Source organism: Maylandia zebra, linkage group LG9 (genome assembly GCF_041146795.1).
Source record: "Maylandia zebra isolate NMK-2024a linkage group LG9, Mzebra_GT3a, whole genome shotgun sequence".
NCBI lineage: Eukaryota > Metazoa > Chordata > Actinopteri > Cichliformes > Cichlidae > Maylandia > Maylandia zebra.
Genome location: NC_135175.1, coordinates 36360195 through 36431523, shown reverse-complemented (window position 1 = coordinate 36431523; position 71329 = coordinate 36360195). Strand labels below are relative to the sequence as shown.

At 42.6% G+C, this 71329-nt stretch overlaps 3 protein-coding genes and 1 long non-coding RNA gene across 8 annotated transcripts in view; 1 reads left to right on the top strand and 3 right to left on the bottom strand.

Moving 5' to 3' along the window:
• The window catches only part of LOC101475657 (ribonuclease inhibitor), a 13176-nt gene extending 1479 nt beyond the window's left edge, over nt 1-11697 (bottom strand). Inside the window, exons 1-6 of one of the 4 annotated variants that reach the window (XM_014413813.4) lie at nt 11607-11697; nt 7454-7634; nt 2912-3085; nt 2014-2190; nt 1161-1328; nt 168-341 (exon numbers count right to left, since the gene is read on the bottom strand). In XM_014413813.4, coding sequence (XP_014269299.1) covers nt 168-341; nt 1161-1328; nt 2014-2190; nt 2912-3085; nt 7454-7575 — 815 coding nt within the window. In that variant the 5' untranslated portion in view covers nt 7576-7634; nt 11607-11697. Of the gene's footprint in view, nt 1-167; nt 342-1160; nt 1329-2013; nt 2191-2911; nt 3086-7453; nt 7638-10066; nt 10163-10981; nt 11356-11606 lie in introns of those variants that run through there. The other 3 variants (XM_014413814.4, XM_024803765.2, XM_076888668.1) reach the window with 3 other exon arrangements.
• Nucleotides 11698-12762: 1065 nt separating this feature from the next.
• On the bottom strand, nt 12763-19117 carry LOC106676164 (uncharacterized). The gene is made up of 14 exons (XM_024803796.2): nt 18863-19117; nt 18135-18340; nt 17814-17951; nt 17103-17241; nt 16411-17023; nt 15926-16067; nt 15658-15801; nt 15513-15575; nt 15214-15272; nt 14694-14884; nt 14207-14607; nt 13834-13933; nt 13455-13650; nt 12763-13362 (listed from the first exon to the last, which is right to left on the bottom strand). Exons 1-14 carry the CDS (start codon nt 18983-18985, stop codon nt 13226-13228), a joined length of 2652 nt encoding a protein of 883 aa, XP_024659564.2. The 5' UTR covers nt 18986-19117; the 3' UTR covers nt 12763-13225.
• A 7263-nt stretch (nt 19118-26380) lies between these two features.
• On the top strand, nt 26381-29676 carry LOC143420442 (uncharacterized). 2 transcript variants are annotated; one of them, XR_013100269.1, is made up of 4 exons: nt 26381-26465; nt 26536-26601; nt 26752-26889; nt 27879-29676. It is a non-coding gene; the product is annotated as an uncharacterized LOC143420442 (long non-coding RNA). The 2 variants fall into 2 exon arrangements; XR_013100268.1 differs by lacking the exons at nt 26381-26465; nt 26536-26601; nt 26752-26889 and adding an exon at nt 27352-27417.
• Nucleotides 29677-53840: 24164 nt separating this feature from the next.
• LOC106675719 (uncharacterized) lies at nt 53841-61251 on the bottom strand. The gene is made up of 14 exons (XM_014410911.3): nt 60971-61251; nt 60170-60375; nt 59843-59986; nt 59132-59270; nt 58188-59052; nt 57703-57844; nt 57435-57578; nt 57290-57352; nt 56994-57052; nt 55781-55971; nt 55294-55694; nt 54921-55020; nt 54542-54737; nt 53841-54449 (listed from the first exon to the last, which is right to left on the bottom strand). The coding sequence occupies exons 1-14, from the start codon at nt 61091-61093 to the stop codon at nt 54313-54315; spliced, it is 2910 nt and encodes a 969-aa protein (XP_014266397.3). The 5' UTR covers nt 61094-61251; the 3' UTR covers nt 53841-54312.
• Between the last annotated feature and the right edge of the window lie 10078 nt (nt 61252-71329).

The following is a 71329-nucleotide window of genomic DNA, read 5'->3' as shown; positions in this document are numbered from 1 at the left end:
TGTTATCAATTTCTCTGTCCAATCCCGAAGCCTGTCACCGTTCTCCTCTCACAGCTTCACTGAGAAGCTGCAGCTTTACAGGAAACACTGGATCTTTGTTTCATACTGACTGTGTTTAGTACAATACTGCTGACAGCACCACCCACTCACTCCATCACTCTACTGACCTCAGTTTCTCCAGTCTGCAGTCTGGACTCTCCACCAGCTCGAACAGCCGCTTCATGTCCGATTCCTGCAGATCGTTTCCCCGTAAAATCAGCTCTCTCATAGCAGAAGAGTTGGACTTCAGCGCTGCTGCCAGATAATCACAGCTGATCTCTGACAAACCACAGCCCTCCAATCTGTATAAAGAATGAAAGTCCAACAAGACAGACTAAGTGTTGGACATGTGTTGTGGCTCCATCAGGGGAGCTTCTAAATGTGATGTGATAGCCCCTCTGGGTCTGTCAGGTCACAGCACTGAAGAGAGCTCAAACTGGGCACACAGTTGTTCCAGTCTGGACCAAAGACTCTATACTGGGACTTAGGGACTGCTTTGACTGCTCCCACTGGGACTTTTTAAAGGCTCATGTTCTCACTTAGATCATCCACACTTCAGTCAAAGGTTTGGACACACCTTCTCATTTATTGCTTGGGACCATCAATTGTGTTGTGCAGAAGTCAGGTTGGTACATAGCTGTTAGCCCTATTTGACAACTGTTAGAATTCATATTAGAACCAATCAGCTAAGTAAAAATAAAACAACAGTCCATCATTTCTTTAAGGAAAATCACTAAAACTTTGAATGTGTCCCCAAGTGCAGTCACAAAAACCATCAACCGTTAAATCACAAGGTGTGTCGTGTATTTCTACTTCTTTCTGGGGAAAATGGGGATTACATTGAAAACAGGAATTATTTTCCACAATAACCAGCCTTGGATTAGTAAATCACTGAAACATGTCCATGAGGGAGGGGACACAAACATGTTTCCGAAGAAAACAAGCGTATCAGGATGGACGAGTTAAATTTACTGTGTATTATCCAGAAATGAGAACGTTGCTCTGCTACAGTCATTGGCCTAATCCTCACTGCACATCATTTTATTAAAAGCTTTCTGTTTACTGTCAGCACAGCTTTTACATCATATTCATATCACTACAAGAACAACATGGTGACTGACCTCAAAGACTCCAGCTTACAGTCTGGCCTCTCTAGGAAACCACACAGCTTTCTCACTCCTGAATCCTGTAGACTGTTCCAGCTCAGACCCAGATCTTTAAGATGGGAGGGGTTGGACTTCAGAGCGATGGCGAGAGAACTGATATCTGACAAACTGCAGTCATCCAATCTGAATGAAGAATAAAAGATGCAGGTTTATTAGACAGTGTTTTTGCCTGAAATCATTCAGTGTTTCATAATCTGTTCAGAGCTGAAGACGGTCGTTACGATGTCGATTCAATATGAGCCCAAAATAAAACTGATAAATAAAAGGCCTCCATCTTTCTACGTCATGAGCCTGGGTCTTTGACCCAGTGTTTTGTTCTGGACTCATTCTATGTCTCATGTGGAATTTTATGTTCAAGCTCTCTATTATTTAGTCTTGAGTTCAGCATGGTTCTGGCTCTCGTCCCCAGAGTGGAAGTCAGTCATGACCCCGTCTCTCTGTGTCCTGTCTCCATGTTCCTTGTTTAGTTCTGTACAGTTTACAAGTCTTGGTCCCGGTCTCAGTGTTTGTTGCTTCCTTTTTTACTTTGTGTATCTTGTCAGTAAACGTATGAAAATACTTTTAAAAGTCCAACATTTATGGTTCATGCACTCCAAAGACGACCAGTGGGTGGGACTGGAGTCTTTGCCAGGCTGATTCTGGCCCCTGGGCCTTATGTTTAACACCCCTGGTTTAAACCTTAGAATAAAACAAACTTTAACATGAAGATCCTCATTGTGGATCAGTATAATATCAGCTTTACGTCTTCATTGTCAGGACAACTTTCACATCATATTCATGTCAGAACAAATCAAGCACGATGACTTACATCAGCGTCTCCAGTATACACAGTGAACCCTGCAGAAAACCACACAGCTGCTTCAATCCTGAATCCTGCAGGTTCATGTTGTGACTCAGGTCCAGATGTTTAAGGTGGGATGGGTTGGACTTCAGAGCTGAACCCATATCAGATACCCTGATATCTGACAACCAGCAGCGCTCCAATCTAAATAAAAAATAAAAATGGAGATAAAGTCATAATTGTGAACACATCAGTTCTTCTCTGTGTGCTGAGCTGTCAGACTTAGTGGAGTGGATTCAGGACACAGACACCCTCTGTGCTTTTACTTTTTTTTTTTTTTTTTACTCTTATTTGTGTTTATACACCACTCTACATTTAATCAAGTTATTATTGATGGCTTTGTCTTTGGTCGTTTCTTCCTCCCCTCCCCTCTTCCTCCCCAGGTGTTGATAGCCCAGATCTTGTTCTTCCCATTCAGCGGACTCCTCAGGACTTGCCTGACCCTTTGCAGATATTTGGTGGTCAAATTCTCTGGATTATTTGGAAAGGTCATTTTATTCATGTGGTCATTTTATAATAATTTAAATGTTGTTTGACAAACTCAGGACAAGCATTTATTACTGCTTTACACAGACTTTACAGAGTACAGTGGCGTTGTCTTTCCTCGTCATGAATAATCATCAAGAGTTTATGTAATACCAGTGAGGCTTCACCTGACTCCTGTGTGTTTTAGAAAATATTTGAACATTTCAATAATTCCTTTCAGTTACATCCGATGATGTGCTTGATGTTGCTCTATGTGTACCTCTGACATGTTAACCATTTACCAGAGGAGGTCATATCAGAGACGTCTCCTCCAGAAAGTATCAAACACCACAGATCTGAAATATAGAAAAACAACAACAGCTGCTGTCAGTGAACCCACCTCAGAGTCTCCAGCTGACAGTTTGGACTCTCCAGTCCAGCACACAGAAGCTTCACTGCTGAATCCTGCAGTTTGTTCAGACTCATGTCCAGCTCTGTCAGATGGGAGGGGTTGGACATCAGAGCTGAGGCCACGACTTCACAGTCAGTATCTGAGAGCCCACAACCGATCAGTCTGTGATCAGAGAAAATATGAAAGGTTTCAAGAAAGTTACATGAAAAAAGCATTTTCTTCATTTTTCTTTACAAGAGAGATTCAATTTTTTTTTTACATTTTATTGACCCAATATGCAGACATTTTTGATCTATCAGCCCCAAAATTATAGATCTTTGTTTATTTTGATTGTTAAAAAAAAAAGAAAAGAAAACGAACTGCAACTTTTTTTTGTTTAATTTATGTTTCATAATTTCTGAGCTAATCAACCATTGCCACAGATTTTACATAAAAATGCCTTTATTTAAAGAACAAAAACACATATTTAATTAAGGTATGTGACATATGAAGCTAAAATTAACAGCAATCGTTATATACTGTACATTCAAACTTTGGCCCATAACATTTTTTGATGATGATGGAGCAGAAATTATTCTAAAAATGTAATAATTTGGGAGCCACCCAGGTCTTGAAAATGAAAAATAGTGTTACACACTACAGCATCAGATTTTACTCGACATGGGTTTGAGGAATTGTTCAGTGAGCATAAATCCAGAAGCTTTCGGTGAAGTTCCAGTGTGAGGTTGACGCACGGATACATTAATGTGACATCACTTACAGTTTTAGGGAGGACTCACAGCGGCGTGTTAGTTCATGCTTTAAAGTCAGTGATGTCCCAGAATTCAAAGAAAAAAAGCAGTGTTTTTAGCAGTTTATGAAAGATCGACAAACTCTAACATAACGTGATCCAAATCATCCATGAAGTGAATTTAATCAGCTACATCTGACATCTGTGGTCATGAAGTCTTTTGAGCGCCTAGTTCTCTCCTATCTCAAGACCCTCACGGCCCCCCTCCTGGACCCCCTGCAGTTTGCATACAGAGCCAACAGGTCTGTAGACGACGCCATCAACATGGCCCTACACTTCATCCTGCAGCATCTGGACTCCCCAGGAACCTACGCCAGGATCCTGTTTGTGGACTTCAGCTCTGCCTTCAATACCATCCTTCCAGACCATCTCCGAGGCAAGCTTTCCCAGATGAATGTGCCTGATCCCATCTGCCGGTGGATCACTGACTTCCTGACGGACAGGAAGCAGCATGTGAGGCTGGGGAAGAATGTCTCGGACTCCCGGACCATCAGCACCGGCTCCCCTCAGGGCTGTGTTCTTTCTCCTCTGCTCTTCTCCCTGTACACCAACTGCTGCACCTCCACCCACCAGTCTGTCAAGCTAATCAAGTTTGCAGATGACACCACCGTTATTGGACTCATCTCGGACGGGGACGAGTCTGCCTACAGGAGGGAGGTTGAACGTCTGGTGTCTTGGTGCAGCCACAACAACCTGGTGCTGAATGCCCAGAAGACAGTGGAGATTATTGTGGACTTCAGGAAGCACACAGCCCCACTCCCCCCCATCATCCTGACTGACACCCCCATCACCTCTGTGGACTCATTCCGCTTCCTGGGTACCACCATCACCCAGGACCTGAAGTGGGAGCCCACCATCACCTCCGTCATCAAGAAAGCCCAGCAGAGGATGTACTTCCTGAGGCAGCTGAAGAAATTCAACCTGCCAACACGGATGATGATGCAGTTCTACACTGCAATCATCGAGTCCATCCTCACCTCCTCCATCACCGTGTGGTACGCTGGAGCCACTATCAGGGGCAAACAGAGACTGCAGCGTGTTGTGCGCTCTGCTGAGAAGGTGATTGGCTGCAGACTCCCATCTCTGCAGGACCTGTACACCTCCAGGACACTGCGGCGTGCAGCTCGGATCTCAGCTGACCCTTCTCACCCTGGACACAGTCTGTTTGACCTGCTCCCCTCAGGCAGGAGGCTCCGGTCCATTCGCACCAGAACCTCTCGCCATAAGAACAGTTTCTTCCCCTCTGCTGTCGGACACATGAACAATAACCGTACGACTGTTCCCGCCACTAACACATGACCCTACGCTGTGTTCACTGCATCATTCCATGTTTGCACTGATCACCACCTGCACTCATGTATATATCTTTCTACGTAGCACTCTTAATTCTTATTCTCATGTGTATATCTCATGTATAGCTCATGCACATATCTTTCTACGTAGCACTTTTAATTCTTATTCCTGCTTTTATTTTTTCATGTCTATTTAAGTGCTATTTATGACAGTATGTTTGCACTGAAGCACCGCAGCAATTTCCTAATGTTGTAAACCTGCTCAACATTTGGCAATAAACCCCTTTCTGATTCTGATTTCTGATTCTACAGTCTGTAGTACCAGTCTGTACCACAAGGTGGAGAAGAGAGTCTAGAGTTTTTTTGGCTGGGGCAGTTCATGGAGCTCTCTACACTCTCTGTGACACCACCTGTGAGACTCAAATAAAATAAGCCAAAAGGTGAAGGCAGCTGCTCTACACCTCTGTACAAACGCAGTAGCTGTGTTACATTCATGTATGATTAAACCAGTCAACTGATTTTCCTTTTTTCTTCGAATCATTAAAATCTTCAAACAACCAGAGCAATAAAAACGGGTGATAACCAGAGGAGCTCTGTGCAGTCCTGGTCACAATGACTTATGAGTGTGGATTCATTTTATATTACCCCCTTCCCAACCCCCTGACTGTGGTTCAGGGGGTTGGGAAGCTCATCTTGTAACTGGAAGGTTGCCAGTTCGATCCCCAGCTCTGTCTGTCCCTGGGCAAGACACTTTACCCTACCGCCTGCTGGTGTTGGCCAGAGGGGCCGATGGCGCGATATGGCAGCCTCGTTTCTATCAGCCTGTCCCAGGGCAGCTGTGGCTGCCTCCACCAGTGTGTGAATGAAGGAATAGTGGAATTGTAAAGCGCTCTAGAAAAGCACTATGTAAATGCAATCCATTATTAATATACACAAACTACACCTTTCTTGGCTGCTACCTCAAAGTGTCTGTGAAGGTTCTCAGTCATCCAGGTCATCGTAGTCAAAGGAGCTTGGAAAGAAAAGCGTCTGGACTTCTTTAAGTTGCTTGAAGATGTTTCACCTCTCATCTGAGAAGCTTCTTCAGTTCTAAGGTCAAATGGTGGAGAGTCCCAGATATAAACCTAGTGGGAGTTTCCCCCCACAGAGGGACAAAAGGACCCCTGATGATCCTCTAATCGCCTGAGCCAAGGTGTGAAACTGGGTGTGGGTCCCAATCAGCCAGGGTTTCGGGTGTGTTCATTGTGAAACCTGGCCCCACCTTATCATGCGAATTCCTGAGGTCAGATGGCCCAGGATGCGAGTGGGCGTTAAGGCGTCTGGGAAGGATCTCAAAACTGGATTATAGATGGCAGAGAGTTGGTGTCGTAAACCCCGCCTCTGTTCAAAGATGGTCGCTCACAGTGGACATAGATTCTGCTTTCACTCCTCTTTCAAACCATCTCTCCTCTCTGTCCAAAATGTGAACATTGGCATCCTCGAAAGAGTGACCTTTGACCTTAAGATGCAGATGGACTGCTGAGTCTTGTCCCGTGGAGGTGGCTCTTCTGTGTTGTGCCATGCGCTTGTGAAGTGGCTGTTTGGTCTCTCCGATGTAGAGGTCTGAGCATTCCTCGCTGCACTGTACAGCATACACCACATTGTTAAGTCTGTGTTTTGGCGTTTTGTCTTTCGGGTGAACCAGTTTGTGTCTGAGCGTGTTGCTGGGTCTGAAATGCACTGGGATGTCATGTTTGGAGAAAACTCTCCTGAGTTTCTCTGATACACCGGCTACATAGGGGATGACAATGTTGTTGCGTCTGTCCTTCTTATCCTCCCTCGCTGGTGTCTGGTCTTCTTTTCTGTGCCTCTTTGCTGACTTTAAGAACGCCCATTTAGGATAGCCGCACGTTTTGAGTGCTTCCTTTACATGTGTGTGTTCCTTCTTTTTCCTTCAGGCTTAGAGGGAACATGTTCTGCCCGGTGGTGTAGCGCAGCGCAGTTTCCTGGACTGCGCTGTGCACATTGAAGAGAACGGCAACCTCAACATCGAAGTTTACCGGAAGCCCACACACACGGACCAGTACCTCCTCTTTGACTCCCATCACCCTCTGGAACACAAACCTGGAGTAATTAGGACCCTACACCACCGGGCAGAACATGTTTTTTTCTCTCCCTCTCTTTCTTTCATTTTGTCTCCCTGTCCTATCCCCCAGTCATGTCTGTCCCGTCTGTAATGACCAAAAAATCAAATCAAATAAATACATAATAATAATAATAATGGTCAATCAAATGGACCCATATGGCAAGGCCATGATGATCTACTTGGTAAAATAAATCCACTTGGCATCTTTCTTGGCCTTCAGACACCAATTCTGACGGCTAAAGATCCAAACGGGACAGACAAAAAACAAGAAAAAAAGAAACTGAAACTACTAAGGTGAATACTGTTAGCACATCTGGACCCACCGAGCCTTTTTGCAGCTCTTCACAAGTGCAATCACTCTGTGTCGTCCCTGCTCTGCTATGTTGTAGTCCTCGATGTCAAACTCATCCACGATCTCCTCCGCCTCGTCCATCATGTAGTCCATAGTTCTGCTGTTGAGAAGCACTGACGGCTTCAGCCTCAGGGATGATGTTCAGCTTTAATCTGCTGAACAGGAACAGCAAAAGATCAAAGGGAAGCACTTTCACCAGATGAACACACGAGACTCACGATTCATTTAAAGGATTTTCTGTGTGACGTCTTAATCTTCACAGAGTTGTCTTCGGAGTTATGGAGGACAAGAATGTTCAACACAGCCAAGCTCTTTTTGTGTTAGCTAAACAAAACCTAAAACCCCAAGTGCACTCACATGAGCGTCATGTCACAGGTCATGTGACTCTTCTTCTGTGACCCCTGTGAGATCTGCTTGCTCCAGTCAGAGAGATTATCAGACAGTAATAAAATGGTGATAAAAATCTATTAAAAACTATAAAATATAACCGCAAAATCCAAATCTGCACATACTACGAGATTAATGCTGCAGGAAATTGTGCAAATTGCCGGTTATTTCTAAGGAGATGGCTGCACAACTTTAAAGTGGCTCCATTTAAGCATTACAGCTTCCTGTCCCACGGCACACTGACGCTGTGTCCATGTAGGATGGAGGTGACTTCTACAGGGACAAACACACAGCTCCATCCTAGAGTGAACACAGACAAGTCTGAGAAGAAAACAGCAGCTTCAGCTTCGACCTGACACATTTTACATCCCAGTTTGATTTTCTTTAGAAACGTCTCGAGATTATTCACCAAACGGTTTGTTAGAGCACAGAGAAAGTCCTGGATTTAAACAGTAACAAGAGCCCAATATATCCCTGAGGATTAAATTACAGACAGCTGTGTTAACAGCAGAGCTCCAACACTATCAGAAACTTCTGCTTTTTAATTTATCAAGAATGTTCACATGACAAACAACAGACTCATTACACTGGGGAGAAATCACGTCTGTAAGCTAATAAGCTGCTGTCAGTTCAAAGGGAAATTTATGAAGACAAAGTCACAACTATCTGAACATTTTTTAAAATACTCCAATTATTGCATAATAAATGAATTATTAAGAGACTTAAAGCCTTAATAATGAATTTATTAATAACCTCAGACCATTTTAAAAAAGGACTTAATTTGAAAACTTGTTCCTCCAAATAAAGTCTGAAACCCGTCTGTTTGTGCAGGGTGGAAGGAGGACACTGTGGGCGCGCTGCAGCCAAACTACACACACCTGCAGATGGACTACAAACAGGTCATTCTGCATTACTGAGGCTGTAATGAAGTGACATGAGATCAGGTCCTCATATTTCCTCACAGACAGACTGAACGAATGCAAACTGAACTGTGTGAGCTGAGTTTTTATATTCAAATCAGCTTCACACAAAGAAACAAGCTGATTAGAAACAGTTTTTGTTCAGTGTTCAGCTGCAGCTTTAACAGCCTGTGGAACATATCAGCTTTGGCATGATGAAAACTGGCTGTTAACGTGACCTGTGTCAGTTATCATTGATGTTGACGCTTCATCAGTCAAACAATCTGGATCCTTCAGACCAAAGAAACAATGAAATGTGGGAGAGAAAAACAGGAAGAAACATCCACCAGGACCAGGCTCAGGGAGGCAGTTATTGGCTGGTTCTGAGGGATTTTCTAAACGCGCAAATCAGTCCGTGCATGATTGCATCGCCCCGCCCATCAAAAAGTCACCTGCGCGAATAGATCACCTGTCGTCGGTTTCTGGACTGAGTAACGTCGCCCAACCGTAGTCTGTATACAGTGTTGTTGTCCTTCCTGCTCCTGTCAAAGACGGCATGTTGCATGTCAAAGACAATTTCAAACTGCAGGATTTATCGAAGTAGGGTTGCCAACTCCCTGAAAAATAAATAAGGGACACCTCGTGGCCAGGGCCGGGCGACCCAGTTGTCTTCACCCTTCCCGGTGTGGTAGCTCTTTTTTTTTGTGTGTGAAATTATTTTTTAACCATTTGACTTGAATTTGATTTAAGCAGATGCATATTCTTTGTGATATGACCGTATGGGAAACAAATGATCATTTAGCCATTTATTTTTAGCTCACAATGACAACATTAACACAGTAAAACAGGTCTCTTTCTTAAACAGAAGCCTGTCATGCTTAACTTTTGAGAATATAAGTAAATCTTTCTTTAAAAGAACTCTGTCCTGCTTAACTTAAAATTATATAAATTAATAGAAAACAATAGAACAAAAATATTCTTGTAACAGTGCACATTTAGTGCATTTAGTACAGTTGGCTTCAGCTGAGGTATTATTTCAGCTTTTCTAAAGCTAATCAGCTGCTCCTGTTTGTAAACCCGCTTGTTCCCATGATTACGCATCATAACTCATCATCATTATTCATCTATGTATTACTTTTATGTATTAGTCATCTATTTGTTGTAATCATCTATCCTTGCAGTTGTTTATTACACAAAATAAATTATCACACTTCTGGCCACATAGCCCTGATATTCACCGCACATGCCCATATTAACCTTAACCAGAGGGTTTAAACAACAAACCAGTGTTTACATACCATATCTGCTTCTGCCGTGGCCTGGTGGACAAGAAATTGGTTAAGGGTTCCCCGAGCTTTCACGCCCCTCATGTTTTTCATGTGCCCACCACTAGAAGCATGCCTATGGAAAAAGTGCGCCGGCACACAGTGCAGCGCGCTTTATAGGTGTTATCGTGCACTTTCCCAGCCAGGTGTTTTCCTTTTCCCATTCCTCCTTTTTTTCTTTCTCTGAGGGGAACAAACATTGCTGCTCTAATGCTGGGCTCACACTGTGCGATTTTTGGTCCATTTTGAGCCGATTTTTGAGTCGTGCGACCGATTTGGTGATCGGACCGATTTTGGCCTTCATCGTGCGTCGTGTAGTATACGTGGGGTAACGAGAAGCGATTAACACCTCACGACCAGCTCCCGATCATCAATCGCTCGTGAGGGTGTCACCACAGCCGCTCACACTGCTCGCGCGCAAACACGTAAACGTTGGTGTAAAAGACGGAGCAGCTGTGCAGCGTGTGATCTGGACACAAGCGATGGAGGCACAACTTGTAGAACTTTGGAAAGCTCATCCGAGCCTTTTCGATGTGGTATCACAAAATGATCACGACCACAACAACCGTGAAAATAGTTGGATTTACATGCTGCTCAATCACAGCTGCCTGATCATGTTTTTCATTAGCAATTTAGCAAAGTTGATGGTGGTGGTGTGTCTGTGTGAGTGAAAGACAGAGAGAGCGAGCGACAGATTTTCTGTTATAACCTTCATTTTATGGAGGCACAGTGTGACTCAGGTCGCATCAGAGCATCGGGCGGTACAGTGTGAGACCTGCATCGTGACCTATGAACTTCTAACCCCTGCGAGTCAATCGTGCAGTTTGAGCAGGAGCTGAATAACGTGACTGAAAAAATCGCACAGTGTCTGCCCAGCTTTAGGTTTACCGTCGTCCGAGACTTGCACCGCAGTGTCGGCGTTTGTTTCCCTGTTGGCCATGCTTCTTGTTGTGGTCAACTGTTGTCTTCCGGTATTTTCTCTGTAAGCGACCTTTCCTCGACCAATGAGATGAGCGGTAATCTGAATTGTCATAAGTGTGCTGTCAGCTCATTGGTCACAAAGCAGGAGAGGGGCTGGGAATTATGTTTTCAAACAAAGCGTTAATTCCATTAACATTTATAGACTACTTTTGATTCTCACTGTATTACGGGACAAAGTGCGTCCCTTATTAGCTCAATACGGGACGTGTGCTTTTGTTTCTAAATACGGGACGATTCCGTTTTTTAAGGGACGGTTGGCAACCCTAGCCGGACACTGTTAGTGGTTCAGGATGAGGGACACACCTGACACATGTTATTCACAGCGGTTCCGTTAAACGCACATTTAACAGCAGCGCCTACAGCGTCGCATGGATGACGAACCCGGAAGTGAAACAGCGCAGACAGTTTTCTTTGAGCTGGCTTTGAGTCACTGATCACAGAGTTCACCGTGACTGTCCTTCTCCCCTCTGCAGTCCACAGACACGCACACACTCCGACAGCAAAGCTACAACCACGCTGTGCCAACACTCACCCGCCTCCACCTCCAACGCACCGCCAACTCTGCTCCTTCCGCCTTCCTGTGCTTGTGTAATCACGTGATCAGAATCGCCCCTCCCTTCTCCAAACTCAGTAAATCAGGAGTGTGTGTCTGTGTGTGTGTGTATGTCACTGATATTCAGCGTGTACAGTTTATGAAAACAGTCGCTTGGGTTATTGAACGATCTGCACGGACAGCAGCTGTTCAGGAGTCACGCGGGGCGGGAGACACTGTGACGTTTCACAGGTGAGCTCTTCACCTGCAGGTCTTTGTCTGGAGCGAGCTTTCTGTGTGGCTCCTTCTTGCCGCTGCTCCCCGAGACTAACGGCTGTTTCAATTCATTTTCATCTCAGTTCTTCAGTTTTGTTTTGTTTTAAATGTCATTCAAAATTTGAAGATTAGGATTGTGAGCTTTTCCTTGGTTGAACAAGGACAAATCCAAGAAATAAAAAATGTTCCTGAAGAAAACTGAACGTTTGATGGCAAATATGAGGAGAGAAACTCTCAAAACACAGAAAGTTAAAGGTTGAAATCGATTTCCAGAATAAAGATGAAGGTGGTGTCTGACCGATGTGCGCTGAGGTTCAGGAACAACGCTGACATTAACCAGGCACAATAAATGTTTCAGTTGGTTGTCATTCAGCACATTTATGTTTTACATCATTCAGTGAAATACTCTCTTTTTTCTTCAGGCCGACTGCACGCCTGCGACAGCATGATGACGGCACGCTGCACGATTTAAGTTTGGCTGTTTCCTTCATAAATACCAGCAGGGCTCAAATAGAAATGTGTTTTATTTGAACGCAACCTTCAACTTTTTGTTTTTATTGCACGCAGAAAATTGTAGTTTTCTCTGCAGCAGCCCATTGATTTCATAAATGCAGCACACTATACTTTTTAACACACATGCAGTGTTTTCCTCATTTTACATGTCAGGGCGGGAGCCACAAAAAACGGCTTCTTGAGCATTTCAGGTTGCCTGGTAACCAGCTGATGAAGAGCACTGATTAGCACTTTATTGCCGATTCACGTGTGAACATACAGGCTAATGAAATGCAGTGGCTGATGCAACACTTTAACTGAGGAAAGGAGCTTCTCAGGCATTTGAAAGCACAGCAGAGAATGAAAGAAAAGCACTAACACGTGAGAGTGCCTTTAATGATTTTTATTGAAGAAAAGTTCATAATAACCGCTTTAATGTTGGTCTCAAATTTACTCAAATGTGCATAGAAATGATTATAGAGGAGCACACATCAACAGTAACACTTTCTGTGAATCACACTCTAACATATAAAAAGAAAAGCTGCTGTAAAGCTGCACGACTGAACAACAATCCAAAGATTCATCTTTCAAAGTCTGTTTTATGTCTGTTTTCTCTTAAAGCTCACAAACACAAACACAGCTGTAACAGCTGGGACTGTGCCCTACATCATAAAGCTAATTGAGGTGACTGTTGTTGTGAGTTCACGCTACACAAATGAAGCTGAATTATAAAGAATTAAATTCATGATTGATTTAAACATGAGCAGATACACAAACACCGAAACTCTGACAGCAAAATGAGGTTCATTGAAAAGTAATGCAGGAACTGGTATTCTGATTACACTGCTGTCTTAATTTTCACTCGAGGCCAAACGCTGGTATTTGACCTTTGACATTTTGGCCCTGTACAGGAGCACTCCACAGATCATGGCAACAGCAGCAAGAAGACATCCAGCGATGAAGACCAGGTTCAGGTTCAGGTTGTTCCCTGAAGACCACAATAGAACCTCAGCATTGTTCACACTTTAGTGAAAGTCAAACAAAGAAGCTAATGTTAAGAAGCACTTTGTGTTTCCATACCTGCACTCATGCTGGTGTCTGCTGACCTCTTCAAGCGCAGAGGACCCTGGGAAACGAAGTGCGCTGCAGTCTGGATGGCAGAGTCCCTCTTTCGGCGGTGGGAGTGGTGGTGATTGTTTGAGTTGATGCATCCCTGTGAGCACCTGCTGTTGGGATTCCCTGCTTCACACATCATTACTGAACAGCTGATGTATACCTGAGTGAAACAGGACACACTGTCAGTATATCAGCAGACGTACAGTTGCCCCCTCTAGTGGAACAAGAGCAGAGCTGCAGTCAAACCTTTGCTTCTCCGTCCCAGACAAGGAGAAAACACAAATTGGGCATATTTATTAGTGCTTTTAGAAATTGGAGCTTCTAGATATCTACAGTTCTTTACCTGATCGTGCAAACCGATGAACTTGAAGGCCTCGATGCAGAATCTAAACTGTCTCTTGTTGTCGGTCTCATGGATCATCACAGTTGGGTCCACGGGGCACCTAATCAGAGCCGAGCACAAAGACGACACAGCTGCTGTAACTCCATGTCTTACAATCAAAGCTGCTACAGAAGCAGAGACATCACAGGGTTTCTACAGCATTTCAGAATCAAAGAAAAGAGAAAACTTTGGTAAAACTCTGGTTTTCCTTCTTTTCTTTTATATATTGATCCAATGGTGGGTTTTTGTATCAAACTTGGCCAAATGATCAAATGTTGAGGTAACTGATGTGCCGTAAATAATATACACTTCACTTTCTTCAGCACATGCGTACCCGTCTTCAATGATGGAGTAGGTTGGCTGGGAATTGGGGTTGTCGTACGGCGAGGCTCTGCAGGACTCCACAAACATCTCGGTGTCGTTGACTATGGAGGACGCATCTATCTCCATGTAAATCTTCTGCCCTACGTCGTACTCCAGAGGGTACGAACTGGGATCAATGATGCTTCTGAACTGGTTGTTGGGGTAAAACTCAAACTGGTAGGTGAACGTGCCGAAGCCTTTATCAAACACTTCCACAATCGTCCTGTGTGCTGTGAAGCCCAGTGACACGTTCCCCTTTTTGGGGTACTGACAGTAGAACTCTACTTCCAGGTTATGTTTCCTGGTGATCAGAGCTCCGCTGTCATCCACTGTGGTGATTTCATTCTTAAAAATGAGATGTTCCTCGTCTTCCTGCAGAGTCAAACATCACTCTGTCAGTCCTCGTTCTGATATCTAAACCAACAACAACAGAATAGATACAAAGGAGCTCTGGTTACCTCGATCTGAGTGCCACAAGCATTGAGAGGGATGACGCCGATGATGTGAGTGCTGTTGGAGTATCTCTCCAGGCTGCAGAGGGTGTTGCTGGGCTCACTGAGACGCAGGTGATCCTCACGGAGTCCACGGAGGGACGATTTCTCCACCTCGACTCTCATTTCAGACTCAGTGCAGATCACGTTGGTTTTAACTGAAACAAGTTAAAAACATATAAAATATGTTATGATGTAAGAAAACATACAGACTTAGAATTTACCTTATGATACCCATTCAAAGGACTCTTCATTAAGCTAAACCTAATGCAATCCAACACAACAGATTTAAAGATTTACAATTTCAGTTTATTTTAATGTTGCCAGAAATATGTCAAAATCCTCCAACTCCAATTGTCAAAAAGTTATAAAACTATAAAACGAATTCAGTGAAGAAAATAGAAAATATGTCACATATTTGAACACACACAGCACCTTATAAAATAAAATGCACACATTTTGGTATCAAAGATGATTTTAGACTCACTTTCCTCTGTTCCAACTTTCAAGATGACACACCTCATCTCGGACTGATAGACGCCGGACCTGAAGAGACATTAGAACAATGATAAGTTGACTTAATGTGTGACTTAAATAATTTTCCTTTTTATTATTTCTTCAAATACTCTTGAAATTGTAAAGCTTAAGGTCAAATGAGGAGAGCTTCATTTTATAATTTGTTCATAGTGGCATTATTTATTCCAAAAGCACATTTATTTAAACTTCTCACACCTAGACAGAAAATCCATTTTTTTAAAGCACTAAAAACAACAAAAAGTCACTTACTGTGAAGTCGGGGTGCCGTGGTTATGAGAGTGGGTATTGCCTGGAAAACTGGTCACTGCTGACCTGAAAAACCCACAAAGAGTCCAATCATGACTTTGCTCTCCCAAACTATTTCTGTGTTTAAAGGAATGAAACCGAGGCTAACCCTGTCGCCGATTCAACAGCAAAGCACACTGGGAAATAATCTCCCAGATCGCTGGAGAACGGCGTCCACCGAAGCACAAACTCATTATGTGTGGTTCTGTGCTTGGTCATATTCATTGGCCCGCTCATGATGATATCTTGTATTCTGTAAGAAAACCACAGAAGGAAACAAGGATTAGCTCATTAATGCTGAGCTGAGCTTTCCTGCTGAAGTGATAATAATGTTTCGCTGCCATCAGGCCTCCTTAATCAAGCTTTGTCTCACTCACGCTGCATATGAAGCCTGTGCTTTGATTCTGATCTCCACCTCTTTGTTGACCTCTGCATGAATGCGCTGTCCGTGTGCAGGTGTTGGGTGCACAAACTGGGGCAAGTATAGTCCCTCCTGGCATGAAGGAGCAGGTGGATCCACTGGAGTACAGTTAGAGTAGTAACAAATAAGCATCCGTTACCAAACAGGAAGAAGCAGCTGTCTGCATAGCAAAAGTTTAAGGCTTTAAACAAACACGTGAAGTGGAGTTTGGTTCTTGGGCTGCTGAAGAATTCAGTGCAAACAGGTAAAACTAATATTAAGTTTTTAAGATAAACTGTGGGTCACATGAGTAAATAGGTCTGCTGCAATCAGCTGTTTCTACCACAGTTACCACTGTCTTCATGTGCAGAGTCATGAAAGCAGCAACATGCTGAGAACAGAGCAGAGCGGAGTGTGCTGCATCATCACATCATCAAACACTGAGACAACAATGGGCCTTACCAACGAAAGAGAACTGCAACGGTAGTTTACTGAGGGGAGGAGAGGTCGCCTGCAGCGGTCTGCCCGTAGTCCACCACCATGGTGTGGTAGTGGGGGCAGCTGTAGTTGTAGTGGGGGCAGCTGTAGTTGTAGTGGGGGCAGCTGTAGTTGTAGTGGGCACAGCTGTAGTTGTAGTGGGTGCAGCTGTAGTTGTAGTGGGGGCAGCTGTAGTTGTAGTAGGAGCGGCTGTTGTAGTTGTAGTGGGCACAGCTGTAGTTGTAGTGGGTGCAGCTGTAGTTGTAGTGGGGGCAGCTGTAGTTGTAGTGGGCACAGCTGTAGTTGTAGTGGGTGCAGCTGTAGTTGTAGTAGGAGCGGCTGTTGTAGTTGTAGTGGGGGCAGCTGTAGTTGTCCACCACCACCATGATGTGGTAGTGGGGGCAGCTGTCGTTGACCCCCACCACCACCATGGTGCAGCTGTAGTTGTAGTAGGAGCAGACAGAGGAGACCTGGAGGACTGGGATCCATCGGAGTATCTCAGACTGATGTGTCCTTGTGGGAAATCCTCCACCACCAACTCAAATGCATTCACCCTGGGGTCAGCATCAGTGTATTGGTAATGTAACGTGCAGGAGTCCTGACAGTGGGACATTTTGGAGTTAAAAGGGAAAAACCACAAGTGAGTTATTGTACAGTGCATTAGAACATCAGCTAACCTGGTCTAAGTGGAAGCCTGAATGTTGGGTGCAGCCGTAGCACTCTGCACTTCCTGGATTTCCATATCTGCATCTGACTTTGTCTCCATCAGGATCAAAGGACATCAGCTTGTATGTCCGTGGGCAGTTTTCAGGAACTCTTTAATAAACACATTAACAAAGTCTCTGTCAGTGTCTCACACAGTAACATGAGTCAAGCACTGGCATGATTATCTTGTATTATCTTGTAAAACTGATCAAGAAGGTAGAAAGAAAAATATGTAGACAATAGAATGAAAACTAAAATTAATTTGTCTGCTAGTTGATAAAAAACAAGAACTTCTTGTTTTCCTTTTTCAGAGAAGCAGGTTTTGCCACATGATGACATTTTCAAATTCTGCTGTTTAGAGGCTCATAGTTTAATTGGAGATAAATTATCTGAATTTCAGGAGCTGGACCTCGCCTCCAAACACACCCCTTCCAGTTCTAATGCATGTTTGTTTTTGTTCCCCACCCTACCTCTCCTTTTTTAATTCTTTCAATTCTTTCCATTCTTCACTTCTGCTTAGTACACGGGGATCTGCCAGGCCTGGTAGCCGCCACCAGTCCCCTTCGAGGCCTTCCCCAAACCGCAGCTCAGCTCATGTTTTCGCCTTTATCTACTAAAAATGCTGTCAAATCTGAAATGAGGACGTGGGCCCAGTGAGAGAAATCAAACTTCAGGAAGCTTACCTGAGGAAAGGTAGGATGGCAACTTCTGGTGCTCTGTTTGGTTTTCCAGTGTCGGATCTTTCTCCCAAATCCACAAGAGTGTTCAAGTACCAATCATAATTGTTGTCACGTCTGTATATCCAGCAGCAGCTCGCTGCCCTGGTTTGTTTAGAAATAACAAAGTCATCCACCCACCAAGCTCTTGTTTTATCATAATATCAGACAGATTTAATGACTGTGGTGACTTTAGATGAATAATAATTAATAAAAATTAATAACCAATAATTACACACAATGAAGCACATCAACAGTATCTTCATACTTAAAATGAAAAATGCTCACCGCATTTCAAAAGGTCTGTTGCTCGGGACGACCCGCGTGGTGACGGTTTCAGCTTCACACCATTGTCTGTTATAGAGTGGAGCACTGGTGCTGCTGTCCAGTCTGCCTCTCTGACTTGTGGAGGTGTAGCCACAGTATCCACTGGAACAATACCAGTAGAGGGTGTCGTAATATCCATCATAGGTGTCCCTGTCCCGAATTTGAACCTATAGCAAATATCATATAATCAACTCAGTCAGATTCTCACCAGTTATTTCAGTTTTACTCCACGTTATCAGTATGAAGAAGGTTCTGTATCTGCGTTTGATCATGTGATCACAATTTTAACACAATCAATAACAAATGTAGGTCATGGAAGCCACGTCTGCAGCCATTGATTAGTCAAGGCACTCTGGATTTAGAGGTGAAGAAAGTGAAACACAATAATAATCATCATCATAATTATTATTATTATTGTGTTTTTCATAATATTTTCATTGATGAACATTTATTAGTTGTTCTCAATAGTTTAAAAAAATAAAGTTTAGTATTTGTTTAAACTTTAATAAAAGACAAAGTGTTTAAAAATACATGCATAAGTTAAGAAGCAAAAATTAAGGAATTCAAGGAAAAGGCTGAAAAGTGAAAGTTTATTCTATCAGAATAATCAGACCTGCCACAGTCGGGACAACAGCTTCACTTATTATCTGTCATTAACATTAAGTACAGTTAAACGTTGTATATCTCACATTAAAAGAGCCATCAGGGTTTCTTCCTTTGTAGGTGTAGGTCGTGGTTCCCCCAAAGTAATGAGAAGCAGACACCAGTGAGACCAGGAGCAGCTGAAGCAGGAGCATCAGTGTGGACGCCATGATCCTCCAAACCCACCTCTGTCTCCAGAGATGCTGCTCACATCCACCTGCAGCATCTTTATATACGAAGCAGGGCACAGTCCTGCCAAGTCTAGTGGCATGCACGCTATGTGAGAGAACAATAAGAGCTGCAAAACTGGTCTGAGCAGGAAAACACACCTGTTTAAAAAAATATATACTGTAAATGAGTAAATGAAACCTAACTTCTCTGATTCCTGGCACACAGACCGTGTTATTGTTATCCTGTAAACACAGGGTTACGCCTGAAAACCAGTTTAATCCACGTGATAGTTTCTACTTTGATTCTTTTAAAGACAGTTTTAAAATCTGACAGTACTTCAATTCAATTCAATTCAATTTTATTTATATAGCGCCAAATCACAACAAAAGTCGCCTCATAGATACAGAGAAAAACCCAACAATCATATGACCCCCTATGAGCAGCACTTTGGCGACAGTGGGAAGGAAAAACTCCCTTTTAACAGGAAGAAACCTCCAGCAGAACCAGGCTCAGGGAGGGGCGGGGCCATCTGCTGCGACCGGTTGGGGTGAGAGAAGGAAGACAGGATAAAGACATGCTGTGGAAGAGAGACAGAGGTTAATAACAGATATGATTCAATGCAGAGAGGTCTGTTAATACATAGTGAGTGAGAAAGGTGACTGGAAAGGAAAAACTCAATGCATCATGGGAATCCCCGGCAGCCTACATCTATTGCAGCATAACTAAGGGAGGATTCAGGGTCACCTGGTCCAGCCCTAACTATATGCTTTAGCAAAAAGGAAAGTTTGAAGCCTAATCTTGAAAGTAGAGATAGTGTCTGTCTCCTGAATCCAAACTGGAAGCTGGTTCCACAGAAGAGGGGCCTGAAAACTGAAGGCTCTGCCTCCCATTCTACTTTTAAATACTCTAGGAACAACAAGTAGGCCTGCAGAGCGAGAGCGAAGTGCTCTAATAGGGTGATATGGTACAGGAGAAATCTGCTCTCTCTTTCTAGTCCCTGTCAGGACTCTTGCTGCAGCATTTTGGATCAGCTGAAGGCTTTTCAGGGAGTTTTTAGGACTTCCTGATAATAATGAATTGCAGTCGTCCAGCCTGGAAGTAATAAATGCATGAACTAGTTTTTCAGCGTCACTCTGAGACAGGATATTTCTAACTTTAGAGATGTTGCACAAATGGAAGAACGCAGTCTTACATATTTGTTTAATATGTGCGTTGAAGGACATGTCCTGGTCAAAAATGACTCCAAGGTTCCTCACAGTGTTACTGGAGGCCAAGGTAATGCCATCCAGAGGAAGAATCTGGTTAGATACCATATTTCTAGGCTTTTCAGGGCCGAGTACAATAACCTCAGTTTGATCTGAATTAAGAAGCAGAAAGTTAGCGGCCATCCAGGTCTTTATGTCTTTAAGACATTCCTGCAGTTTAACTCATTGGTGTGTGTTATCTGGCTTCATGGACAGATAGAGCTGGGTGTCATCAGCATAGCAGTGAAAGTGTATGCTATGTCTTCTAATGATGCTGCCTAAGGGAAGCATGTATAATGTAAACAGAATTGGTCCTAGCACTGAACCCTGTGGAACTCCATAATTAACCTCAGTGTGTGAAGAGGACTCTCCATTTACATGTACACATTGGAGTCTATTAGATAGATATGATACAAACCACTGCAGTGCAGTACCTGTAATACCTACAGCATGTTCTAATCGCTCTAATAGGATATTATGGTCGACAGTATCGAACGCTGCACTAAGGTCTAGCAGGACAAGCACAGAGATGAGTCCACTGTCAGAGGCCATAAGAAGATCATTTGTAACCTTCACTAAAGCTGTTTCTGTGCTGTGATGAGCTCTGAAACCTGACTGAAACTCTTCAAATAAACCTCTGCAGATGATCTGTTAGCTGTTTGACAACTACTCTTTCAAGGATGTTTGATATAAAGGAAGGTTGGAGATTGGCCTATAATTAGCTAAGACTGCTGGGTCTAGAGATGCTTTTTGAGTAAAGGTTTAACTACAGCTAGCTTGAAGGCCTGTGGTACATAGCTGATTATTAGAGATAGGTTGATCATATTTAAGATCGAAGCATTAATTAATGGCAGGACTTCTTTGAGCAGTTTTGTAGGAATGGGGTCTAAAAGACACGTTGATGGTTTGGAGGAAGTAATTATTGAAGTTAACTCAGAAAGATCAATTAGAGAAAAAGAGTCTAACTTAACATCAATGGTACTAAGAGTAGCTATAGATAATATTACATCTGTGGGATGATTATTGGTATTTTTTTCTCTAATGATAAAAATTTTATTTGTGAAGAAGTTCATGAAGTCATTACTAGTTAACGTTAAAGGGATTGTTGGCTCAAAAGAGCTCTGACTGTTTGTCAGCCTGGCTACAGAGCTGAAGAGAAACCTGGGTTTGTTCTTATTTTCTTCAATCAGTGATGAATAGTAAGATGTTCTGGCTTTGCGGAGGGCTTTCTTATAAAGCAGCAAACTATTTCTCCAGGCTAAATGATGATCCTCTAAATCTGTGACACGCCATTTCCTCTCCAGATTACGAGTCATCTGCTTTAGGCTACGTGTTTGAGAATTATACCACGGAGTCAGGTACTTCTGATTAGAGACCTTAGTTTTCACAGGAGCTACAGTATCCAGAGTCGTACGTAGTGAGGAGGTGAAATTATTAACAAGATGATCGACCTCTGTTGTGGTAGCGTTCAGATAGCTGCTCTGCTCTGTGTTGGTACAGGGCATTGAAGATGATAACAGTGGGTGGATTATATTCTTAAACTTAGTTGCAGTGCTTTCAGAAAGACATCTACTTTGATAAAGTCTACTCTCCACCGCTGTGTAATCAATTATTGTAAATGTAAATGTTATCAGGAAATGATCAGACAGGAGAGGGTTTTCAGGAAACACTGTTAAATGTTCAGTTTCTATGCCATATGTTAAAACAAGATCTAGAGTGTGATTAAAGTGGTGGGTGGGTTCTTTTACATTTTGAGAGAAACCAATTGAGTCTAATAACAGATTAAATGCCATGTTGAGGCTGTCATTCTTAGCATCTACATGGATGTTGAAATCACCCACAATAATTATTTTATCTGAGCTCAGAACTAAATTAGATATAAAGTCTGAGAAATCAGACAGAAACTCTGTGTAAGGCCCAGGTGGACGATAGATGATAACAAGTAAGACTGGTTTCTGAGTTTTACAGCTGGGGTGGACGAGGCTAAGCATCAGGCTTTCAAATGAATTAAACGTCTGTCTTGGTCTTTCATTAATTAATAGGCTGTTGTGAAAAATTGCTGCCACACCTCCCCCTCGGCCTGTTCTTCGAGATTTCTGGTAGTTAGAATGACTCGGGGGTGTTGATTCATTTAAACTAACATAATCATCCTGCTGCAACCAGGTTTCTGTAAGGCAGAGTAAATCAATTTGTTGATCAATTATTAAGTCATGTACTAACAGAGACTTGGAGGAGAGAGACCTAATATTTAATAATCCACATTTCACTGTTTTACTCTTTGGTTCATTTGTGGATACTGTATTGTTCTTTCTTTGTGATTGTTTATGTTTAAGTTGTTTGTTGCTGGTTTTTAGTTTGTTTTTTGTCTTTTTGGAAGCTGACACAGTCTCTATGGAGATGGGTTTTTGGGGGGGGTAGCAAATTCACGTACTTAAATTCACATAAACAGTACATGTTTACAACAAAGAATTATATTTAGATTCTGTCAAATCACACATATAACTGCAAGCCTGCATTTCATTCGTAACACTTCTTTCAAGAAAAAGTTGAAAAGTTCACTTTCAGAATTTTCTCACATCACACCAGGTTTTAGTGCAGCACAAATACATGTATTTTTACATTACAGACTCACATCACTGGAGTGTGAGGATAATAAATCAGCTATTCTGATTTACATTTTCCTTTTCAGAGCATGTCCAGAGTGGGTTCGCTCTTTTTTTCATTTTAATTTAGAGTTTTGTCTCATTCTTTGGTTTCTTTTACATAAATAAACGAGAGAACAAAGAACAATAACCCCAGAATTAAACTGACACTACATAATTCAACAGTAATAGGTGCAGTATTTTGGCTCAGTTATTAGCGCTGCAGAGGCCTTCTGTGTAGTTTGGATGTTCTCCATGTGCTTGAAAATGTAAAGCTAAAGACATGTGCGTTCTCAGACATTTAATAATTTGGTTTGATCAGTCAAATGGCCTTCAGGTAAACAACACGGCTCTTTTTTTGCAACTCTTTCGATCACACAACGCTCTGTGCAAACAAAGCAGAGGTATTTTGCTTTTTGTTTGCAGTTGCACTGCATAGTTTTAGTTTCATTTTTCAATCATATGCATACATGTAGAACAGTTTAACATCAGATGACCAAAATACAGGGTGGCGCACAGCCCAGCTTCTAAACAAAGAGGGAACAGGGTCTTAATGTAAAAAGAAATGATAAAATTAACAAATAAAAGAAACACCTGCTGGAATATTTAATAATTAATATTTAAGATGCCTTAGAAAGTGTTTTAATGTTTGGTTTAAGTTAGTACATTAATACATTAATAACCTTTAATGCTGGGACCAAAAATGAATGTGAACAGAGGCTCTGCCCAGTTTAATTTTCTCAGCTTGTCCTGTCTACTGCCTTCATGCGGGAGCTGTCTAGGCTTCTCACTTTTACCTGCTCCATGTCTCCATCCAATCTCTTACTTCACCCACTTCATTATTCATCATTCATGGTTTGCCAGCAAATTCTTATAACCGTTGGACCGTCTCAGTTCCACACAGCATGTTCAAGTGCCACCCACAGCAAAGGTCACACCGGATCTGGTTTTCCTTCCAGTCTGAGCTACTTCCTGTTCCTCTGCCTAGGTCGTATACTAACTGTACCATCACATACAGGGATATGAAGACTGCCATTGCACTGGCCGGTGTTGATACAGCAAAAATTTCCCACGTGTGGGACTAATAAAGGTTATCTTATCTTATCTTTTTTTTTATTGTGTCACAGTACATATTCTTATATTTTTAGATGACAGGATTTCATGTGTATCAAACTCACATTATTGCAGTGTGAGGATAATAGTCAGAGTTATTCTGATTTGCATTTTCATGGGTTCTTAAAAACTGTTAAACTGTTTGCTCTTTTGTTTTACAATTTTAAATTAAATGTTTTACATTTAGAGTTTGGTCTCTGAATTTTTGTGTCTTTCACATAGATACACAACAGAATAAAGAATCAGCGAGTCCAGATGGACAATGACCTCAGGATAAAACACTGTGCTTTGTAACTAACTTACAGTCATGTGGATGTAATAGTAATAGGTGTAGAATCCTGGCTCAGTAATTAGCTCTGCCTCACAGCATTTCAGTCTCTGCAGCGCCTTTCTATGTTTGTAAGTTCTCCGTTGGGATTTTATTTCAGTTTTTAGATTTTTTTTATTGTGATATCAGTTGTCAGACATTTAATAGTTTTGTTTCTTCAGTCAAATGGCATTCAGAAAAACAGCACGGCTCTTTTTGGCACCGCTTCATTGCACAATGGTGCTGTGCAAACAAAGCAGAGGTATTTCGCTTTTTGATCCTCTCTTTGTCTCACTAGAATATCGTATGTTTTTCCAAGAAGTTGCTATAAATGGTGAACTCATGCACCTCCCCTTCAGGTGCCCTTGACCTCTGCTACAAAGGCCTGGACTTCTCTCATTCTCCCCACAAGCGTGCATTTCAGTCCTCGTTTTCCTCTCCTCCAAGTCAAGCCAAATGTTCCAGCTGCAGCTTGAACCACAAACAGTAGCGGAGTGCGATACTGCATATTTTGGTATCGATCCAATACCAAGTAAATACGGGCCAGTATCGCTGGTACCAATACCCATACTTTTCAATAAACAATAAATTTTCATGACCTTAAGTGTTTTTTGTGATGTTTCCTTTTTTATCATTCCATCCATCCATCCGTCTTCTTCTGCTTTATCCAGGGTCGGGTCGCGGGGGCAGCAGCCTAAGCAGAGAGGCCCAGACCTCCCTCTCCCCAGCCACCTCCTCCAGCTTATCCGGGGGAACACCAAGGCGTTCCCAGGCCAGCCGAGAGATATAATCTCTCCAGCGTGTCCTGGGTCTGCCCCGGGGCCTCCTCCCGGTGGGACATGCCTGGAACACCTCACCCAGGAGGCGCCCAGGGGGCATCCTTGTGCCTGAACCACCTCAGCTGGCTCCTTTCGATGTGGAGCAGCAGCGGCTCTACTCTGAGCCCCTCCCGGATGGCAGAAACTCTCACCCTATCTCTAAGGGAGAGAAATATCCTGTCTCAGAGTGACGCTGAAAAACTAGTTCATGCATTTATTACTTCCAGGCTGGACGACTGTAATTCATTATTATCAGGAAGTCCTAAAAACTCCCTGAAAAGCCTTCAGCTGATCCAAAATGCTGCAGCAAGAGTCCTGACAGGGACTAGAAAGAGAGAGCAGATTTCTCCTGTTTTGGCTTCCTGTTAAATCCAGAATTGAATTCAAAATCCTGCTCCTCACATACAAGGTCTTAAATAATCAGGCCCCATCTTATCTTAATGACCTTGTAGTACCATATCACCCTATTAGAGCACTTCGCTCTCGCTCTGCAGGCCTACTTGTTGTTCCTAGAGTATTTAAAAGTAGAATGGGAGGCAGAGCCTTCAGTTTTCAGGCCCCTCTTCTGTGGAACCAGCTTCCAGTTTGGATTCAGGAGACAGACACTATCTCTACTTTCAAGATTAGGCTTCAAACTTTCCTTTTTGCTAAAGCATATAGTTAGGGCTGGACCAGGTGACCCTGAATCCTCCCTTAGTTATGCTGCAATAGACGTAGGCTGCCGTGGATTCCCATGATGCATTGAGTTTTACCTTTCCAGTCACCTTCCTCACTCACTATGTGCACTCAAAAAAAAAATCAACTAGGGCATGTGTTTGATTAGCAAAGCAGTAATATGTTTACATTGCATGAAGAAATCATTTTTATGGGTATTAAATGATTCATTGTTTTTTGTTGAATATGAGTCAAAGAAAATTCTGATGAGTTAAATTCATTCATGGCAGTCCAATGAGAATGAGGTCCATCAAACCAACGACTACGATAGTGTCATGCATTGCGCATGCTCCACGCCCACCAGATGAGTCCGTTGAGACGCTAACGAGCGCACGTGGAGTTCCTCCTTTGGTATACTTGACAGTAAGGTAAGTTATTCACATATCTCTTCATATATTTATTTAGGTTAGGAGTGTGAGAGATAAATACTATTTGTTAAATGTTTTACCCATGTAGTGTGGTAACTTAGAGGAGCTTTATATATCAGGGAGTGTGTGGAGCCAAACTGTCACAATAATTGCATGTGCATTTTCTTTTTGTTTTGAATTCAGAATGATTCAGGTGGATCTTTGTTCGGGTCCTAGTTTCTCTGCTCTCTGGTGCTCTTCATTAAGGCTGACTAACAGTCTTCACATTTCACAGTATGTAGATATTAACACAAATTCATCAAGAGTAATAATTTTATTTTAATTAAATAATTTCTCTCCTCAGAAATATGTCGCAAAATAAAGCCACATTCCCATGCTCTGAGATTCTTACACCTCCTCAACAATAACAGTAAGTTTCATATGTTTGACTTATTATTATTATTATTATTATTATTATTATTATTATTATTATTATTATTAGCAGTAGTAGTAGTATTGTTGTTGTTATTATTAATCTGTTTTTTTCTTTGGTTTTTGGCATCATGTTCATGTTTTTCAGATTGACAAGGAACTCCTGCACATATTGACAGTACCGCTGCTATCCACATTCTTTTCTGAGCTAGATGATGGAGATCTTTAGAGGCAAAGGTGGAGGGCTGGAAGAAAAATGAGACACATCATGGGGACCATCTCCAAGGTGTGTGCTAAAATGGTTAGACCTGTGTTTAAGAACTTTTTATGCCCATAACATGCCAATTTTATGAGCAAAAATATATATACATATGGTAGGCAAAAGTCCTAAGTTGTTTTCATATTGTTATTGTCATGGTCCGGAGTCTGTGACTCCGTGTTTATGTTTAGTTCATTGGTATTCTGTGGTTTTGGGTACCTTGGGTGTTTGTACTCTTCTGTTTCATGGTTCATGTTCTTATGTTCTGTGTCCCCCAGTCTGTGTTAAGTTGGTGTGTTATGTCATTACGTGTATGTGTTTCCTATTTTACTTTGAAGGTCCGTGTCTGTTCTCAGTGTGTTCAGTTTACTTTTCCCCTGTCTCATCAGGTCGGATTACTCCCAGCTGTGCCCTCCTTTTGTGTCTCATCCCCTCGTTATCCTTCTGTGTATTTTAACCTCGTGTCAGCCTCTGTTAGTTGCTGGTTCGTCTGCGTTATTCCCCTCCGTCATTCTGTGTTTATTCCTCCGGCTTCCTGGGCATTCTCCCTGCAAGGTACCCTCGTTCGTGTTCTGGCTTTGTGTTTAGTTTTAGTTTTCCCAGTTTAGAGTTTTTACCGTTCTGTTTCTCGCCACCCTTTTTTGTTGTACTTCACCTGTTGTTAATAAAGCTCACCCTCCACTTAAGCAGTCTGCATCTTGGGTCCGTTATTAATCCACACGGCCTGCCTCGGCACCCCGTGACAGTTATACAAATTATATAAGCGTCAGTCTTATATTAGTTGATGAAGTCGCATGGCTAATCTTGATCAAAATAAAGAGACAAACCTGTTTGGTTGCCTCATTTTGTGTCTGATTTTGTTGAGATAGATGAGTACTTGCCTTTTGGTCTTTCCAAACAAAGTATTCCTTTTTCGAACTGCTGCCTAAAAGCTAAATATTGTCATTATTGTTTTGTTTAATGTCAAATTTAAACATATCAGCATTTTTTTCCTTTCTTTTTTTTTGCATATCTAGACTCATTATATTTCACATCACAGAACACTGAGGCCACGCTGAAGCCATGGAACAAACTGTGATGGGAGTGTATGTCCTACAGCAGGAGGGTGTGGAGCCTGGAGATGACCCAGAGAACATCGGTGTCAGGATTGGAGGTGTGGAGATTCTCACTGGTTTGAGGAGCATTGCAATTGCTTGTGCTCTTTTATTTGGACTGATATACTGCCTGAACCTAAGCTACCCACCGGAGCTCAAATGCATTTTTGAAGTCTTGCAAAAGATTATCATGAAGCTGGATGGGCAGAGGTTTCAGATTCAGGGAAGCCAGATATTTTTCCATATTTCTGCAATGCAAATTTGTGTTTAGGGTTCAAAATTGTAAGTTATAAAATGTTCATAAGGACTTTGTGGTTTGCTCAGTGGACATTAGACAAAGATTGTTAGTTCATAAGTTAAAGTCTCATACACTTGCAGTTTAAACACTGATTTGTGCAAGATGGGCAATTGTTACAAAGGAAATGTACCCACAGGTTTTCCCAAATTGTTTGAGTGGAGCAGTTGTTCTCAAACTTATTAAATGTTTTCTCCACACGTTAAACAGACTAAAGTTACCATTAATGGATACAGCCTGATTACATGGAGCACTAATGGATGTATGCAAGAAACATAGTAATGCTGAATGTTAAATTGTGTTAAAATTCATGCTTTTGCTTGCAATGCATATTTTACTACATTTTACCAGAGTTGCTTTGGGGATATTATTCTTTGTTGGCAAACTATTCTACAGACTATTTTTCTTTCAGTCAGCATGTCTTGATTGTTCTGTGGTCTCCTACATGCGTTTCTGTTAAAGAATGATTCTAAATGTACCCGTTATTTACTCAGCTAGTGAGCTCAGTGATCTGTTAGCTTTGAGCCACTCCAAATGTGGGCACTTTTTTTTTTTTTTTTTTATAAACTTCCTATGAAGGTAGCTAATAAGGTTAGTATGAGACGGTTGAAGGGGAGAAAGCTGGGCTGAGCTGAGATCCTGCCAACTGTTTTAAGAATGTCCAAGCAAAATAAAAGAGTTGGTTTTGCAAGTTATCGTTTATGTACGTTTCATTAATTGAGTTAAAAGTAATGTTTCCATGAGCAATACAAACACTAACTGAAACACAATTGGTGTGAGTACCACAGACATACATTACATTTGTTAATTCAACAAGATTAACATTGGTGTAACAAACAAATATTTACTAGTTCATGTAACAAGACTGACTTTTGACGTGCCAAAGTGTTCAAACAATATAACATGAATTGGTACAAACATGTTAACTGAATAAAAGTCAAATTAATTGAATGTTAATGTGAATATTATGTTATACTTACAAACATATATCATGTTGAAGCAACAAAATCAAGATGGATTAATATGACATGATTTGCTTAGATGGAATATAAGTGGGAGGATAAAATTATGTTCAACCAATGAATTATTTGAGTGTTAACAGACCTCTCTGCATTGAATCATATCTGTTATTAATCTCTGTCTCTCTTCCACAGCATGTCTTTATCCTGTCTTCCTTCTCTCACCTCAACCAATCACAGCAGATGGCCCCGCCCCTCCCTGAGCCTGGTTCTGCCGGAGGTTTCTTCCTGTTAAAAGGGAGTTTTTCCTTCCCACTGTCGCCAAAGTGCTGCTCATAGGGGGTCATATGATTGTTGGGTTTTTCTCTGTATCTATTATTGTACGGTCTACTGTACAATACAAAGCACCTTGAGGCAACTGTGGTTGTGATTTGGCGCTGTGTAAATAAAATTGAATTTAATTGAATTATTATTATTATTCATTAAATGTAAGGTTACACCTGAAAAAACAGTCCTTTAAAGACAGTTTTGAAGTCTCACAGTACTTAAATTCACATTAACAGTATATGTTTACAACAAAGAATCGTATTAAGATTCATTCAGTATATTCAGATGCAAACATATTCTGACAGAATCTTAACAGAAGAGAACTGTTAGGTTTTATCACTACAATCACTTAAAGCTTGTATGAATGCCATATGATGTCCTAAATCTTCCTGTACTTTACAATGCTTTTACAAAACTTTACATTTTTACAATTGATATTTGTAAATGTTTTCTATTCAGACAGAATTTATGCCCCAGGTCTTCAAATGATGTGATATCAAAGTCTGGAGGTTACAGATCTTAAACTGTGTCCAGTTGGACAGTGAATGCAGACTCATGTGCAGACAGATGTCCAATGAAGCGATCTTGTTTTTAAGGGAAAACAGAATCCATAAAACATAGAAGCTCGTGGGGGAAACACAGGGAGGTAGGAACTACAGAAAAAGGAAAAACATGTGAAGGGAACAGGCATGACTAAGGACTCTGGGGAGATAAAGAGCGTGCTCCTATATTCCATTTCGCTGAGAGACATGATGTGAAGTACCTGCATGGCTGCCATAATAAATTCTAAATCCTAAAGAAAGGAGAATCAGTGTTGTCGCTGCATGAAGAGCACAGATTTATGTAAAGATTATGATCTGCATCAGTTATTGAAGTTTGCTTTTGTTTGTATAATTAAATCTATAAGGTTCACTGTTGTATTGCAGTCTTCAGGATTATCATGAATCAATGTTGACAGCTGGAAACGGGTAATGGATGGAGGAAATTTTACCTAAATAAGATGGATTTTATAGGCTATGATATCAATTTATTAACCAGGGGAAATTATCGTGATGTTGCAATGACAGGGTGATCTACTAAGAGGGCGCTTTCATTTATTTACAAAAACACAGTCGGTTCACTTTAGTAAAAATCAGCGTTCTGCTCAGAGCAGCTCAAATTATTCTCTCTCTGTTACTGCAAACTGCTCTGCTGTATAAAACTGAACTCCATGTGGAACAGCTGACCTGCACAATGTGCACAAAATGTTATTTACCGTCAGATCACAGATGTCCCAGTTACTGTTGGACCATGTGGGTAAATGTGTGCATCGCGTTTCATTGTGCACATTACTGATCTAATTCTGTTAATAGCTAGATTTTAACAGTTAACAGTCAAAGTTTTACAGCACAATGGTGCTGTGCAAACAAAGCTGAGGTGTTTTACTTTTCGTTTCTCTCTTACTCTTACCAGAATACTATTTGTTTTTCTAAACCATTGCTATAGTTCACTTCAACTTGTTCAGCTGGGGCAGTGGCACTACGTAGTTTCAGATAAAAGCAGTGAGAGAGCAATAGGCTGGGTGGACCCTGGGCATGTGACCAGTCCACCACAGGCTAATACAACAGCATAAAGGGAACAGCTGAAAGAAAAAGACTTGAAAATTGTGTATGACGTCTGAATCGCTTCATAATAAAAACACGTCATAGCTTTCATTGTTTAGATTTCATGCAGAACAACCTTTGAAAACAGGACAGTCTGTGAAGCTCTGAATGATTTCTGAAGTGAAAAGTTGTTATTTTGAAGGAGAACTGTCCTCAAATCAAAAACTTCAAAGTAAAGTACTGCAAAACTGTACACACTGTACTGGTGTGTTATTTGTACTATACAGAAAAAAATGCTGAGGATTATGCATGAACTTTGCTATTGGTTAAATCTGTGTTTATCACTGCATGGCGTACCTTTCTGGAAAGTAGTGAAGACTATGAAAACAAATTTTCTTTAGCTTTTTTACAATTCTAACATATATTTTATCTATGAAATACAGTCACATTTTCTCTTTGTTCATTTCTTGAGTCTGGGTCAGAGTTTAAAGGTAAATTCAAGACAAACTAGATGCTTCATTGAACCTGTGAGAAAATGAAGTACAAGTCTTTACGTTGACAAAAGATCTTTGCTTCTTTTCAGTGCATTCATCACGGAGATTTGAAGTCTGCTGAGCTCTTTCAGCCTTTAAATACAAAGCATCAGGTAACACTGTTGTTCTAAGTGTTCACTTCATCACTGTCAGATGTGTCAACAAGGAAGTATCTGCTTACATACCGCTGTGGCTTTAACAGTGATTTAGTGTGTGTTTTGAAAGCCACAAGAAATCTCAACATCTGTTAGGCTGGGTGAGGCCGAGTGCTTCTGCTTAAGCACCAGAGAGGGAAAGTGAAAGAGTCTATCGTTCATCTAATAATACATGTTTTCTTATGTTTAGAAATATAATTTAAAATTAAGATAGATGAAAAGATAAAAAGAAGGATTCATTTAAAAAAAAGGAGGAAGCAGGAACCACAGTGTAAGATGAGATTGTCACGGACGAGAATGCGGTGGACTCAAGAGCAGACTCAATTTGCTTAGAACTGTGTATAATTTATTGAAAAGAACAAAACGTGAACGGAACTGGGTTTAACAAAAACCATACGCAGAAAACTAAAGGAAATCCGTGGGCGGAGAAACCGGCGTAGAGCACGGGGAGACTTCTAACGGGAACTTCTGTAAACACAGGGGAGAAATGTTACTGAATGGGAAACAAACGAGTAAGGGACAGAGGTACGGAGTGCCAGTGAATAGTCTTGGGCTTACTTGGCGACCCTAGTCATTTAACGGGGAAAAGGCTGCCAGGGGTGTATTCCAAAGAGGGTCAAGAGTGGAGAGTCCGGTCCAGATTTCGAAGAGATGGAGAATACAGACTGAAGGGCAGGCTGAGGAGAAGTGGAGTATATAATCCTCGGGTTCCGAGCAGATGGGAGGACAGGATGGAGACCAAAAACAGCACTACTGGTGAGTGCGATGGGTGGAGAATCACAGATGGTAGCAGGACGAACTGGCGAGGAGTGGCAGGCCGTGCTGGCTTAAAAACCCTCTAGGTGGAGCCCCGGAGATTGACAACAGGTGATGAGCTGGCCAACTCCACTCCCAGGGACAAATGACAGGAACCTGGACCACGCCCAACCAGACACTCCCACAGCATATGACAGAGATTTAAGAGTAAGGTCAGGCTGTAAGAAAAAAAATCACATAACGACCTACATTCCTCTTTATAAAAATCTGAATTGGTGTCACGTTGAAGGCAGTTTCATGTAAAACAATGCCTGTATAATGTATAATTTTCCACTTTCTTTATTGAATAATGGAACTGTAATTAGTCGACGATATGGGGAGTGCCTCATTCCAAGAGACTGAGACGATGCTGTGCTTCTTTCATCTGCTTTGTTCTATGACTTACTTCAGGAAGTTCAGGTCAACGTGATAAAGCCTTTGCCTCTGGCTGGATAATTAGAGATTACACAATTTATTTTCAGTTAAGGAGTGTTCAGTGTTACATTTTGTGAACTGGCAACGGTGCAATTTCAGCATTCACTGAACCCACAGTATCTACACCTGTGTGGCAAATGTGTGGTAAAGACACAGATAATGAAATTTAATTATTAATACGATATACATCATGAAAAACAAAAGCTGAATTTGATTCAGTACTTCAGTACTCTGTATATTCTGTGATTATAAAGGCCTTGAATTCTGTGATATATACTGTAAATGATTTTCACAGAGGTCTGCTGAGGTTGTTTATATTTTCACATGTTTTTGTGTCTGTAGGGCTGTTTGATGGCGATTTGGACTCCTCTGGGAGATGAGGACACACCCACATCTGTTCCATACTGCAGCTGTGGATGGTGTTACGGTTCTGAGTCAGCTTTGGGGCATCAGACGCACACACTGGATCCATTAAGCAATGTTTAGCATCCCCGTTAAGAATAACTGACCTTTGCAAATAAACAACAGCTAATAAGATGAGATCAAAGTATTTTATGTGATGTATGGACATAAATGACAGAAGAAAAAGGCCATGTATAGCATGACTACTCAGTTACACACCAAGGTGGGCCAGGACCGGATTTAAAATAGCCTGACAATAATATAATACACGTTAAAGCCAAACAGTTTAATCAACGTAGCCCGGAGAACATTTGCTAATAAGGTGAAGTTAGCTAAGTCAGCTATGTCATCGTAGCAAAAAAAAGCACCACCTATGGTTCTTTATGCAACTTCAAATGTCGGACAAAGTTGGAAGTTGTTCCATCTCCGTCTGTGATTCTCTTCTTGCACGTTTTTTGTTGACTACCTCATAGTTTATGTACCGAAAGAAATTACTCTTGGCAGCATTTTTGGTTTGAGCGTTTTTGTTTTTTGTTTTTAAAATCTGGTTAATTTGATTGGCTGTGCTACAGCTCACGCTCACATACACATGGAGGTAAGAATGAATGAATAAAATGAATTAATGGTCCGCACTTTTTATAAAATATGTACGTTAAATTTTATATTTGGGGTAAAATATCAAGTCTTTTCATGTAAACAGGTTCAAGTCCAATTCAAGTCCCAAGTCATTGGTGTAAAAGTCCAAGTCGAGTCACAAGTCTTACAACATTTTTTCAAGTCAAGTCTAAAGTCATAAAATTAAGGACTCGAGTGCACACCTCTGGTAAGAAGTGCTGTGGGTGTGTGTATAACAAAGAGTGATGGAAAGAGATGTGTTACAATGTAGAAGAATAAGAGAGGGAAAGTGTTAATGAGCAGTGATGAAAATGATATCAAATATATGTCTTAGTGTGTTTGTACAGGTGGCTACGGAACTGGATCAACGTCCTCCACAAGCACACAACAAAATGATAGCTTAACACAATTGGAACCACACCAGCCGTGTTTTGGCTGAATATTTCACAGCTTCACCTTCATGTAGACCTCACAATGAAGAACAAGCTTCGAGGACAATCAATCTCTCCCTGAAGACAAAATGCTGTTCGAGAGCAACGGCGTCGACTTCAAGAGTCAACAAGGTGAACAGACAGCAACGCTGCCCTAAACCTTAAACCGTAAAGTGTTCAGCAGCATGTACAAATGAGAGACAGAAGCTGTGAGAAGTGGGAGCATGGAGGAGAAATGAAGGCTGTTGTTGATAATGTGAGAGCACATGAAAATTACATTGGAAAACTGTGGCCGACTGTCTTGTGGAGATTTGAGAAAGAGTCCGTAAGATCGCAACAAAGGTAAAAATAAAATGCACACAAACACACATAAACAGAGAAATGTGAAGGAAAGGCAGCTTTAAGGACATGCCCTGCTGAATCTGCAGCTCCACTGCACACACATGCATTAAACCTGCCTACTAACACACACACATGCAATGAAGATCAGCTTGTTATCTCTCATCAATGTTAAAATTGTGTAAATTTAACAGACACCTGTTATCAAATGCTGAGTGTATCCTCTGCTGCCAATTAACTCTCCAGATTGCAGGAAAAGAGTTTAACTTTTGTAAAAGAGACCAGTTTGACCAACCAGTGATCAGACAATAAATTTAGTTGTTAACACAGTAAATAGTGAGATGTTATAAAACATTTAATTGAGAGGTGAGAGGTGAGCTTCTCTAGATTAGATGGGTTTTGGATGCTGACCATATTAGATGCTAAGTCCTGTGTTTAAAAGGATTGTAGCGATTCAATCCATTTCAAAAGCAGTAAGAATTGTTTTTATTTTTGGAATGACGTAAAATTGCTGTCAGTGGATACTTAAATTAGTGCGCAGTTTTCCACTATCACCAGTGATTGGTATGAATGCATGTGACTGGACTGTGACTGGACTGATGATGTGGACTAAGTGTGACTGACTTGAAATTGAGAAGACGGTAACTATTTTAGGATTAATCACTTCTAATGCCTGATCCACACAAACAGTGAGAAAGGGTGGATGTCTGTGGGGTTTTTTGTTTGTTTTTGCAGGGCAGGAGGATGACAAAGCCCAGAGAAGGGCAGACTGTAGGACTGTGTGCGGGCCTTGCAGACCTTTAGCTGCTACTTTTCTGTGTTACTGATTTTGTGTGAAGGAAACTGTGTTTTACTGGCTGCTTTTTGTTTACAGTATCACAATGCATTGTTGGGAACTGTGAAATGTTACAGTGGGAAAATGTAAATGACCTCATTAATATTTGTAAAGTGTTTTGTAAATTTATAAGTGGCTGTTATTTTGTTGGAGCTTGGACCCAGCTGAATGATTACCACCCTGTGGCCCTCACGCTGGCAATCATGAAATGCTTCGAGAGACTAGTCCCCCACCAGAGAGCGTTCGACCCCCACCAGTTCGCATACTGCGCAAACAGATCCACAGAAGACGCCATCGCCACAGCCCTCCACGCTGTGCTGAGTCACCTAGAGCAGTGGCAGAGCTACATCCGAATGCTCTTCGTGGACTACAGCTCAGCCTTTAATACAATCATCCCGGACATCCTCATCACCAAACTGGTCACTCTTGGCCTCCATCCCCCCACATGTGCCTGGATAAAGGAAATTGTCACAAACCGGCCCCAGACTGTAAGGCTCCGCCCTCATCTCTCCTCCACTCGCACACTGAGAACCCCACAGGGCTGTGCGCTGAGCCCTCTCCTGTATTCTCTCTATACCCACGACTGCAGTTTAACCCACAACAACAATCTCATCATCAAGTTGCTGATGACACCACGGTAGTCGGACTCATCTCAAAGGGAGACGAGGCAGCCTACAGGAAGGAGGAGGTCCTGAAGCTGGCAGCCTGGTGTTCAGAGAACAACCTGGCACTGAACACTAAGAAAACCAAAGAGCTCATTGTTGACTTCAGGAGACACAGCACTGACTTAGCCCCCCTCTACATCAACAGGGAGCGTATGGAGAGGGTCCTGTTGTGTGTGACCCACACGCATTTTCATGCCTTGGCTCACCTTAGCAATAATATAGATATGTAAGTATATTACAGAAATGGGTCTATTATGGTATGTTATAGTGTACACAGTATGAAGTATGTTGTGAAAATGCTATAACTATAAGTATGTACAGGCTGTAGTGAGTACAAGCTATGTACAGGATATGAACAGGATATAAATATGAAAAACTATACAGAATATGAAATAAATAACTTTACAGAAATCTGAGATATACAGCTATACAGAAATGGGAACTATGCAAGTTGTAAACAGTTGTAGAATTAAAAACTATCGTATGTACAGAATGATTATTTACACAGAGCTATACAGTAGTGCAGTTAAGATCAGTGAGATATGTGGATAATTTCTACAGAGGCTATATAAAGTGCTGGTGGTTGTGAGTGGTGGTTCAGTCCATGTTATTATTGTGTGTATGAGGGTACAGTTGTCCATTGTGTGTGTAGGTGGTTGTGGGTGAGTGTATGTCCAGTCCATAAGCGAGGAATGCTTATGACACCAACTGTCTGCCATCTATAATCCAGTTTTGAGATCCCTTCCCAGACGCCTTAACGCCCACTCACACAATGGTCCATCTAACCTCAGGAAATCACATGATAGGGTGGGGCTAATGTTTCACAAGGAGCGCACCTGAATCCCTGGCTGATAATAATAATAATAATAATAATAATAATAATAATAATAATTGGATTTATATAGCGCTTTTCAAGGCATCCAAAGCACTTTACAATGCCACTATTCATTCACTCTCACACTCACACACTGGTGGAGGCAGCTACAGTTGTAGCCACAGCTGCCCTGGGGCAGACTGACAGAAGCCAGGCTGCCATCGGCCCCTCTGGCCGATGGCGTGATTGTGACCCACACGCATTTTGCCTTGGCTCATGTGATTAGGTAGAGGATCATCAGGGGGTCCTTTTGTCCCTCTGTCCCGAGGAGCCCGTCCAGCCTCACGCCACGTCAGCTGGAGGGCCCGAGGAGCCCGGTCAGCCTCATGCCTCGTCAGCTGGAGGGCCTGAGGAGCCCGTCCAGTTTCACACCTCGTCAGCTGGCGGGCCCAAGGAGCCCGTCTGGCCATCTTCTGCTTCACCACCTGTGGCTGCAGCGCCACCACCTGCGGCTCTCGTGCCGCCGCCTGCAGGACCACCACCTGCTGCGCTACCGCTTGCTGCTTCTGCACCTCAGCCTGAGGACGACGCCTCGCCTGGTTCTGCCACACCTCAGTCTGAGAACTCATACAAACTCATTTCACCCACTATGGACTGTGTGTTGCTGCAACTTACACAGCCTCCTGCCACGTCAGCTGGGGGGCCCGAGGAGCCCGTCCAGCCACCACCTGCGGCTGCCTCACTGTCACCTGGTTCTGCTTCTGCTTCGCCTGTTCCAGCCTCAGCCTCAGCTTCTGTTTCGCCTGTTCCAGCCTCAGCCTCAGCTTCGCCTGGTTCAGCTTCAGCCTGTGCTTCGCCTGGTCCAACTTCAGCCTCAGCTTCTGTTTCGGCTGGTTCAGTTTCAGCCTCAGCTTCTGTTTCGCCTGGTTCAGTTTCAGCCTCGGCTTCTGCTTTGCCTGGTTCAGCTTCAACCTGTGCTTTGCCTGGTTCAGCTTCAGCCTGTGCTTCGCCTGGTTCAGCCTCAGCCTCGGCTTCTGCTTCTGCTTCGCCTGGTCCAGCTTCAGCCTTCATCTTAATAAAGCATCACCTTTCTGTTGAAACCTTACTACTCCTCGTCGTCATCTGCTTTTGGGTCCTGTTTCCACGCACATCGGCGCACCCCGCCGTGACAGTGTGTGTGCGAAAAAAAGACAACAGTCTTCGCCTGTGTGTTGACTTCCGTGAGCTTAACCGCAAAACCGTCCCAGATCGCCATCCACTCCCACGGATCCAGGATTTGTTGGACAGCCTAGGAGGCAATTCATGGTTCTCCATCTTGGACCAAGGGAGTGCGTACCATCAAGGGTTTGTGAGTGAGGAGTCAAGACATCTAACTGCCTTTAGCACACCCTGGGGACTCTACGAATGGGTACGAATACCCTTTGGACTGACGAATGCACCAGCTGCCTTTCAGAGGTGCATGGAGGGAGTGTTAGATGGCATCAGAGACGAGTGTTGCGTACCGTATTTGGATGATGTCCTTTGCTATTCCAAAACGTTTGACGAACATGTAGACCATCTAAGACAAGTGTTCCACCGGATGCGACAACACGGCATTAAGCTTCGCCCAGCCAAATGTGAGCTCTTTAAGAGACAAATTTGGTACATCGGGCGAGTGGTGTCAGGAGAAGGGATTCAGATCGATCCAAAGGATTTGGAAGCAGTTCTAGCCCTGAAAGACAAGAAGCCTCGCACAGTTGGAGAGGTCCGGACATTGCTTGGATTTCTCAGCTACTACAGATCCTTTTTCCAAGACTTTTCACGACTGGCAAGGCCCTTGTTTGAAATTCTCCAAAGCCCAGCTGAGACAGGTCATGCCATCAAGCCTCAGACTGTTAAGGGAAAAAGTCCAGCGACCAAAGGGAACAAGGGGCAACTTCCCTCTCGCTCACCTGTCACTTGGACTACTGAACATCAGAACGTGGTGTCCAGGTTGGTGGACATGTTGACAAACCCCCCCATCCTGGCCTACCCAGATTTTGATCTTCCATTTGTGTTACACACGGACGCCTCAAATGAAGGTCTGGGAGCTGTATTATACCAACGCCAACACAACAAACTGCGTGTTATTGGGTACAGCTCCAGGACCTTAACACCTGCAGAGAGGAACTATCATCTGCACTCGGGCAAACTTGAGTTCCTGGCACTTAAATGGGCTATTTGCGACAAGTTCCGGGATTACCTGTATTATGCACCAACTTTCACAGTCTATACCGATAATAACCCCTTGACCTACATCCTGAGTTCAGCAAGACTAAATGCTGTGGGTCACAGATGGGTTGGGGAGTTGGCGGATTTCCATTTTGACATTAAGTATAGACCAGGAAAGAGGAACGCTGATGCCGATATGTTGTCCAGGTATCCCGTGAACCTGCAGCAGCAGATGAGTGACCATACAGAGACAGTGTCACCGGAGGTGGTCTCTGCTGTGTGGCAGGGGACAAAAATGGTACAAAACGATGATGTTCCCTGGGTGGCTGCATTGCAACTAAATGGTGATGATGGAAATGCTGTACCACACAATAGCGTTTCAGGCATCATTCCCAGAGATATTAGAGCTGCACAAAAAGCAGATCCAGCTATTAAAGAAGTTATGTCTTTGAAACTGAGAGCTTGGACTCCAAATGAAAAAGAAAAAAAAACAATGTCTAAACAGACAAGGAGACTGCTCTATGAGTGGAACAAGTTAGAAGTAGAAAATGGACTACTGTACCGAAAAACAAACCAAAACCGACAACTTGTCCTCCCTGAACAGCTCAAATCAGTGGTACTAAAAAGCTTACATGACGACATGGGGCATGTAGGTTCTGAAAAGGTGATCCATCTGGCCCGAGAACGGTTCTATTGGCCGTACATGCAGCAAGATGTGGAAGAATACGTGACAAAAAAATGCCAGTGTATTAAACAGAAGCACCCCAACATCCAGCAGAGAGCTCCAATGGGATCCCTCACCACCAGTGCACCTTTTGAGTTGGTCTCTATTGACTATTTGCACTTGGAGCCAAGCAAAGGAGGATATGAGTATATCCTTGTCCTCGTTGATCACTTCACGCGCTTTGCGCAGGCATACCCAACGAGAAACAAATCAGGAAAGACAGCTGCTGAAAAGATATTTCAGGACTTTATTCCTCGCTTTGGGTATCCAGAGAAGTTGCATCACGACCAAGGAGGTGAGTTTGAAAACAGCCTGTTCCAAAGACTGCAACAACTATCAGGAATTGCACACTCACGCACCACTCCTTATCATCCTCAGTGCAATCCAGTGGAGCGATTAAATCGCACACTTCTCCAAATGCTGCGCACCCTACAAGAAGAGAAAAAGAGTGAATGGAAAGATCACCTGCCGCAGATCGTGCATGCCTATAATTGCACAAGACATGACGCAACAGGTACTCTCCATTTTTTCTCTTGTATGGCAGGGCTCCACGGCTACCAGTTGACCTACTTTTTCACCAAGGGAAAGACACTGAGGCACAAAACCACCAAACGTTTGTCCAAAAGTGGGCCGAGAGGATGCGAGTCGCTTACCAAATAGCTGCAAATAATAGCCGACAGTCCTCAGCCAAAAGCAAAAAGCAGTATGACAGACATGTAAGAGGTATCACTCTCCAGCCAGGTGACAGAGTACTGGTGAAAAGTTTGTCAGAGAGAGGAGGGCCAGGAAAACTGCGCGCCTATTGGGAGAAGGTAGTACATCGCGTGGTGGAGAGATTGGGAGATGGACCAGTCTATAAGGTACAGCCAGAAAGAGGTAGTAAAGCCATGTGGGTTCTTCATAGAAACCTCCTACTACCAGTAAACGACTTACCTTTTGAGGAAGAACTTCCTGTGGAAGAAAAGACAAAAGCAAAAAGGCAAAGACAACCTGAAAGAGATGTCAACGAAACGGCGACCAGTAGCTCGGATGAGGAAGATAGTTATACCTACCACCATGACCTCCGGAGGAAGATTCCATGCTACAGACTCGTGAACACTCAACAACAAGGACCTGCTATTCAACAGGAGCACCCTCAGCAACAGGAAACTGTCATTCCAAAGCAGGATTCTCAAAGTCAGCCCAAGCTACGTGCAGCAGCAAGAGAGTTCTGTCCTCTTGACAGGCCAGAATATGGGGGAGAACAAGATGTTGTGGAGACCGAGGAGTTAGCAGAAAAAGACATGGAGGAAATGGATGGAGAAAATAGAGAAAATGACTTTGTAAGGAGATCACAGAGGAGGGGGAGACCAGCAGAAAGACTCACGTACAATGCACTGGGTCAGCCATCATACTGTCACTGGAGGGCAGATATGAACACCCTTTCAGCTAGCCAACCCTGGATGTGGACACACAGCGTCCCATCATTCTTTCACCCCATCTATTCTCAGCCATACTACCACAATGACTGCACACTCATACACTGATGGGTCCACACATGAAGAAACAAATGTCAGGAGACATTCTTTTAAGTGGGGGAGAGTGTAGAGAGTTGAAAATAGCTTTCTAGTAAAATCTAGTATCAGAATTAAACTGGGGAAAACAGCCCAGTTGTTGTTGTGTTTTGTTGTGATTGTATTTTTGTACCTGTCATTTAAAATGCTATTCTACATCCAGCCGCTAGAGGGCGCATTACGCGCAGTGGTATCGAGTAGCGTTTTGGGGCACAGAGGAAGAATAAACCTTCCTGTTGTGACACTGACATCAGCTCAACGTGTGTCCCTTTTCCTATTCTTTATCACAGGTTAGTAAATGCATTTTAATGAATGTATACTGCAGACCTTACAAACGGACGATGTTGTTTATGTGGGTAATGAGCGCAACTCGCTAAAGAAATGGATTCATTCTGAGTTGTGTCTGAATTGTGGGTTAAGGCTGCAGGCTAAGTGATGCTAATGCTAGCGGACTTGGCTAATGTGGAATACTGAGTGTGTGTGGGGAAGCTAATCTGACCTGTGGGAGACTTCTGGACTGTGAACTCTTAATGTATTATGCACTCTGATAAATGGGCTTCATACTATGTTTTATTCTTCTGGTTGATCTTGTGGTTACAAGAACAAGTTTGTGGTTTAATACAAAGACATTTATAAAGTGTTATAAGGAAACTGTTTGATCACTGCTGGCTGCACAGTAGTAGTGAACGCTGTTAAAGGAGCACTGCACTCTATATAGTTGTAGGTTGTATAAGAACAGTAAATATGTTTGTTTTATGTCAAAGACATGATGTTTGTAAATGTAGTTAAAAATGAAGTACAGAGTACACTATTGTGTTTTGTTTATCTTTGTAAAACAAATGTGTTTATTGTGATACATTGTAGATCTGATATTATCAATGGATTTAAGCAATATTTTGTTTATGTTTTGTCAAAGTTGTATTGAGAGATTTATACAGTCTCTAGCTCAGGGAACTGTGGCCATGTATGGTGAACTGGACTGAAACACAAGGCCATTTCTTTGCAGTTAGTATGGTGATACCTGAAGCTGTTCTAAGCTGTTGTGAAGAATAAACCTTCCTGTTGTGAAACTGACATCAGCTCAACGTGTGTCCCTTTTTCTATTCTTTATCACAGCGCCACACGTTGTTGAACAGGAAACCAGTTGCCCCTCTGGTCATCATCTTAGGGAGGCAACACATGCAATTGTAAAGAGAACCTGGAAACAACCACACACAGAGGAACAGTCACCCAAAAGACCCTCCACCACCGTCAGCTCTCGTGCTGGACACAAACAAAAGCAAAGGGGATGAACTCAGAAGTGTTGTACACGCACAAAAAAGGATTAACTTATACTTTAAATTCTACACAAACAATATCCTTTACCAACTAATCAAGCAACCATTCAGAACAAAAAAAATTACAAACATTAAACAGTGCTTCATCAAATAAACATCAATCTATCAAATAAAACACCACAACGAGGAACAAACAAAAAATAACATGAAAAGAAATAAAACAAAACAAAAGCAAAGCAGCATTGTATCCTGCAGAGCGGCAAATAGGACAAGGGCAGCTTATACATAGCTGGCCTGCTAGGCTGCTCTACTTAGACATGAGATGAGCTTTTCCCGACCCAGCATCACATGCCAGTGATTTCTACCCTGCAAAGAGCCCACGTCAGAATAGTTTAGGCCCAAAGCTAACAATACTGCGAACAACGCGATACATACCTCTTCTATTGTATTGTGCATGCCAGGAAGGGAGTGGTAAGTTTCCCAGCCCAACAGCAACAGGAGATGCCACAGCAAAAGGCCTTTAAGTAGACAACCAAGTCAGATTAAGCAAAACATCCACAACTTCTGTGCAACAGGCACCACATACATACCACATCAAAGCACCTGTTCACATAAAGCCGACCAAACAGCGAGCAACAACAGACGCAATTCAACCGTCAATGAACATTGAGAGGCAGGTGACAGAGCCTCCTTACATCATCATCTTCACCTTTATTTATAAAGCACTTTAAAACAACCACAGCTGACACAAAGTGCTGCACACTGGAACTATAAAATAAAATTACATGAGATATAAATAAAAACCAAATAAAAGAAAAGTAAAATAATTTATTAAATAACTAATTCAATTAAAAGAGAAACTACAGGGAGTGCAGAATTATTAGGCAAATGAGTATTTTGTCCACATCATCCTCTTCATGCATGTTGTCTTACTCCAAGCTGTATAGGCTCGAAAGCCTACTACCAATTAAGCATATTAGGTGATGTGCATCTCTGTAATGAGAAGGGGTGTGGTCTAATGACATCAACACCCTATATCAGGTGTGCATAATTATTAGGCAATGTCCTTTCCTTTGGCAAAATGGGTCAAAAGAAGGACTTGACAGGCTCAGAAAAGTCAAAAACAGTGAGATATCTTGCAGAGGGATGCAGCAGTCTCAAAATTGCAAAGCTTCTGAAGCGTGATCATCGAACAATCAAGCGTTTCATTCAAAATAGTCAACAGGGTCGCAAGAAGCGTGTGGAAAAACCAAGGTGCAAAATAACTGCCCATGAACTGAGAAAAGTCAAGCGTGCAGCTGCCAAGATGCCACTTGCCACCAGTTTGGCCATATTTCAGAGCTGCAACATCACTGGAGTGCCCAAAAGCACAAGGTGTGCAATACTCAGAGACATGGCCAAGGTAAGAAAGGCTGAAAGACGACCACCACTGAACAAGACACACAAGCTGAAACGTCAAGACTGGGCCAAGAAATATCTCAAGACTGGTTTTTCTAAGGTTTTATGGACTGATGAAATGAGAGTGAGTCTTGATGGGCCAGATGGATGGGCCCGTGGCTGGATTGGTAAAGGGCAGAGAGCTCCAGTCCGACTCAGACGCCAGCAAGGTGGAGGTGGAGTACTGGTTTGGGCTGGTATCATCAAAGATGAGCTTGTGGGGCCTTTTCGGGTTGAGGATGGAGTCAAGCTCAACTCCCAGTCCTACTGCCAGTTTCTGGAAGACACCTTCTTCAAGCAGTGGTACAGGAAGAAGTCTGCATCCTTCAAGAAAAACATGATTTTCATGCAGGACAATGCTCCATCACACGCGTCCAAGTACTCCACAGCGTGGCTGCAAGAAAGGGTATAAAAGAAGAAAAACTAATGACATGGCCTCCTTGTTCACCTGATCTGAACCCCATTGAGAACCTGTGGTCCATCATCAAATGTGAGATGTACAAGGAGGGAAAACAGTACACCTCTCTGAACAGTGTCTGGGAGGCTGTGGTTGCTGCTGCACGCAATGTTGATGGTGAACAGATCAAAACACTGACAGAATCCATGGATGGCAGGCTTTTGAGTGTCCTTGCAAAGAAAGGTGGCTATATTGGTCGCTGATTTGTTTTTGTTTTGTTTTTGAATGTCAGAAATGTATATTTGTGAATGTGGAGATGTTGTATTGGTTTCACTGGTAAAAATAAATAATTGAAATCAGAATCAGAATCAGAATACTTTATTAATCCCGAAGGAAATTAGGGTTACAGCAGGCAGCACTCTAATGGCGAATGCGCACTTACAAAGGAACCTTCTGACCAACTTTACACAAACATCATATTGGGCAGACATGTCAGAAAGGTAGGCTGATAGGAAAAAAACAACGAAAATACATAACATGAGGTAAGAGGAGGAGAAAAAAAACTCCACTCAGACTGAGCTCCTAGTGGGAGAACAGTTTGATAACAGAAAAAACACCTCAGCACAAAAAGCACATGACTATCAATACACCATAGAAACACAAGACAAGCAACAGGGGCGGGTAAAGGGTAAGAGAGAGCCGGTGTAGACAGCGCATCCGGTCCTGCAGCATGTCTGCGCTGGTCCAGTCAATTGCCATCTTCCCCGGTAGGGCACAAGCATCGAAGGCGTTTGGAAAGGGAGGGGGTATATATTTGTTTTTTGTTAAGTTGCCTAATAATTCTGCACAGTAATAGTCACCTGCACACACAGATATCCCCCTAAAATAGCTAAAACTAAAAACAAACTAAAAACTACTTCCAAAAACATTCAGCTTTGATATTAATGAGTTTTTTGGGTTCATTGAGAACATGGTTGTTGTTCAATAATAAAATTATTCCTCAAAAATACAACTTGCCTAATAATTCTGCACTCCCTGTAAGTCTCACTGAGGATAAAGGCCAAAGAATAGAAATGGGTTTTAAGACGTGATTTAAAAGTGGACAGTGAAGGACATATACACAGAGTCCCTGCTAGTAATAGGTTAGCATATTCAAAACAGGCATGCTTATTGTTGCTTATTGAAAGCAGGCTTAAACCATTCTGCTACAATCACACAGCTCCCCTCTCCACCACACGCATTTCTAAGACCTTCCTATTCCTATTCTGTATTTCAAATGAAAAACTGAAGAGTAAAAAAATCTTATCTTGTATATTGAGTCTTTCTAAATAAGAAAAGATTATGCATCGATGTTGTTGTTTTTTTGTTTTGCATTTAGTGTAAGTCTGTGTTTTACGTTTTCATATTTGTATGTCTCACAGTCTCTATTACTAATGATCCAGGCTTTAAATGTAGTACATCAGTAGTTGTTGTCCTCCCTCCTTCTTCTGAAAAAAGGACACAATGCCAACTTTTTAAGAAACATTCAACTAAAATAATTCAGCAAAATCATGAGGGGCGAGAGCTGTGAGTTGAGTTGGAGCTTGTTTGGTGGCTGTGAAGGGTTTGTGGGGTAGCTGTAGTTCAGGAGGTAGAGCAGGTCATCTACTCATCAGAGGGTTGGTGTTTTGATCTGCATGCCAAGCGTCCTTGGGCAAGACACTAACCCCAAGTTGCTCTCTGGTGAGTGTGTGGATGTCAGCTAGGAAGCACTGAAGAGCTTAGAAGAAAGTGCTTGGGGTGAAAATGGAGAAGATATAAAAATTGTCAGTGTTTGTCTATGCTTTAATACTCTGGTCTTTATGTTAATCAATCAATTGATCACTTTTTTACAATCCTCAAATTATATTTCTATTTTTTTCTATTTTTGAATTAATTAATTGTTCTTGTTTTTTTAGTTTATTCCTTCTAATATCTAGTATCAGTTCCACCTGCATCCACCCAGCGCTGGGGAGTGACCTGCAGTGCTATTATAGCTGTGCTACCCTCTTTGGCACACACATGGTGTTGCACACTGTTGAATAGACTTATGCTTGCTTCTTCTTCTTCTTCACGTTCTCTCAGCGTTCTGGTTTTTCCGGTTGTGCAATTCTTTTGACAAAGACAAAAAGAAGAAAGACAGGAGGAAAGAACAAATAACTACTACAAACAAAGACATACATTTACCCCACTTTGGTGCTTTTATGGGAAGTACAATATCCCAAAAAGCTTTAAACACATGTGGTTCCACAGAATCTTCACTATTCTGCTTTTTATAATCTTCTTTGATTAAAGTACTTTAAATACAGTGAGTACTCACTGATTTCAAACATGCAGTTTATCGGATCCTGTTCTTTTAAGCACTCAAGAGGGCCTTTAACTCAGCATTTTTAAAAATGTTCTCTAAAAAATACCTTAACCTTGAGTTTTCAAAATTTTTCCCCAAAACACTTTCACCATTTGATTTTTGACTTGACGTTTATACCAACACGGATGAGCAATGAGAAAAAAAATACAAATTGTTATATATATATTTAATGTAAAACTTCAACTTTCACCATCAAAAAATTTATAATTCATAAGGAGATTGATTTCTTAATTTCTTAGTTCATTACTGAATAATCAGTATAAATGAAGTTTCACAGAATTGCTCTGACTAGCACTCGCATAGACACTCACCGTGCATGCTTTTGTTTCCTTGTAAAATAAACGCGGTGCAACTCGCTACTCTGTGTCTCACTTCATAAGATCATTTTTCAGTCTCTGATAAAACCTCTTTAACTTTGCCCTGCTTCACTTCAGCAGCATCGATCTTTGCACAGGAAACATCCGTGTGGTGATTCATGGTTTTCTTCCATTTTTGATTTGCTGCAGCATATTTTCAAAGTGCTTATGTGCTGTAAAAGACAAAAAAAAATGAAGCCAGGAAAAAATCCTTCATGTTTTTCTGTGCTTGATCCTCAGTTACTTTGACATAGTGGCATGTGAAGCGACCTCTCTGCATTGAATCATACTTGTTATTAATCTCTGGCTGTCTTCCACAGCATGTCTTTATCCTGTCTCACTCCTCTCACCCCAACCGGTTGTGGCAGATAGCCGCTCCTCCAGCATGCTGGTGGTATCCAGCAGTGTTTTGCAGCACAAAGGAAGAATAAACCTTCCTGTTGTGAAGCTAACACCAGCTCTATGTGTGTGCCACTTCTACTCTTTACCACGGGTTAGTAAATGTGCATTAAAATGAATGTACATTGCACAGCCTACAAGTAGAGTATGTTGTTTATTTGAGAATGGAAGGAAGTGGTTTCTTTTGAGAATTGTGTGTAAATTGTGAGTTAAGGCTACATGTTAGGGGACTTGGCTAATGTGGAATAGTGTGTTGTGAAGCTAACCTAAACCACTGAGAGACTGCTGAACTCTGAGCCTTTAATGTATTATGCACTCTGTGAAACGGGTTTTATACCATGTGTTATTTTTCTAGTTAATGTTGTGGTTAAAAAGAAATTTTTGTGGTTTAATATCAAAGACAATTCTTGAGTGTTATAAGGTAACTTAGTGATCAATGGCGACTGCCTAGTAGGACTGTGTGCCATTAAAGTAGCATTGCACTCTATAGAGTTTGTAGTTTGCACAACAGTAGTCAATGTATTTGTGGGAAACCAGAGTGCAACACACACACAAAAGGAAAGAGTCACATCATCCACAAAACACAGAGATGAGAACAGAATCCGTGACCAAGGGCAGACCTGGCAGAGTCCAACACCCACCGGGAATGGGTCCGAGTTATTCTCAGTTATGCGGACCAAGCTCTTGCAAAGGTTATATAAGCTTTGAATGCTTATATAGCTTATATATGGGGTGTCTGGCCCATTGCCCCCATACTCCTGAACGCTCCTTTACACGGCTACAGCTCGACACACCTGGGAATAGGGATGGGTATCGAAAACTGTTTCCCACTGTTTCTCTTCCTTGGAATTGTTTGCCATTTTTGCAAACGATTCCCTTATCGATTCCAGTCGCCCCGAATGACGTCACCACGTTGCGGAGCGTCATTTACCTGGCAGGAAACGCGGCGCCTAAGCGGCTCAAACGCTCAAACGTTTGGTTATACTTTACGAGAACGGATGACAACAGGGCAACTTGCAATACTTGCAAAGCAGATATTTCATTTAAGGGAGGAAACACTACGAATATCAAAAGCATTTGCTCACAAAACACGCGATGACCTTAAATGAATGTCGTGTTCTTAATTCCGCTCCGGACTCGTGAATCTCAACCCAGCAGCAGCGGTAACGTTTGCACGTCCTCTCCCGTTAATGCGGCAGGTAAATAATCAACAACAGTGCATATTATGTTAGCGCGATCTGCCTTATTACAAACCTGCCATTACTGTGCATTTAGTGACCATGATGAGACAGAGTCTGGCTCAGATGCTGGCAGCTCTCGCTGCAGTCTGCCGGCAGCGTCTCCTTTCAGGCCTGGATAGACGAACGTCACCGAGCAGTGACTCAGTTTGTGGTCAAAGGCTTGCACCCGTTTGCCACAGAAGATGATTTTCAGTAAGTGAATGTGTTTAATTGTAGGCGGGGACATTACTGGATATTCTTGTGTAATTGCTACAGAATAATTTATGTTAAACTTTGTTATTGCTACAGGAGAATATTTATTTTATTATTTTACATTTACAATTTTTTTTCCTGGGGACCCTGTGACACCCCATTGAAGAGCCGCAGGCTGGATCTCTTAAGATGTCACTGTTGGGTTTGTAAGGCCATGTTACTCCTAAATTTCTGTCTTGTTCAAAGAGAAGATATAAAACAAAGTTCTAAGCTAATTGTTAATAGGAAAATTGTACTTAGTAGTCAGTATAATCTTTTAATGATATAAGTTTGCATATGGTGCATATGGTAGAATGCTGCATGTAATCATTTGTGTGTAGAAGTATATAGTTGGTGGCATATTGAAAGAATGTCTCATCCTAGGGGGCCTGTAACTCTTCAAGGTGTTCTAGCGTCCACCCCCACATCCTGGGAGCATGGGAAGAGGTCATACCTTGTTTTATTGTTTTAACGTAGCTATGTCTGTTTTAGTCTAAGTGCCTTTTGTTTAGATGAACTGCTGGACTTCCTCACTGTGTTATCTAGGGTGAACCATCTAGGGTGAGGGGGAGACTACCCTCTTCCTGACCAAGGATGTTCCTTTTGTGCTGTAATGTTATATGACCCTTTGATCAGCAAGACCACACACACACAAGCACCCACTGAAGTATAAATAAAGACCGGGGCAGTTTCTCAGTGCGAGTCTCAGGTCTGGAGGCTGCCCTTGCTAGCAAGAAGTTCCGTGTGTTTCTCTTCTCTGAGTCTTTACTGAAGAAGTGTTATAGAGTATATTTCTTAACATTATTTGGTCCTTCGTAGCCGGAGCAGAAAATATCTGAACTGTTATCTGTGACTCTGTTCCAGGATCCAGCACTGATTCCTGACGCCGTGGGGAGCCAGCACCGAAGCCTGTGCACAGCCCTCTTGGACAAGGAGAGAGCCCCAGGACGTCAAATTCGGGTCTGGGCCGGTGTTTTTAAATCTGGTCCACGGCGCTGGGATTCAGTCCGATGATCTGAACCACCAGTGAGAAGTCGGAGGGGGAGAAACACTATTTTGGTGTATAAAACGGCCGCAAAGGTTTAAAGAAATGTGATAAAATAGGTTTAAGTTCGCTAAAAGGAACTGTGTTTAGACTAGTTTTAGAGGCAGCTGAAATTACTTTGTGACAAATTAGCGCGCAAATGTCTGTGTGTGTGTGTGTGTGTGTGTGTGTGTGTGTGTGTGTGTGTGTGTGTGTGTGTATGTGTCTGGAAGTAAGTTGATTTTACAGCACAATACGCTGCCGAACTACTTCTATTTTTGTTTTCTTTGCTGAGGCTCACGTACTGGTGACAAAGGAGAACGGTTGAGTTTCATCTCATAAAACTGATACCGCTTCACCGTTAGGGTGAAGTCGAAGGCCGTATCAGTAAACCACTCTGAAGTCAAGCGTGCCAGCGACGGCCCAGCAAAATCTTTGAAAATGGGGAATAAACAAGTAAAATTAACACCTGATGAGGAATGGTTAGAAAAACACCAAACCGGAGCAGGTAAAATAAGTGCAAATAGGTGGAGAAATCCACAAAAAGCAAAAAAAAAAAAAGCAGATTCTTTAGATTGCCCTGATCAACAACAGCCGGTGCTCCAGACCATTAATTTAACCAGTTGTTAATAGTAATCTGCATTAAGCTTAGGGTTGCTCAAATTCAGTTTAATGACATATGAGATGAAGTAAAATAGGTAAATATTTAAACTAATGACGTGCTCAGAGGCATTTGACCTGTTTGAAAGACTGTCGTCTTATTATGAGCCATGGTTGAGATGTAGAGCACACCTGTGAAAACAACTAATATGTTGAACCCTGTATGAAACATCTAAAGGTACATGATGGAGAAGCTGAATTGAATATGAAAGTGCAAGACTTTGCCACTGTGTGGGGCAAAGCACGCAACCACTGTGAGGTGACATCTGGTGGCCAAAAATATGAAGAGCAGCTTGAATCTACAAAATAAAATGTACTGCTTCATTATGATTGCCCACTCTGCAGAGTGGAATTCTCAGTACTGTGGGCCACCATTGTGTTGCTTTGAACATGTATTTTTTGGGGTTGAAAAAACTGTCATGTCTATTTATTTAATAAATAAATGTGATCAATAAACTTTCCTTATTTAAACATGTGCCATGATGTGGTCTTTCTTTGCTTGTGACTTCTTGATGTTGGTAAATACAATAGATGAAAAATTCATATAATAATGTACAACACATTATGGAGGATGCTTCTGCTGTGAGGTCCTGCCTCCACGTACTTTTGGAATTAATCACTGGACAGCTGGACAGGTATGTTTATAAGTAATATTATATTAGGCCAATTTTCCTAGACATATTTTTGACCTGGGGGTAGAATTGATTGTGAACTGGAAAGGGTGAATGCTTATAACCTTGTAAAGTAAAAACTCGATGTATTTAAGGTCATCCTGTTTTTATTTTAGAAGAGAATTTGTTCCACTGTTGTTATGGTGCCTGGGTCGTCGACCCAGTGTTTTGTGTTTTTGGTTCTTTGATTTTGATTATTTCATTATATTCTACCCTCATATATGCTGTGTGGTCTGTGCCCTTTTAAGTTATTTGGATTCTTAGTTTTGTTCTGTTTGAGTTCATGTTTGTCTCCGGAGTCTGCACTTTGGGTTCTCCATTTCACCACTCCTGCCTGCACGCAGCCTTCACATGACAGAAGATCGCACTTTTTCACTTCAGAGTTGGACGCTGAGATGGAAGGACTGGTTAAATTGCTGGACCGCATATCCCAGTCCAACAGCTTATGGGCTATGTCTGTGGGACTGAGCACAGTGGAAGCAATGGTGAAAACCAGCCCCTGGCTTCAGCAGTTTGCTTCGGAGGGGGCAGGTCAGGGCACGTGAGCTTGCCCTGTCTCTCACCACGCCAACGGCTATGCGGTCGGAGGATGAGGAGGTCGACTCCATTTCTCCACTGGTTCCCTCTTCCAGAAGGAAACGTCGCCCTCGCCAATCCTCTCCTCAGCCCTTTTCCGGGATTACAGAGAAATTCGGTGAGTCACGAGAGTGCTTTTCCTGTTTCTGCTACTGTTACTGTTCTGGCTCTTGGCTCCTCTCCTCCTCCTCCTCTCCCTTAGTTTCCCTGCTTAGCCTCTTGTGTCCTTGTCTAGTCTCGTGGGGTTTTTTTGTAGTACTTTTCCCTGGAACACTCTCTCACAGTCTGTTCTCTAAAACCTAAAAGAGGAATTATGGATTTGATCAACTGGTCTCTGAATGCAATTGACACCCTTTTCTTAATGAGAAGTCTGGGCTCGGGAGAGCCCGAGTGTCCTGGAGGTACTTTCCCTGCCGGATACACGATGGACGGGTGGTATAACTGGAGGGTCGTGTGCCTGGCGGGACTGTCGATCGAGGACGCTGAAGATATCTACCTATTCGGAACCATGATAACAGGGTTCTTGCTGATTGGAGCTGGCTAGGCCCTGGCTTATCGAAGAATTAAGAAAGCGGAATCGGCTGTTTCAAACCCCCACAAGGGGTCTGGTGTCTGCCCCTTCCTCTGTAAGACACAGAAAAGGAAAACACTTCCCTGCCTAGCCTTGATAATCTAATGTTATTATCCATTGTTCTTCTAGTGATTCAAAGTTGATTTAGAATATCATGTTCGGGACTCTCTGACCCAGAGACTTATTCTAACCATTATCCTTGTATGTAAGCATGTTTGCAATCCCACTCTGCACTCTAAGTCATTCCTACAATATATCAGTCGGACAGTCACACTGAATGAAGCTTCAAGCTTCAAGCAGGCCATCACTAGTTCAATCCATCATCCAAAAATGGAAAAAGTATGCCACATGCAATTTGGCAGGAGCCATGAAGGGGACACAGCAATCAGGTGGAAGATGTTCTGGCAAGACAAGACCAGAGTTGAGCTTTTGAGCCTAAATGCCAAGCGCTACATGAGGCGGGAAAGTAACACTGCTCATCACCCTGAACACACAATTCCCACTGTGAAACATGGTGTGGAAATATAAAGAATATTAATGTGTTAAAATGGCCCATTAAAAGTCCAGAAATCCCACTGAGCATCTGTGGCAAGACTCGAAAATTGCTATTCACAGACGCTCTGCATCCAATCTGGCTGAGCTTGAGCTATTTTGCAACGAAAAATAGGCAAAAACTTTGGTCTCTACATTTGCAACGCTGGTAGAGACATACCCCAAAAGACTCGCAGTGAATTGCAGTGAAAATATTGACGCAGGGGGATCTGAGTGCAATTGCACGCCACACTTTTCAAATTTTTATTTGCTTAAAATTTTGAAAACCATGTATCGTTTTGGTACCACTTCACAATTTTGTGCTCTTTGTGTTGGTTTGTCACAGAAAACCTCAATAAAAAACATCAAAGTTTGTGGATGTAAGGTGACAAAATGTGTCAAAGTTCAAGGGGTATGAATACTTTTTCAAGGCACTGTATATGCGCCATATGATGTGATGAAGAGTAACACTTTGACTGAGGAAGCACTAACACGTATGTTTTTATTGATTAATAACAAAGATGTATAGTAACCAGTCCAATGATAGCCATAGATATTCAAAGCAAAAATGATTATAGAGGAGCACACATCAACAGTAACACTTTCTGTGAATCACACTCTAACATATAAAAAGAAAAGCTGCTGTAAAGCTGCACGACTGAACAACAATCCAAAGATTCATCTTTCAAAGTCTGTTTTATGTCTGTTTTCTCTTAAAGCTGGCAAACACAAACACAGCTGTAACAGCTGGGACTGTGCCCTACATCATAAAGCTAATTGAGGTGACTGTTGTTGTGAGTTCACGCTACACAAATGAAGCTGAATTATAAAGAATTAAATTCATGATTGATTTAAACATGAGCAGATACACAAACACCGAAACTCTGACAGCAAAATGAGGTTCATTGAAAAGTAATGCAGGAACTGGTATTCTGATTACACTGCTGTCTTAATTTTCACTCGAGGCCAAACGCTGGTATTTGACCTTTGACATTTTGGCCCTGTACAGGAGCACTCCACAGATCATGGCAACAGCAGCAAGAAGACATCCAGCGATGAAGACCAGGTTCAGGTTCAGGTTGTTCCCTGAAGACCACAATAGAACCTCAGCATTGTTCACACTTTAGTGAAAGTCAAACAAAGAAGCTAATGTTAAGAAGCACTTTGTGTTTCCATACCTGCACTCATGCTGGTGTCTGCTGACCTCTTCAAACGCAGAGGACCCTGGGAAACGAAGTGCGCTGCAGTCTGGATGGCAGAGTCCCTCTTTCGGCGGTGGGAGTGGTGGTGATGGTTTGAGTTGATGCATCCCTGTGAGCACCTGCTGTTGGGATTCCCTGCTTCACACATCATTACTGAACAGCTGATGTATACCTGAGTGAAACAGGACACACTGTCAGTATATCAGCAGACGTACAGTTGCCCCCTCTAGTGGAACAAGAGCAGAGCTGCAGTCAAACCTTTGCTTCTCCATCCCAGCCAAGGAGAAAGCACAAATTGGGCATATTTATTAGTGCTTTTAGAAATTGGAGCTTCTAGATATCTACAGTTCTTTACCTGATCGTGCAAACCGATGAACTTGAAGGCCTCGATGCAGAATCTAAACTGTCTCTTGTTGTCGGTCTCATGGATCATCACAGTTGGGTCCACGGGGCACCTAATCAGAGCCGAGCACAAAGACGACACAGCTGCTGTAACTCCATGTCTTACAATCAAAGCTGCTACAGAAGCAGAGACATCACAGGGTTTCTACAGCATTTCAGAATCAAAGAAAAGAGAAAACTTTGGTAAAACTCTGGTTTTCCTTCTTTTCTTTTATATATTGATCCAATGGTGGGTTTTCGTATCAAACTTGGCCAAATTATCAAATGTTGAGGTAACTGATGTGCCGTAAATAATATACACTTCACTTCCATCAGCACATGCGTACCCGTCTTCAATGATGGAGTAGGTTGGCTGGGAATTGGGGTTGTCGTACGGTGAGGCTCTGCAGGACTCCACAAACATCTCGGTGTCGTTGACTATGGAGGACGCATCTATCTCCATGTAAATCTTCTGCCCTACGTCGTACTCCAGAGGGTACGAACTGGGATCAATGATGCTTCTGAACTGGTTGTTGGGGTAAAACTCAAACTGGTAGGTGAACGTGCCGAAGCCTTTATCAAACACTTCCACCATCGTCCTGTGTGCTGTGAAGCCCAGTGACACGTTCCCCTTTTTGGGGTACTGACAGTAGAACTCTACTTCCAGGTTATGTTTCCTGGTGATCAGAGCTCCGCTGTCATCCACTGTGGTGATTTCATTCTTAAAAATGAGATGTTCCTCGTCCTCCTGCAGAGTCAAACATCACTCTGTCAGTCCTCGTTCTGATATCTAAACCAACAACAACAGAATAGATACAAAGGAGCTCTGGTTACCTCGATCTGAGTGCCACAAGCATTGAGAGGGATGACGCCGATGATGTGAGTGCTGTTGGAGTATCTCTCCAGGCTGCAGAGGGTGTTGCTGGGCTCACTGAGACGCAGGTGATCCTCACGGAGTCCACGGAGGGACGATTTCTCCACCTCGACTCTCATTTCAGACTCAGTGCAGATCACGTTGGTTTTAACTGAAACAAGTTAAAAACATATAAAATATGATGTAAGAAAACATACAGACTTAGAATTTACCTTATGATACCCATTCAAAGGACTCTTCATGTCACGGTACTGGGTCGTGTGACCCAGTGTTTGAGTTTTAGGTATTTTTGTATTCATTTTCGATCTAGTTAATTTCTAGGTTGCTGGTTAGTCCTTATTTCTTAGTTGTTTCTGTCATCTCCCCCTGTCCTCAGTCTCCCTGGTTCCTGCGTCTACGTGTCATGTTTCTTGTCGGTTATGTTAAGTTCATGTCTATGTCTCCGTGTTTCCTGTTTTATTTTGGAAGAGTCTGGTGTCCTTTGTTCATTGTAGTTAATGTTGCTCTCCTCTGTATTGTCATTATGTTTCATTCGAGTCAGCTGTGTCCTCATGTGTCTCCACTTCCCCTGATCACCTCATGTGTGTATTTAAGTCCTCAGTCTTCCTTTGTTTGCCGTTGTGTTGTCTGTGTATCTCCCCTATCCCTTGTCATAGTTTGTATATTGTTTAGTCATAGTCTAAATTCTCAGTAAGAGTCATAGTTTCCTAGTATATGTTCAGGTTTTCCCTCAGTTACTTTCTTGTTGTTTTTTCTGTGAGTTTTTGGCCCTAAATAAAGGCTCGCTTTTTGTTAAGTTCAGTTTTGTCTCCTCGCCTCTGTCTGCTCTTGGGTCCTCAACTCACTCCACACGGTCTGCCCTCGCAGACCATGACACTTCATTAAGCTAAACCTAATGCAATCCAACACAACAGATTTAAAGATTTACAATTTCAGTTTATTTTAATGTTGCCAGAAATATGTCAAAATTCTCCAACTTCAATTGTCAAAAAGTTAGAATATTAACTATAAAAAGAATGAGTTAAGTCTAAAAAAAAAAATATTGACAATAGAAAATTGAGAATATGTCCAAAAAGTTGACATATTTTCTATTTTTATTTTTAGTTATTTATTTTGTTTTTTATTTATTTTTTATTTTTTTAATTTTGATATCAAAGACAACTTTAGACTCACTTTCCTCTGTTCCAACTTTCAAGATGACACACCTCATCTCGGACTGATAGACGCCGGACCTGAAGAGACAGAACGATGATAAGTTGACTTAATGTGTGACTTAAATAATTTTCCTTTTTATTATTTCTTCAAATACTCTTGAAATTGTAAAGCTTAAGGTCAAATGAGGAGAGCTTCATTTTATAATTTGTTCATAGTGGCATTATTTATTCCAAAAGCACATTTATTTAAACTTCTCACACCTAGGCAGAAAATCCATTTTTTTAAAGCACTAAAAACAACAAAAAGTCACTTACTGTGAAGTCGGGGTGCCGTGGTTATGAGAGTGGGTATTGCCTGGAAAACTGGTCACTGCTGACCTGAAAAACCCACAAAGAGTCCAATCATGACTTTGCTCTCCCAAACTATTTCTGTGTTTAAAGGAATGAAACCGAGGCTAACCCTGTCGCCGATTCAACAGCAAAGCACACTGGGAAATAATCTCCCAGATCGCTGGAGAACGGCGTCCACCGAAGCACAAACTCATTATGTGTGGTTCTGTGCTGGGTCATATTCATTGGCCCGCTCATGATGATATCTTGTATTCTGTAAGAAAACCACAGAAGGAAACAAGGATTAGCTCATTAATGCTGAGCTGAGCTTTCCTGCTGAAGTGATAATAATGCTTCGCTGCCATCAGGCCTCCTTAATCAAGCTTTGTCTCACTCACGCTGCATATGAAGCCTGTGCTTTGATTCTGATCTCCACCTCTTTGTTGACCTCTGCATGAATGCGCTGTCCGTGTGCAGGTGTTGGGTGCACAAACTGGGGCAAGTATAGTCCCTCCTGGCATGAAGGAGCAGGTGGATCCACTGGAGTACAGTTAGAGTAGTAACAAATAAGCATCCATTACCAAACAGGAAGAAGCAGCTGTCTGCATAGCAAAAGTTTAAGGCTTTAAACAAACACGTGAAGTGGAGTTTGGTTCTTGGGCTGCTGAAGAATTCAGTGCAAACAGGTAAAACTAATATTAAGTTTTTAAGATAAACTGTGCGTCACATGAGTAAATAGGTCTGCTGCAATCAGCTGTTTCTACCACAGTTACCACTGTCTTCATGTGCAGAGTCATGAAAGCAGCAACATGCTGAGAACGGAGCAGAGCGGAGTGTGCTGCATCATCACATCATCAAACACTGAGACAACAATGGGCCTTACCAACGAAAGAGAACTGCAACGGTAGTTTACTGAGGGGAGGAGAGGTCGCCTGCAGCGGTCTGCCCGTAGTCCACCACCATGGTGTGGTAGTGCGGGCTGTTGTAGTTGTAGTGGGGGCAGCTGTAGTTGTAGTAGGAGCGGCTGTAGTTGTAGTAGGAGCGGCTGTTGTAGTTGTAGTGGGTGCGGCTGTAGTTGTAGTAGGAGCGGCTGTAGTTGTTGTGGGTGCAGCTGTAGTTGTAGTAGGAGCGGCTGTTGTAGTTGTAGTGGGTGCGGCTGTAGTTGTAGTAGGAACGGCTGTAGTTGTAGTAGGAGCGGCTGTAGTTGTAGTAGGAGCGGCTGTTGTAGTTGTAGTGGGTGCGGCTGTAGTTGTAGTAGGAGCGGCTGTAGTTGTTGTGGGTGCAGCTGTAGTTGTAGTAGGAGCGGCTGTTGTAGTTGTAGTGGGTGCGGCTGTAGTTGTAGTAGGAACGGCTGTAGTTGTAGTAGGAGCGGCTGTAGTTGTTGTGGGTGCAGCTGTAGTTGTAGTAGGAGCGGTTGTTGTAGTTGTAGTGGGTGCAGCTGTAGTTGTAGTAGGAGCGGCTGTAGTTGTCCACCACCACCATGATGTGGTAGTGGGGGGGTATGTAGTTGTAGTAGGAGCGGCTGTAGTTGTCCACCACCACCATGATGTGGTAGTGGGGGGGTATGTAGTTGTTGGATACATGGCGGCAGATCGTTTCCTTCTTGCGGACAGAGGAGACCTGGAGGACTGGGATCCATCGGAGTATCTCAGACTGATGTGTCCTTGTGGGAAATCCTCCACCACCAACTCAAATGCATTCACTAACGGGTTAGCATTAGTGTATTGGTAATGTAACGTGCAGGAGTCCTGACAGTGGGACATTTTGGAGTTAAAAGGGAAAAACCACAAGTGAGTTATTGTACAGTGCATTAGAACATCAGCTAACCTGGTGTAAGTGGAAGCCTGAATGTTGGGTGCAGCCGTAGCACTCTGCACTTCCTGGATTTCCATATCTGCATCTGACTTTGTCTCCATCAGGATCAAAGGACATCAGCTTGTATGTCCGTGGGCAGTTTTCAGGAACTCTTCAATAAACACATTAACAAAGTCTCTGTCAGTGTCTCACACAGTAACATGAGTCAAGCACTGGCATGATTATCTTGTATTATCTTGTAAAACTGATCAAGAAGGTAGAAAGAAAAATATATAGACAATAGAATGAAAACTAAAATTAATTTGTCTGCTAGTTGATAAAAAACAAGAACTTCTTGTTTTCCTTTTTCAGAGAAGCAGGTTTTGCCACATGATGACATTTTCAAATTCTGCTGTTCAGAGGCTCATAGTTTAATTGGAGATAAATTATCTGAATTTCAGGAGCTGGACCTCGCCTCCAAACACACCCCTTCCAGTTCTAATGCATGTTTGTTTTTGTGCCCCACCCTACCTCTCCTTTTTTAATTCTTTCAATTCTTTCCATTCTTCACTTCTGCTTAGTACACGGGGATCTGCCAGGCCTGGTAGCCGCCACCAGTCCCCTTCGAGGCCTTCCCCAAACCGCAGCTCAGCTCATGTTTTCGCCTTTATCTACTAAAAATGCTGTCAAATCTGAAATGAGGACGTGGGCCCAGTGAGAGAAATCAAACTTCAGGAAGCTTACCTGAGGAAAGGTAGGATGGCAACTTCTGGTGCTCTGTTTGGTTTTCCAGTGTCGGATCTTTCTCCTAAATCCACAAGAGTGTTCAAGTACCAATAATGGCTCCAGTAATAGGTCCGTGTGGGGATCCAGCAGCAGCTGGCTGCCCTGGTTTGTTTAGAAATAACAAAGTCATCCACCCACCAAGCTCTTGTTTTATCATAATATCAGACAGATTTAATGACTGTGGTGGCTTTAGATGAATAATAATTAATAAAAATTAATAACCAATAATTACACACAATGAAGCACATCAACAGTATCTTCATACTTAAAATGAAAAATGCTCACCGCATTTCAAAAGGTCTGTTGCTCGGGACGACCCGCGTGGTGACGGTTTCAGTTTCACACCATTGTCTGTTATAGAGTGGAGCACTGGTGCTGCTGTCCAGTCTGCCTCTCTGACTTCTGGAGGTGTAGCCACAGTATCCACTGGAACAATACCAGTAGAGGGAGTAGTAACATCCATCATAGGTGTCTCTGTCCCGAATTTCCACCTTTAAAACATACAAGCAACTCAGTCAGATTTTAGTTTATCACTCCATGTTATCTGCAAGAAGAAGGTTCTGTATCTGTGTTTGATCATGTGATCACAATTTTAACACAATCAATAACAAGTGTAGGTCATGGAAGCCACGTCTGCAGCCATTGATTAGTCAAAGCACTCTGGATTTAGAGGTGAAGAAAGTGAGACATACTACTACAACTACTACAAGTACTAATACTACTACTAATAAATAATACATTTTTGAGGAGCATCTTTCAGTAACAACTATGTGACAACGGACTTTTATTAGTTTTATTCAGTTTTTTTTTTAAAGTTAACTATTTGTTTAAACTTTTATAAAAGACAACATGTGTGCACTCGTGCGTTTAAAAATAATAATGTGTTTCAATGGATAAGTTAAGAAGCGACACCTTTTACATTTTTAACTTCATTTTCTGTTTCTTCTATCAGAATAATCAGACCTGTGCACAGAAGGAAATAAAAGTCAGAATAATCAGTGTGAAAAGAGGAGATTCCTGTTCTGTCACAGCTTCACTTATTATCTGTCATTATTATTAAGTACAGTTAAACGTTGTGTATCTCACATTAAATGAGCCATCAGGGTTTCTTCCTTTGTAGGTGTAGGTCGTGGTTCCCCCAAAAAAATGAGAAGCAGACACCAGTGAGACCAGGAGCAGCTGAAGCAGGAGCATCAGAGTGGACGCCATGATCCTCCAAACCCAACTCTGTCTCCAGAGATGCTGCTCACATCCACCTGCAGCATCTTTATATACGAAGCAGGGCACAGTCCTGCCAAGTCTAGTGGCATGCACGCTATGTGAGAGAACAATAAGAGCTGCAAAACTGGTCTGAGCAGGAAAACACACCTTTTTAAAAACATATATATACTGTAAATGAGTAAATGAAACCTAACTTATCTGATTCCTGGCACACAGACCGTGTTATTGTTATCTCGTAAACACAGGGTTACGCCTGAAAACCAGTTTAATCCATGTGATAGTTTCACATGACACCAGGTTTCAGTACAGCACAAATACATCTGTTCTAACACTACAGAATTTCCTATGTAGAGAATTTCCACAATGATCACAGTACATGAATCTGGGCAGAGTCCTTCTGCATAGCTTGAATGTTCTCCTTTCGTTTGACGATGTAAAGTTAAATACATATGTGTTCTCAGCAATGTTCCCTCTAAGCTGCTGGCAGGTCTCTGCGCACAGAAAAAAAATCTAACCTGAATTGAAATTAACATTAAAACTTTAACAATTCTGTTTTGCAGTGTTAGTCAGTGAGTGACTGGCTGCTCCTGTATGGGATTAGAACGATGCCACCTTATCCCATAGTCCAGCCAATAATGTGATTCACATTCATATATACGCAGCTAATCAACGTCGTTGACAGGCTATGACGCGTCCTTATTAGTGATGTGTCGGTCGCAAACGAAACGGCTCTTAGAGCCGTATGGCGTTATTTTTGTGCCACTATTCTGAGCGCACGTAAAAAAAGTTTGCAGGTACAAGTGTTGTATTTTGAGGAGAAATTTATTTTGAGCGAAGAAAAGCTAAATTTGAGTGAAAAAAATTCATTGCTGCGTGCAAAAAATTTATTTCAGTGTTTGCTATTATCCACACACAACAGCAGCCCCTCTCGCTCAGTTTTTCATTTGCTCTCGCAATGTGTTGCTCGCGCTCTCAACATTTCTGCCCGTGCGCACTCAACTCTTTCTCTACACTGTTATATTTGTGCCACAAAACCAGCCAATCACAGACCTGGATGCAAAATTATCTGATTGGCTGTTCTGGTCTCAATCAGCTCGAAATGATGAAACGAGGCAGTGGCAGAGGAACACAGAGTGGCGGAGTTTGAAATATAACTCTGTCTGTGTCACAAAATAAACTTTAAAGATATTTTCATGCAAGAATGGTGCTGCGTAAACTTCAAGTATCTGCTCGATTCATCAAGACATCACATATTTGCATAAGTGCTCTGACGTTTTCGGAGATGCCTGTTACCCACCAGCTGACCGCATAGCTGGACCTGCCGATGGGCATACCGGACATTTGCCCGGTGGGCCGATGATGATTTTTCATTTTTATGTTTGTTTGTCTTTGTAACGGTATAAACAATGAAAGGTGGTGGATTAGCCAGTTGGTCACGATCAACTCGGGGCTGGACCAATTACAACACATCCATATTGAGGGGGAAAGGAACGCGATTCGTCCCAGACTTCAGCTACAATGAAAAAGACACAAAGCTGGAGTTATTCAGTCTTTGCTGCACAGCTGCCTCTTCTCTCATTCTCTCCCCTCCTTCTCCTGTTGCTACTTCAATCATGAAACTGATCAATGATCAGCTGATCGTCTCTCTTGTTTCTTGTTCTTATCACGTAATAATGCAGAGTTCATCATATAGAAATAAAAACCTGAAGTTGTGCATTATTTGAACACGTTGCCTGCCTGCAGCACTAAAGGACTCCGTGAGAGACGTCTGTCTCGCCCTAGCAGCACCTGTCCCTCTCCTCCTCTTCAGTTCGCCTCAACATACGCGCCTCATATTCTGTGATGTGATTTACTCTGAGGTTTTTGACAAGGTTAGTGATGTTGCCACAACCATACATGCCAACCCTCCCGGAGCCACCATTCTCCCGAATTTCCACCTGGACAACAAAATTGAAAAACCATATTGCAGAATTCATAGCGCGGCCCAGCCAATTCCAGTTTCCAACAATGGCGGCAGCGACTTAGTTTTAATATTACTCTTATTTCTCTTTCTGGGTCACAAAATAACTTTTAACATATTTTCAGGTGAAAATGCTTGAAGAATGTTTGAAGTGTGAACTTCAAATATCTGAGCCGACAGACTGTCAGGGTCCTGGGTCTCCTGACCCAGCATTTTTAGGTCTTTGTGATTCTTGTATTTTGTACAGATGTACACTCTGTTCAGTGTACGTCTGTGTCTTTGCATGTTTGAGTTTCTCGTGTTTTCTGTCACTCTGTATTGTGAATTATGTTCTCATGGTTGGTCTTTCGTTACTCCCTCAAGTCTAGTTCCTTGTGTTCCAAGCTTAGTATTTCCCTGTGTATTTTGGTTCTTAGAGTCCTCTGCCTTATGGTTTATGTCTCTGTGTTTCTTAATTGCTGTCTGCACCGAGTCAAGTGTGCGTCTCTGTGTTATACTTCCTGTTTTACTTTGAAGGTCTGTGTCTTATGTGAATGTGTCCTGCTTTGCTTCCTTGTCTCGTCAGTCCTGATTTCTCCCAGCTGTGCCCTCCTTCTGTGTCTCATTCCCCGCGTTACTTCCCAGTGTATTTAAACCCTGTGTTTCTCTGAGTCAGTGTCATGTCGTCTCTCATGCTGTGTGGGTCTCCCTGTGTGTTTAGTTTGGCATTTTCCAGTTTACTTTAGTTTGCTTCTGTATGACTTTCCCCTGCCAGCACTAAAGCTGAGTTCGTTGTGTTTAAACCTCGTGCCTGAGTGCCTGCATTTTGGGTCCAACTCCTGCCTGCCGCACAGCGATTCATGACACTGACACATCGTCTTCAAACCCCCGCAGTCTTTCGCTACTCGGGTTAAACATGATATATAAGCCACTTTGATAACTTAAAAATGTTATTGTTTGGCTTTTTCAGTGTTTTATTTGTTCTTGAGTAGATCTGTTTGGCTGAGATTAAAGTTATTAGATTAGATTAAATTTAACTTTATTAATCCCGATGGAGGGTTCCCGAGGGATTCACACAGCTGAATAAATATCAAACAGAAAATGAATTAAGCAAAGTGTGAGACGGTCGAGAGTTTACGTCAGTGTCCTGTTATATTTTAGATAGCAAGGAGCAGACGGCAGAGTTTCACTCCACTGAGGGAGCTTGTGACGTACTACCCGGCTTTCTTTAGACCGCGAAGGCGGGTCCTCAGGTGGAAGCAGCCTCTGAATTTGGACACCCCCGCTGTTTCCGGGCCGGCCAATAATAACGGTGACATTTAACGTATTTTATCCGATAAATAAACACTGTAAAATGTATTTATCACCCCCCCCCAAACAGCCCTTTTTAATGTCTCCCTAATTCTGATGTCTCAAGGTTGGCAAGTATGGCTACAACACCTCACGTTTTTGCCACATGTATCGCAAACCACGTCTCAGCTGTTTGTGGAGGTAAAATACGTCTGCACAATTACATTCAGCCATTGTTGTGAGTGCGCACGCCAAGGGGCTGCGAGACATTTGCACAGCCGTATTTCGCACATGACTATGAAAGGCGGAAGAGGAAGTAGTTCCTTTGAGTTAGTGCGCATGCGCCAACCAGCGTGCAGCCTGTTACAGTCGCTCCTGCTTTTCTCTTAGTTTAGCTCTTTTTTCTTACGTATTCTTTTTTTTTCTGACTTGTATTTTCCTCCGTTTTCTATCTCTTACTCAATCATGTGGATTGAGAGAGTTTTTGTTCTTCTGGTGGCCGTGGAACTGTTACTTTTATCATGGAACGGGACCGCGGCACATCTCCTACACGCACGGACTGTTTACTCCAGAGATCAGCTGATCGCCCTGATGCCGGCCGGCTCGCTGGCCAGGCCCGCAGAAGTACCAGCTGAAATTTGGAGGAAAACACATTGGGGATGCAGAGGTCAAGGACAGAAGAGAAGAAAAAAGGTGACGGTGAGACAGCGGAGGCTCGAAGCGAGGAGGAGGTTTAAACCGTGTCTGCCGTCTATCGTGATGGGAAATGTGCGATCGTTGGCAATGAAAATCGACGAGCTCTCAGCACTGGTACGGAGTCAGAGGGAATACCGAGAGTGTAGCCTGATGTGTTTCACCGAATCATGGCTGCACCAGGTCATTCCCGATGAGAATGCTTCCGTGGAAGGCTTCCACACTGTTCGGGCGGACAGGGACAGCATCGCTAGCGGTAAGCGTAAAGGAGGTGGGCTTGCTGTTTTAGTTAACAACCGGTGGTGTAACCCTGCCAACATAACAATCAAAGAAAGGATTTGTTGCCCGGACACTGAACTGTGTGCTGTTGGACTCAGGCCGTATTATTTACCCAGGGAATTCTCTCACGTCATCTTGGTGGCTGTTTATGTTCCCCCCTCTGCTAACCCCACAGCTGCATGTGACACTATCCACTCTGCCATAGCTCGGCTACAGACTCAGCACCCGAGTGCCTTTATTGTGATCTCGGGTGACTTCAACCATGTATCACTGGACAATACACTACCAACATTCAAACAATATGTGGACTGTCCCACCAGGGGAGAGAAAACTTTAGACTTACTGTATGCTAACGTCAAGGATGCATACAGCTCCTCCTCCCTCCCCCCACTTGGTAGGTCAGATCATAACCTGATTCACCTCACCCCCCGCTATGTGCCAATTGTGAGGAGGGAACCTGTGACCACCAGGACTGTTAGGAGGTGGTCAGAGGAGGCAATAGCGGAACTACAGGGCTGTTTCGAGGTGACCGACTGGGAAACACTCTGTGAGCCTCACGCCGAGGACATCAATGGGCTTACTGAGTGTATCACAGACTACATAACTTTCTGCACCGACTCCATTGTTCCAGCTCAGACTGTTCATTGTTACCCAAATAACAAGCCGTGGGTGACTAAGGACATCAAAGCCCTCCTCAACAACAAGAAGAGGGCTTTCAGAGGGGGCAACAAAGAGGAGGTGAGGAAGATCCAGGTGTTACTAAAGGACAAGATCAGAGAGGCTAAGGACAATTACAGGAGGAAGCTGGAGTGGAAACTCCAGCAGAACAGCATGAGAGAGGTGTGGAGGGGCATGAAGACCATCACTGGATTCAGGCCAACCAACAGCAGGGGAACTGAGGGAGGTGAGAATAGAGCCAATGAGTTGAATCTGTTTTTCAATAGATTCGACACCACAGTGTCTGCTCCCACCCCCACAACCTCACCTGCAGTCAGCCTGGAATCCAGAGCCACACCACTGTGCCAGCCTCTCTCTTCACATGTTGCCTCCTGTGAGATTCCTGACACCCCTCCCCCACCCATCACCTTCACTCAATACCAGGTTGAGATGCAAATGAGGAGACTTCACTCAGGCAAGTCTGCTGGACCAGACGGAGTGAGTCCCCTTGTCCTCAAGGCCTGTGCCCCCCAGCTGTGTGGAGTCTTTCATAAACTGTTTATGCTGAGTCTGAGTCTGCAGAGGGTCCCGGTGATGTGGAAGACATCATGCCTCGTCCCTGTACCAAAGACGCCACGTCCCAGTGGCCCCCAGGATTACAGGCCCGTGGCACTGACCTCCCACATCATGAAGACCCTGGAAAGGCTCATCCTGGACCAGCTGCGACCCATAGTAAGACCACACCTGGATCCCCTTCAGTTCGCTTATCAGCCTCGTCTCGGAACAGAGGACGCCATCATCTACCTGCTCAATCGTGTCTACACCCATCTGGACCAGCCGGCGAGCACTGTGAGGGTCATGTTTTTTGACTTTTCCAGTGCTTTCAACATCATCAGGCCGACCCTCCTGGGTGATAAGTTAGCAGCGATGCAGGTGGATGCTTCTCTGGTGTCCTGGATTGTTGATTACCTGACAGGAAGACCACAATATGTACGTCTCCCACAGTGTGTGTCTGACAAGGTGATTAGCAACACAGGGGCACCACAGGGGACTGTCCTCTCCCCCTTCCTCTTCACCCTCTACACCACAGACTTCAGCCACTGCACAGAGACCTGCCATCTTCAGAAGTTTTCTGATGACTCTGCGGTGGTTGGATGCATCAGCAGGGATGATGAGACAGAGTACCGGGCTGTGGTCGACTCCTTTGTCACGTGGTGTGAGCAGAATCATCTGCAGCTCAACGTGGCAAAGACCAAGGAACTGATCGTGGACTTCAGGAAGACCAGGAAACACTTGACCCCTGTTTCAATCCAGGGGGTCAGTGTTGACATTGTGGAGGACTATAAATACCTTGGAGTACACATTGACAATAAACTGGACTGGGCTAAAAACACCACAGCACTTTACAGGAAGGGCCAGAGTCGTCTCTATTTTTTGAGGCGACTGAGGTCCTTCAACATCTGCCAGAAAATGCTGAGGATTTTCTATGAGTCTGTGGTGGCCAGTGCGATCCTCTATGCTGTTGCATGCTGGGGGAGCAGGCTGAGGGTCGCAGATGCCAACAGACTTAATAAACTGATCCGTAAGGCCAGCAATGTTGTGGGGATGGAGCTGGACTCCCTCAAGGTGGTGTCGGAGAGGCGGATGCTGTCCAAGATAAAGACAATGTTGGATAACACCTCCCACCCACTCCATGACATGTTGGTCAGTCACAGGAGCTCGTTCAGTGAGAGACTGAGATTACCCATGATGCACCACTGAACGACACAGGAAATCATTCCTGCCTGTGGCTCCCTGTACAACGCATCCACTTAACACACTGTTTGCTGCTACAACTACACATGTTTCTTTTCCAACTATTTATTTATGAGTGACTTATGTATGTATGTATGTATATATATGTATATATTGTACTATTCTTAGTTAGCGTATTGTCTGTCTTGTCTTAATGTTGGTTTAAAATGGAGCACTGTAACAAAAAATAATTTCCCCCAGGGATCAATAAAGTATTCTGATTCTGATTCTGATTCTGAATGTAGACAATCCGAATGTTATAGTTTCTTTCCACTGTGTTCCTGTTAATGATAAACTACAAATTTACCCTAAATTACTAAAATATCGATATTTTAATGTGAGAATCGATTCTAGAACATAAATGACTGGTATCGGAGAAATCGATATTTCAGGATCGATCCGCACATCACTAGCTAGCAAAGCGGCTGATGTGGAGTGAAGCCACGTTAATGACAGCGTGTACAACCATTGGAGACGTGAGCAGGACAGACGGAACAACTGACGGGAAAAGTGTGGACTTTATACCAGTTTTTAAATTGTGTTGATCGGCCACGTAAAACCAGAGTTATGATAAAATATCTGCAATGTTTGTTTTTCTTCCTGAATACTGTCGTTGTTTATATTTACTGCAGGAAGAAACGGTACAAACAGCGTTTTATAAGGAAAACGCTCGAAAGCCTGTGAGCAAAGACAACACCAAAAAAAACCCAGCCTTTCCTATTGGTGGAAAAATGTACCATGTCGACCAATCAAAAAATGATATGGCAACATGGCATTTAGTTTTATAGGAAGGGGGAAGTTTTAGGAGTGACGGCGTGTTTGAGATGTGAGAGATTTGCGACGTTTAGCGCAAATCTTGTGTAGTTAGTGTGTAGTTAGTGTGTAGTGTAGTCAGTAGTTGTTGTGTGTGTCAGAACAATGAGGCGCCTGCTGAGTGTTACAGGTGTTACAGCAGTGATACATCTGCTGCTGTCAGGCCTGCAGGTATCAGGCTGTTGTTCTCCTTCATCTCATAGTGGACAGAAATATTTTTTGGAGTGGCACAAATAATTTGTGTGGCATCAGATTTGATGCAGAACAGCTGATTGTTCTGTAAATAGTTTGAAATGTTTGTTTAAAAACGCCTTGGCTGCATTTTTAGGTAAACAGCTGCAAAACTTTGTTGTTTGCAAAACTCAGTTACTTTTTTGAAGAAGTAACTATATAATTAATTGCCCAACATTGGTCATTATATCCTGTATTTTGCAGACAGAGTTACAGACTCTCTCCCAGACCACAGACTCATAATACAGTCAGATTTTTATAAAAAAGAAAGAAAGAAAGAAAGAAAGAAAGAAAGAAAGAAAGAAAGAAAGAAAGAAAGAAAGAAAGAAAGAAAGAAAGAAAGAAAGAAAGTTGTGTTTTCAAAATTGGAGTTCAAGTTATTTTTACTTCCAATAGTGTTAACATGCTACACAGGTCATGAACAAGATTTTTTTAAAGATTTTCATTGTGAGTGGGCTAAAGCAGTTAATGAAAAGTAGTCTAACAGAAATGCTGTAATTTGATTATTTTAATAAACATGTAACTTGGATGGATTCGATGCTGGCGTGACCACAGTGCACACGTCTAATGTCGCTCACAGTGTCCAAGGGTTCGCTCAGGGAGTTTGTGTGTGACACAGGAAACATTAGAGGGAACATTGGTTCTCAGACATTTAATAATTTGGTTTGATCAGTCAAATGGCCTTCAGGTAAACAATCTTTCGATCACACAATGCTCTGTGCAAACAAAGCAGAGGTATTTTGCTTTTTGTTTGCAGTTGCACTGCATAGTTTTAGTTTCATTTTTCAATCATATGCATACATGTAGAACAGTTTAAAATCAGATGACCAAAATACAGGGTGGCGCACAGCCCAGCTTCTAAACAAAGAGGGAACAGGGTCTTAATGTAAAAAGAAATGATAAAATTAGCAAATAAAAGAAACACCTGGTGGAATATTTAATAATTAATATTTAAGATGCCTTAGAAAGTGTTTTAATGTTTGGTTTAAGTTAGTACATTAATACATTAATAACCTTTAATGCTGGGACCAAAAATGAATGCGAACAGAGGCTCTGCCCAGTTTAATTTTCTCAGCTTGTCCTGTCTACTGCCTTCATGCGGGAGCTGTCTAGGCTTCTCACTTTTACCTGCTCCATGTCTCCATCCATTCTCTTACTTCACCCACTTCATTATTCATCATTCATGGTTTGCCAGCAAATTCTTATAACCGTTGGACCGTCTCAGTTCCACACAGCATGTTCAAGTGCCACCCACAGCAAAGGTCACACCGGATCTGGTTTTCCTTCCAGTCTGAGCTACTTCCTGTTCCTCTGCCTAGGTCTTACACACATCACATACAGGGATATGAAGACTGCCATTGCACTGGCCAGTGTTGCTACAGCTTATTTTTTTATTGTGTCACAGTACAGATACCTGTATTTGTATAGCACAGGATTTCAAATGTATCATATCGTAGTTTGGTCTCTGAATCTTTGTGTGTTTTACATAGAAACACAACAGAATAAAGAATCAGCGAGTCCAGATGGACAATGACCTCAGGATAAAACACTGTGCTTTGTAACTAATTTACAGTCATGTGGATGTAATAGTAATAGGTGTAGAATCCTGGCTCAGTAATTAGCTCTGCCTCACAGCATTTCAGTCTCTGCAGCGCCTTTCTATGTTTGTAAGTTCTCCGTTGGGATTTTATTTCAGTTTTTGGATTTTTTTTATTGTGATATCAGTTGTCAGACATTTAATAGTTTTGTTTCTTCAGTCAAATGGCATTCAGAAAAACAGCACGGCTCTTTTTGGCACCGCTTCATTGCACAATGGTGCCGTGCAAACAAAGCAGAGGTATTTCGCTTTTTGATCCTATCTTTCTCTTACCAGAATGTCTTGCTTTTCCAAGAAGTTGCTGTAAATTTTGAACTCATGCACCTCACCCTTCAGGTGCCCCTGACCTCTGCTACAAGGGCCTGGACTTCTTTCACCCGCCAAGAACTAAACACTCTCATAAAATAACCAGAAACCTCACAAAAACCATGGCTGGGCTGACAGCATGAGGGGCTCATTGTTGAGCTGCTACTCGTGGGCATCACTAGGAGCCGGTGAGGCGGTTTGGGCATCTGATCAGGATTTCTCCTGAGTATCTCCAAGCTGAGGTGTTCTCAGCATGTCCCAAAGGGAAGAGGCTCCAGAGCAGACACAGGACACACTTGATAGAGTAAATCGTCTGGTGTGCTCCCAGTAGGAAATGGCCAGGATGAGGGAGGTCTGGGCTTGTCTGCCTTAACTGCTGACTGCATGACCCAGCCCTGGTTAAACAGCAGAAAATGGATGGATGCCTCCCTGGCTGCTGTGTCTGTGGGGATGGTGTTCGCTCTGTGTTGTAGTGTCCTGATGACGCCCAGTTTGTGCTCCAGTGGATGATGAGAGTCAAACCTTAAATACTGATCCGTATGTGTAGGTTTACGGTACACGTCAGCTTTTAGATGTCCCCCATTACTGATGGCAATCTCACAGTCTAAGAAGGCTAACCTGCCAC

What these genes read in the sequence shown, in the direction of transcription:
- LOC106676164 (XM_024803796.2), bottom strand. Translation starts at nt 18,985, where the DNA reads ATGGCGTCCACACTGATGCTCCTGCTTCAGCTGCTCCTGGTCTCACTG. An exon ending in CAGGCTTCCACTTAGACCAG is followed by an intron (nt 17,024 to 17,102) that starts GTTAGCTGATGT and finishes TCCCACTGTCAG; the next exon opens with GACTCCTGCACGTTACATTA. An exon ending in CTTGTGGCACTCAGATCGAG is followed by an intron (nt 14,608 to 14,693) that starts GTAACCAGAGCT and finishes TTGACTCTGCAG; the next exon opens with GAAGACGAGGAACATCTCAT.
- LOC106675719 (XM_014410911.3), bottom strand. Translation starts at nt 61,093, where the DNA reads ATGGCGTCCACTCTGATGCTCCTGCTTCAGCTGCTCCTGGTCTCACTG. An exon ending in CAGGCTTCCACTTACACCAG is followed by an intron (nt 59,053 to 59,131) that starts GTTAGCTGATGT and finishes TCCCACTGTCAG; the next exon opens with GACTCCTGCACGTTACATTA. An exon ending in GTTGCAGTTCTCTTTCGTTG is followed by an intron (nt 57,845 to 58,187) that starts GTAAGGCCCATT and finishes ACTGTACTCCAG; the next exon opens with TGGATCCACCTGCTCCTTCA.